Source organism: Nicotiana tabacum, chromosome 6 (assembly GCF_000715075.1).
Source record: "Nicotiana tabacum cultivar K326 chromosome 6, ASM71507v2, whole genome shotgun sequence".
Lineage (NCBI taxonomy): Eukaryota > Viridiplantae > Streptophyta > Magnoliopsida > Solanales > Solanaceae > Nicotiana > Nicotiana tabacum.
Window position 1 is genome coordinate 179468460 of NC_134085.1, and position 57878 is coordinate 179526337.

At 36.9% G+C, this 57878-nt stretch overlaps 3 protein-coding genes across 6 annotated transcripts; 2 read left to right on the forward strand and 1 right to left on the reverse strand.

Annotated features, from left to right (window-relative positions):
- The first annotated feature begins 15292 nt into the window (after positions 1 to 15292).
- On the forward strand, positions 15293 to 22157 carry LOC107791991 (uncharacterized). The gene is made up of 3 exons (XM_016614161.2): positions 15293 to 15531; positions 18677 to 18834; positions 21672 to 22157. The coding sequence occupies exons 1-3, from the start codon at positions 15366 to 15368 to the stop codon at positions 21777 to 21779; spliced, it is 432 nt and encodes a 143-aa protein (XP_016469647.1). The 5' UTR covers positions 15293 to 15365; the 3' UTR covers positions 21780 to 22157.
- A 10957-nt stretch (positions 22158 to 33114) lies between these two features.
- Positions 33115 to 41700, forward strand: LOC107791989 (uncharacterized). Of its 3 annotated transcripts, none has more exons than XM_016614157.2 (5): positions 33115 to 33250; positions 33658 to 34067; positions 35429 to 35800; positions 36090 to 40471; positions 41069 to 41700. In XM_016614157.2, exons 2-4 carry the CDS (start codon positions 33921 to 33923, stop codon positions 40443 to 40445), a joined length of 4875 nt encoding a protein of 1624 aa, XP_016469643.2. In that variant the 5' UTR covers positions 33115 to 33250; positions 33658 to 33920; the 3' UTR covers positions 40446 to 40471; positions 41069 to 41700. The 3 variants fall into 3 exon arrangements, with proteins under 3 accessions (XP_016469643.2, XP_016469642.2, XP_075112143.1); XM_016614156.2 differs by lacking the exon at positions 33115 to 33250 and adding an exon at positions 33309 to 33519; XM_075256042.1 differs by lacking the exon at positions 33115 to 33250 and adding an exon at positions 33379 to 33519 and having other exon boundaries at positions 33658 to 34078.
- Positions 41701 to 42450: 750 nt separating this feature from the next.
- Positions 42451 to 50109, reverse strand: LOC107791990 (rac-like GTP-binding protein 3). Of its 2 annotated transcripts, none has more exons than XM_016614160.2 (9): positions 49888 to 50109; positions 49576 to 49707; positions 49026 to 49113; positions 48758 to 48867; positions 48614 to 48677; positions 47347 to 47411; positions 47197 to 47262; positions 45703 to 45797; positions 42451 to 42707 (listed from the first exon to the last, which is right to left on the reverse strand). In XM_016614160.2, the coding sequence occupies exons 2-9, from the start codon at positions 49678 to 49680 to the stop codon at positions 42668 to 42670; spliced, it is 633 nt and encodes a 210-aa protein (XP_016469646.1). In that variant the 5' UTR covers positions 49681 to 49707; positions 49888 to 50109; the 3' UTR covers positions 42451 to 42667. The 2 variants fall into 2 exon arrangements, with proteins under 2 accessions (XP_016469646.1, XP_016469644.1); XM_016614158.2 differs by having other exon boundaries at positions 49838 to 50055.
- Between the last annotated feature and the right edge of the window lie 7769 nt (positions 50110 to 57878).

The following is a 57878-nucleotide window of genomic DNA, read 5'->3' on the forward strand; positions in this document are numbered from 1 at the left end:
TAAGAAGTTCACCCCATACGATGCCTGATATTTTCTATTGGAACGTACCTATTGTGCTTTGACTTGGGTAGCTCAGAAGTTGAGACATTACTTCTGTGCCTATACTACATATCTCATATCGAGAATGGATCCCTTGAAGTACATTTTTCAGAAGCCCATGCCCATTGGCAAGCTAGCCAAGTGGCAAATCCTGTTGAGTGAGTTCGACATTGTTTACATAACTCAGAAAGCGGTCAAAGGACAGGCACTGGCAGACCACCTTGCTGAAAACCCCGTGGATGGAGAATACGAACCCCTGAAAATATATTTTCCTGATGAAGAGGTATCATTCATAGGAGAAGACATTGCAGAATCCTATGACGGTTGAAGAATGTTCTTCGATAGAGCAGTGAACTTCAAAGGAGTTGGCATTGGAGAAGTCCTAATATCAGAAACGGTAAGCATTATCCGGTGTCTGCCAAACTCAGGTTCCCCTGCACCAACAGTATGGCCGAGTATGAAGCATGCATCTTAGGACTCAAAATGGCCATTGACATGAACGTTCAAGAGTTGCTGGTGATTGGAGATTTAGACTTACTTATACATCAGGTACGAGGAGCATGGGCAACCAAGAATTCCAAGATACTCTCGTATCTGCACCACGTACAGGAATTGAGAAAGAGGTTCATGGAGACGAAATTCCAACATGTTCCCAGAATTCAGAATGAGTTCTCCGATGTATTGGCTACCCTATAATCTATGATACAACATCCAGACAAGAATTTCATTGATCCCATTCCAGTGAAAATCCACAATTAGCTAGCTTAATATGCCCATGTTGAAGAAGAAGCAGAATAAAGCCTTGGTTTCATGATATCAAGGAATATTTGGAAAAAAGAGAGTACCCAGAGCTTGCAAATCCTACTCAGAAATGCACACTTCGGAGATTGTCCAACAACTTCTTTCACAGCAGAGGAATTCTGTATATGAGGACTCCTGATTTAGGATTATTAAGATGTGTCGACACAAAGGACGCATCCAAGCTACTAGAGGAAATTCATGCGAGGACCTGCAGTCCATATATGAATGGTTTTATCTTAGCAAAAAAGATACTCCAGCCGATTACTTTTGGATGACTATGGAAACGGACTGCATCCAGTGTGTCCAGAAATGCCACCACTGTCAGATATATGTAGACATGATAAAGGTACCTCCAAACGAGCTTAATGCAACAAGCTCACCGTGGTCGTTCGCCGCCTGGGGAATGGACGTTATTGGACCAATCGAGCCTGCCGCTTCCAACGGACACTGGTTCATCCTAGTAGCCATCAACTATTTCACCAAATGGGTCAAAGCAGCATCTTACAAAGCAGTGACTAAGAAAGTCGTGGCACACTTTGTCCGCAACCGTATTGTTTGTCGATTTGGAATTCCAGAGTCAATCATTACTGATAATGGCTCCAACCTCAACGGAGACTTGATGAAAGCTATGTGCGAAACTTTCAAGATCAAATAAAAGAATTCCACATCCTACAGACCTCAGATGAATGGAGCTGTAGAAGCCGCCAACAAGAATATCAACAAGATATTGAGGAAAATAATAGAGAAGCATAGACAGTGGCACGAGAAGTAATCATTTGCTCTACTGGGGTATTGCACCACAGTCCGCACATCAACCGGGGCAACCCCTATATGTTGGTTTACAGTAAAGAGGATGTCATTCCCACTGAGGTAGAAATTTCTTCCCTAAGGATCATACAAGCAACTGAGCTCGGCGACGCAGAGTGGGTAAAAGTTGTTATGAGCAACTAGCCCTTGTAGATGGAAAGAGAATGAATGCATTTTGCCATGGTCAACTCTATTAGAACAGAATGTCCAGAGCCTTCAATAAGAGAGTTAAGCCAAGACAGTTCACACCGGGGCAGCTAGTGTTGAAGAAAATTTTTCCACATCAAGATGAAGCCCAAGGGAAGTTCTCTCCAAACTAGCAGCGTCCATACATGGTTCACCGAGTTTTGACAGGAGGAGCCCCCATACTTGCAGAAATGGACAGAGAAGTCCGGCCAAAGCCGATCAATTTAGATGCAGTCAAGCGTTACTATCTGTAATCTTTATGCTTTCCTTATATGATGTAAATTGAACTATGCCTGACCTAATTCCCATTTAAGAGGGGATACGTAGGCATCCCTATGGGTTCGGTCACAATTCAATAAAAATTTCATTTCCCCCGCAATTGGAAACTGGGGCAGAATTTTGAGAAGGACCCTAAAATTCCATAGCAGGAGAGGTTGCAATGACCTGAACTACGTCACAGTCATCGGTTCATCTAAAAGCTATTTTTAATTATACATTTACGTCATACTTTTACAAAATCATGCATGTTTATTATTGAAACTGCTTTATTTAGCAACGCTACCCTAATGATACAGATGGTATCACCAGATCAAAGCCGAACGAGTCAAGCAAAGCCAACAGGGATACGAACTAACCTCCCCCTTACAAAACTTACGATTTTTCTTTGGATGTAGGCACTAGGATTGCGAAATCCTTAAACATACTGTACGCCTAGGGGACAAACATTGGTCAAAAATACGATCCTCAGAACTGTTGCACTTGCCAACATTTGCTATCAGCACACACAAGTAATGCTCTGTAGTCATAATGCTCCCAGTAATCACAATGCCGCAATCTACTATCAGCTAAGAAAACTCTACCGTCATTTGTTATTTTAGTTCTTGTATAAGGCTACCATTTTGCCTTCCGAGACTAAACGTTGTCTCCATCTGCATTTGCATTGCATAAGGCTACTATTCTGCCTTCCAATTTGCATAAGACTACTATTCCGCCTTCCGAGACTAAACATTGTCTCCATCTGCATCTGCATTGCATAAGGCTACCATTCTGCCTTCTGACTTGCATAAGGCTACCATTCTACCTTCCGAGGTTATGCTCTACCTCCATCTACATTCGCATCTTTGCATAAGGCTACTTTTCTGCCTTTCGAGGCTAAGCTCTACCTCCAATTTTCTTCGAAACTAAGCGCTATCTCAAGCACTATTTATCTCGATTTTCTTACGGGCTAAGCTCTGCCCTTCAATTCGCAAGACTGAGCTCTGTCTTATCCGCATCATACTACTACATCCTTCATGGGCTAAAATATCACCAACTCATCCAAAGGTGTCATCGTTCGGAGGCACTATTTTCATGGCCCTAGAACACCATGTCATGGCCTGAGGATCTCTTTCAATCTTTTGCATATCATTATTCAAAGGCGTCATGGTTCGGAGGCACCATCCCCATAGCCCGAGAACATCATTTCATGGCCTGCGAATCCTACATCAAACAACCCATGGCCCAGGACATCATAGTCTGAGGACGTCATTCCTAACCGTCCAAGGACAACATTCATGGTCTGACGGGAATTTGCATCATGTTTAAATTATGCAATGTATGCTTGTATCGTTTATTTGCAGGTAATCCGGCGAGCAACGATCATCCTGGCAGAAGCGGTCCCGCTCCAGCTCTCCTAACTATTCCCGTAAGTCGTTTGTTCACCCAACCCCATACGTTGCGTCTGTTCTTGTAAAACTTCATCGATATACTTCGCCGATGACTCCTGAACTACATACGACCTGATTCCTGTAAAACCATGGATATGTAGGCAACTCAGAAACCAGGGTGCGGCCTAAACCACTTCAAACTGTTTCGCTCGGTCAAAATTGGCCATCATATCTTTATCCGACAACTCTTTCATCCTTCTGGGGTAAAAATGGGCAGTTGTTGATACCCAATTTTTCCTTAAACTATTTTTAAATTTACATATATACCTTAAAAATCACATTTTATAATAATTGGTATTTTTCCATAATTTTTCATATTATTATCAATTTATTTTTTCTAATTTATTCAGTACTTTATATCCAGTAATTATTCATAAATTACACTACAAGTAATTTCAAAGTATTTCTTAGTTCAATATATCATTTATTATCCTATTAGGATTTAATTATTTCACAAATTAGCCAATTTGGCATTGTTTAGTTATAATTACAATAATTTTGCAATTATAGCCTAATTGTACAATTTATACTATTTTAATTTAGTAATCAGTCATTTTATATTTTAAATATGAGTTAATTACCTTAATTTCACCTATTCAGCTTTAATTTCATTTTTATCTAATTATTAGCTATTTTTATTAATTATTTATCTAATTTTAATGGGTATTTAACTATTAGCCATTCTTATTTAAATTATAGCCTAATTAAATCTGGTCCAAATTAAATAACTCGCCAGACCCCAAGCCCAAAACCCTATCATACCCGGCCCAATCCCCATTCTATTTGAGTCATTGATTATTTTTGAATCAACGGTCCAGATCAGCCCCTTCCTAATTTAACCCATTAATGACTACCCTCATCTCTCATTCCCCCCCTCCTCTCATTCTCTCTCAACCGGTCTCTCTATCTCCCTCTCTCTATCTCTGGTTCTCTCTTCTCTTCTCCCCTCCTCTTCGATGGACCTTGTCCACCTTCTTCGGCCACCTCCCTCGCCGGAAACCATGGCCTCTCATCATCTCCTGGCCTCTGCTTCACCCCCTACCGATTTGACACTACCCTGAGGTCCTTAGGTGAACCTGCGGTTTAACTCCTACCCATGGTCCTTCATGCCATTTTTCGGCCACCTCCGGCCATTCGAGTAAGATCTATGACTTTTCCGGCTAAAACTGGTAATATTTTAAAGTTTTCTCATCTTCTCTGGGTTCTCTGAAACCCTAACTCTCAAGATTTTCCTATTTTCTTTTAGATCTGTCTTAGATCTATGTATATTATTATCTTTTGTTATTTTCCTCAAAGGTTTTTTCCGATTTTTCTAAAGTAACTCTTCATCTTCAACTAGGGTTTTAACCCCTTTTTTAAAAAAATGCTTTTCTTCTGATTTTTTTGGTATTAATCTACGACTCTCACTGCGTTTAAATGTTTGTTTGAGCCTTATCCTTTATTCGAGTTATTATGTTGAAAACCCTAATGTTTTCTTAAGTTTCTGAGTTCGTATTTGGTGCTATGTTCAACTAATATGTATATTTCTTATAAACGTTTTGTGAATTCCTGATTTATATGGTTTTTATCCTCTATGTGCTTATGCTAATTTCTCCTAAATTGGTAGTGTTCTCTATTTGTGGGTCTTCAAAACCCTGTAATTGGTTCTTTATTGATATTGCATGATATTCTCTATTGATTCTTGAGATATCCCTTTAATTAAGGTTGGTTTCCTATTTATCCTTGCCTATAGCATGTTACTCCGCTCATGTGTGATATTTTTCTTTGATAAATATTGATTCCTTGTAATTAGAACCTCACTCGAGGATCTCCTTACTGATTTCCGGAATTTGAAATATCTCTTGCCTTATTTCTCTGGCTGATTCCGCTGTCAAACTGATTTGTATATATTTTCCGTAAATAGGATTCTGAACTTGGCCTTAATTGCATGCTTTATACCTATAATACACTTGTACTACTTCCTTATTGTGTTATAAGTAGCTTTACTTGATTCTGTTCCTTATTTTGCCACTGCTTCTTACCGTTTGAGTATGATTCCTTAATTAAAGGAAGCCTGTATACTAAATTGATTCTAATTAACGTTTATTTCTATAATTAATGCTAAACTATTGTTTTTACCTTATTCTTCTGCTCGCTTTCAAACTATATATACTCTATTCATTCGTTAGCATAAGATACAACAACAACAACGACCCAGTATAATCCCACAAGTGGGGTCTGGGAGGGTAATATATACGCAAACCTTACCCCTACCTCGAAGGTTAGAGAGGCTGTTTCTAGGAGACCCTCGGCTCAAAAAAGCAACAGGAGACGATATATTAGTACCATAAAAATGCATAATAAAATAACAGCAATATAGGAGATATGAAATACAGAATACGAAAATACGAAATAGATGGCTAGTATAGTAAAAACTAGCAGGTAAAGCCCTGCATCAATAGACGACCAATGACATTCTTAGTTTAACTCTTAACTGGCTAGTCTCACTCTATTGTGCTGTGGAAATATTCACAATTTTCCCTAACCTACAACCTTAATGCTCGACCTCCATAATTCCCTGTCAAGGGCCATGTCCTCAGTAATCCTAAGTCGCGCCATGTCTTGTCTGATCACTTCTCCCCAATACTTCTTAGGTCGCCCTCTACCTCTCCGTGTGCCCACTACAGTCAGTCGCTCACACCTCCTCACCGGTGCATCAGTGCTCCTCCTTTGAATGTGCCCGAACCATCTGAGTCTTACTTCCCGCATCTTGTCCTCCATGGGGGCCACGCCCACCTTCTCTCGATATCTTCATTCCTAATCTTATCCATCCTTGTATGCCCGCATATCCACCTCAACATCCTCATCTCTGCTACTTTCATCTTCTGGATGTGTGAGTTCTTTACCAGCCAACATTCAGTTCCATATAACATGGCAGGCCTAACCACTGCTCTATAAAACTTACCTTTTAGTAACGGTGGCACTTTCTTGTCACACAAGACTCCCGACGCTAACCTTCACTTCATCTACCCCACCCCTATACGGTGTGTGACATCCTCGTCAATCTCTCTGATCCCCTGAATAACCGATCCAAGGTACTTGAAACTACCCCTCTTGGAAATGACTTGAGAGTCAAGCCTCACTTCAACTCCTGCTTCCGTCGGCTCAACCCCAAATTTACACTCGAGGTATTCCGTCTTTGTCCTGCTCAACTTGAAACCTTTAGACTCAAGAGCATGTCTCCAAATCTCTAGCCTCTCGTTGACGCTGCCTCGTGTCTCGTCAATTAGAATAATGTCATCAGCAAATAGCATGCACCATGGCACCTCCCCTTGAATATGATGAGTCAGTGCATCCATCACCACGGCAAATAGGAATGGGCTGAGCGCAGACCCTTGTGCAACCTCGTACTAACTGGAAAGTGTTTAGAGTCGCCTCCTACTGTCCTAACCCGAGTCTTAGCTCCAGCATACATGTCTTTAATCACCCTAATATAGTCAACCGGGACCCCTTTATCCTCTAAGCAGCTCCATAAAACCTCCCTAGGAACCCTATCGTAAGCTTTCTCCAGATCAATAAACACCATGTGGAGATCCTTTTTCCTATCCCTGTACTATTCCACCATCATCCTAATAAGGTGGATAGCTTCTGTGGTAGATCGCCCCGGCATGAACCCGAACTGGTTGTCTGAAATAGACACCGTCCTTCGCACTCTCATTTCTACCACTCTCTCTCAAACTTTCATGGTATGACTAAGTAATTTGATGCCCCTATAGTTGTTACAACTCTGGACATCACCTTTGTTCTTATACAACGGAACCATTGTACTCCACCTCCACTTTTCAGGCATCCTATTAGTCTTGAATATAACACTAAGCAATCCAGTAAGTCATTCCAAGCCTGCTCTACCCACACACCTCCAAAGTTCAACCGGAATTTCGTCTGGCCCGGTAGCTCTGCCTCTTCTCATCTTACGCATTGCCTCTATGACTTCATCGATCTTAATGTCCTTACAATTACTTAATTCATGGGGATTGTCGGCATTCCTCAATTCCCCAAGTATAATCTCCTGATCCCTTTCTTCACTTAGAAGTTTATGAAAGTAGGTCTGCCACCTCATCTTAATCTGGTCATCTCCCATCAAAACTTTGTCGTCCTCATCTTTTATGCACCTCACTTGGTCCAGATCCCGAGTTGTCCTCTCTCTCGCCTTAGCGAGTCGGAATAACTTCTTCTCCCCGCCTTTGTTCCTTAGTTCCTCGTATAGACGAGCAAAAGCTGTCGCCTTAGCCTCTGTCACTGCCATCTTTGCCTCCTTCCTAGCTCCCTTATACATTTCCCTGTTCACTCTCTTCTCCTCCTCGTCAGTGCTCCATACTAACCGCAGGTAAGCCGCCTTCTTTGCTTCCACTTTACCTTGGACAACTGCATTCCACCACCAATATCCTTTGTGGCCACCATTGTGGCCCGTAGATATCCCTAACACCTCTCTCACCGCCTTTCTTATACAGTCCGCCGTCGTCGACCATATTGTGTTTGCGTCCCCACTACTTCTCCAAGCTCCCATTGCCGATAACCTTCCTTCCAACTCCTTAGCTTTATCCTTAGTCAAGGCGCCCCACCTAATCTTGGGGCGTCCTTGTATTGACCTCTTCCTCCTCCTTATCCTAATACAAATATCCATCACCAAAAGCCTATGCTGTGTTGAGAGGGTCTCACCTGGGATAACCTTACAGTCCTCGCACAACCTTCTGTCGTATCTCCTGAGGAGGAGATAGTCAATCTGAGTTTACGCCATCGAACTTTGGTAAGTAACCAAATGTTCATCCCGCTTCGTAAAACTTGAGTTTGCAATGACTAGATCGAAAGCCTTGGCAAAGTCCAACAGGGAAATGCCCCCTCCGTTCCGCTCCCCGAAACCAAAGCCGCCATGCACCTCAGTGTACCCACCTGCAGATGACCCAATATGACCATTGAAATCTCCTCCTATGAATAACCTCTCCGAAGGCGGTATACTACGAACAATCTCATCCAACCCCTCCCAAAAGCGCCTCTTAATATTCTCATCCAAGCCTGCTTGCGGTGCGTACGCGCTAACGACATTCAAAGTATCATCGCCCACCACCAACTTAATAGTTAGTAGTCTATCATTCACTCGCCTGACCTCTACCACGGACTCTCTAAGATGGCTATCTACCAGGATACCCACTCCATTCTTACCCCTCAGGACACCAGAGTACCACAACTTATACCCATCCACGTTTTTCGCCCTCGATCCGACCCACCTAGTCTCCTGGACACACGCTATATTAATCTTCCTCTTCTGAAGGATTTTCGCCAACTCTATGGATTTACTCGTTAGTGAACCTATGTTCCATGACCCGATTCTCAACCTATAGGCTCCCTTGCCCCCTCTACCTCCCCTGCTACCCGACCCACCCCCTAACCCCAGCCCCACACTCTGCCCCACCCGAGGACATGCCCTTATTCTATCATCCCAGACTGCAGCCACTACACCTACAACAATCTAGAGAAGACTCACTAATGCACAATGGACAACGAATCAAAATAGAAGGAAACAAGTGGTAACTAGTATCCTAGTTGAAAGGTTTAACTATTGCGAAGTAAAGTAACAGTAATTTAGCTAACACCAAAATGGAAACAGTAAAACAGGAGGTACCAACTCCTGTTAACAAAACATGTGGCTGATTTGCTGTACTCGATGTAGTTGTACGCTCACGCACCACTTCCTACCGCTCTTTGTTGACACTCGCCCAGGTTGCTCTCCTTTGCCAGTGCTCGTGCGCCCAACTTGTCTCCAATACTTCGAGAATTCCTGAAAACACAGAAAATACCACGACCCAAAAACTAGAAGGAGCTAACACCTCTACCACTGGTATAGTCCCAACAATATAAAATGTACAAAGAAAGGAGAAGAAGAAAACGAGAATATAAGGGGGTGGGGGCAGTTTTGGGATGCAAAAAGGGTGGGGCAAGAAGATCTGATACTATTATATAGTTATAGTATTATATATCATATAATACTAATCATTCAAATCGAACAGATAAAGAGTCATGCAAATGAATTGAAGCTTCGATTTTGCAAAAAACAAAAATACCAAACAATCCCAAAACCAAAATAACTAATCGAACAGAAGAAGAACTGAATCAAATTGAAACTGTTTCGACCAACCTATTTGTAAAATAAACGGAATAAATTGGAAACTCAGTGGAAATGCAAAAGGGAAAAATCGTCCTAATTCTCCCAGCAACTAAACATAGAGTACAACAAGTGAAAAGATTGAAATATGAAAAAATGGTTATAGAAATTGAGGAACTTACCGAGAAAGTCGAGCATCTTTAGTCTTAACCAAGGATTGATAGAGATTAAGAAAGTGAATCTGGCGATCCGAATAATTTAATTGTATAGGGATAAATCTGAGAGCGATCTCTCAGAATATCAAAATGAGCGTATAGTGTTCACTCAAAAGGCCAAAAAGTCACAAAGTCACAACAGTTTAGAGTGAAAATCAAGCGAAGAACATAGACTCGGAAATAAAATTGAAAGAGGATTGAAAGAAAGTTTCTGTAAAAATAGTTTAATTTTTACCAATGTCGTCAAAAAAAAGGCAAGCGGGAAGAATGCTGAATCAATCAAAAACTTTAATATTAGGTGCAAAAAAAAATATTGAACTCCAATAAGAACAAAGATTCAAGAGAGAATAAGAGTTAGAAACCTAAACCATAAGTCCTGAACTGAAGACTGAAAATGCTTACAAGGTCTATTCGAGTATTAATTACTTCTGGCTGGAGATATGCTCGGAAACGTGAAGTCAGCTCGGAGATTCGTCGGGTTTCCACCGGAACACCGACCGAGGTAGAGAGTGAGAGGAAGTACTTTTCCGGCGACGGCGACGGAGACACGGAGAGAGTCGACGTGGAGGTGGAGATTGGTCGGTTGGAGTCGCGGTCTGCCGAAGAGCTTCGAACAGTGGCAAACTGGTGATTTCGTTCGGCTGGAGTTATCTCAATCTGGGACTCGTATTACTCCCTTAGTTAGCATAAGATACGAACAAAAAATATGTTCAACTCTCTCTCTCTCTTACAACTAAAACTCTCTATTCTCTTTTATGTGCTACTTGCTACTATTTTAAGCTAGTCGGCTGCAAGCCAAGGCTAACTACTGCGCCTCTCCTATTTCTGCTTTGTGTTTTTGCTTTCTTCACTTCACTGGTATGTTCTAATTCAGATTTTAGTCCTCAAACCAACATATTTCTGATATGGTCTTATTTACTATTTTTGTTGTTCAACATGTAATTAGGATCCTGAATTCCCTCTACATGTTAAGTTATGCTTTACTTGTCAATGACCAGCATGTTTCTATACTTAGTACATGTTTCTTCTATGAATCCCCATGATTGGTATGTTAGTTTGATCATGGTCTTAGTTGTTTGGTGTTGATATGTTAATCTAATCCAATACCCTACTGTCCCCCTAATCCTCTGAACATGTATGAGTTTCTGATTGTGTGCTCGTATATGTTCCTGCCCGCTACATGTTTGCCCTCACATGCTCCATATTTATCCCTCCAATCCCATTCTTTTGCTTGTATTTGCTGGACTATTCTTGGTCCTTGGTGTGATGCTGACTTTGTTTTGGTTCTGAGATTGGTATGCATGCTCCTTCAAATTATTTTCATCAGTTAAACTTTGTCATAAAACTATTCCAATTAAGTTTCTCTTTTCAAAATTGTTTCTTACTTACCCTTTTTCAAAACTGTTTTCTTACTTAAACTCTTCAAAACTATGTCGAGCACTCTCACTCTACTCTTAGACCACTAAGTTATACCACCTTTTGTGTGAGCATTGCCTTGGGACCCTTGATCTCCCTCTGAACTTTAACACACAAAAGTTGGTCTTTCCACACTACACTTACTCTATCTTGGCTATAAAATCTGGGTGTGAGCACTGTCCAGGAGCCCTTGAGGTCCTTAGGGAACTCTGACACACCCGGATTATAAGAAAGGTTGTGAAACAATACTTGGCAGTGAGGACATGGAGACTTGGGCCTATTATGTAGGCTCCCTATAAGTAACTTCTTATTTTTTCTTTATTCTCAATTGTGTAATTCCTATTCAAAGGCCTGTAATAATTATTTGTAAACGACTCTGGGGTTGGATAGTGAAAAGGGGTGGGTAATATGCATGCTGTAGTATAATCCAGGGTAGAAATCATGTTCCTGGGTTTACTTTCTCTGTGCGCAATAGCAGCCATGTTTAGGTACAACATGCCAAGCATGTCGTGCATTAGATATCATGCTATTTAGGATTTATATGTCCTTTTTCAACATCGCATCCACACTTAGAAATCCTGTCTATAGGGTAGATAATAACAATAAAATAAGCTGCTATTATGTAATTCTGCCCATGTAAATATGTTCTGAAATTTCACTTAGAAATCCTGCTTTAGGTAAACAACATCAAAACTGTCACTCCAACCCATTTTGAAGCTGTGCATAATTTGATGTGCATTTAGAAATCTTGTTTAAGTTATTATGCAATATGCTGCATTAGACATCATGTTATAGGATCGCACTTATTCAATTACACTAGTCTAAATACAGATGTATAAACAGTCCTCCTGTTCTAAACAAAGTGGTAATTAGTCTATGAATGTTTGCAACATTTAGAATTGCATGCTACTAGATATAACAACATAGGATTATTAACAAATCTGAATAACTGCTACATATTATTTTATGCCTAGGCAAGCCTTAGGTAATCAACTTTAAAATAAAATCAGAAACGTCTTTGTATTTAGTGTTTAACTGTCAACATGTTAAAATTAGTAGGCAAGCCTGATTAGGACTTCCTCTCTGAGTTATGTAATAAATCTGACTCTGCTGTTATCACTTAGATGTCACGCTTAGGATCTGAATTTAGATCTTAGTTATGTATGTGTCATGTTGTTTATGTGTACTATGTGTGGAGGTATATCTAAGCCTTTTATTTGTCTTCCATGCTCCCTTTTAATTGAAGTTTTATCTGTTTATTATGTGTCGCTTTAGTGTTTTACCTTTAAACTTGAGGGTCTGTCTAGAACCCCTTTTTTATAGGATAAGAGTCATAAATTCCTCCGGAACTGATAGGAAGAGATGGGTAACGGCATGCAATAGGGGTCGAGACCAACCCTTGCTTTAATTACTTTCATGGGGTGGGAAAGGGTAGATACGAATATGATGACCGGTGCGTTAATACAACGTGTAGCCCCTCTTTGATGAGTGTCATACCGGATATTGCATTGAGGTGATCCATATTATAAACAAACCTAGGATACCCCTTTACATTCACAAATATGCTTAGAGTGTAATTCTTTTCAAATCTAGCTTTTCATTAACTATTTTTCGAACATCTGTGTGCTTAAACTTAAATCCCCTATTATTAGAGCCATACTTGTTTATTTGCTAAATTGTACAAATCCACAAAAGCTGTTTGGCCAGGAACCATACTGGTGGATCCTGAGAGGTGCCTAACATCTTCCCCATAGGATAATTTCAAACCATTACCCTGTCTCTCATTACCAAACATAGTTATAAATGAACCCTCTAGGTGCCCTAACGCACTTTAAATCGTTAGGTGGCGGTTCTTCAAAATGCAAACCCATTTCCCAAAAGGAAAGAGTTATCTCAACCAAAATGTCATAAACCCGATTTCGCGAGAAAAAAGGGGGGCGCAACAGATCAATCAAATGTAACAAAAAGGAATAGCTAATTTAGAGAATGTGAGTTGAAATTAGAAAGTAAACTAGTGAAAAATATGATGAAAGCAAAATAGAATTGATGATAAGGTAAATATATTATTCGGAAAAGGGTCAATAATATCCCTTTTAGTATTAAATATTGTTTAAAATTATCCTTCATTACTATTCAATCAAAAATACCCCTACCGTCTTACTACTAAACAAATATACCCCCAAATTAACGGAGGGGCCATGTGGCAGCATTTAAGATAATTGGTCCATCTGATATTATTTTTAAATTGGACCCAATCCAATACCCGCTACCCGACTTAAAAATTAGACCCAGTTAAGGATTAACAGCACGCTCCTCCTGGATCTACTTGCGGAGCTCCTCCATCTTCTCCTATTCGGCCTCATTCTTTTGCTCTGCTTTCCATCCATTTTCAGTGTTCTGAAGACTCGTCGTGTGCCATCCCTTCTTATTCAAAAACTTAAACACCATCGGAATCTTACAAGATTTATAGGGCTTAGACTGTGAGATAGAGAATTTCTCTCTTGCTTATATGTAATACCTGCACATCACAGAAACCAAATAGGAGAATAAATCAGAATGCAAATAAGTAGATTTAGTTAGGATTTCTGACACACTCAAAATTCATTGATTCCAAATTCTTATGTTTCTTCTTTAAATAAATAGAAAAAAATCGCAGAATATTTATTAGTAATAGTTCAAGGGGATATTAGTACCCAACAAAACCTTGAAGCAATTACAACATCGAAATCAAATAAGCACGAAGAATTAACTTTGACAAAATAAAAAAAATGGCTTGAGGATTTCCATATGCAGTAAGAGTAGATCGAAAAAAAAGAGAAGGAATTAATACCTAATTTTACCAATTAAGGAACAACTTTAATTAGGGTTCTAGGGAGAGTCGATAGAAAGAGAGTTAAAGAAAGGAGATCTACAGCTTGATTCGGGGGAGAAGGAGATCGTTGTAGCTCGCCGTCGGAGTATTGGCAGCCTCGCAATACTGGTTCAATTGGTTCGAAAAAATGTGATCGCAATTGGCAGACACATCCCCACGAGCGAAAAAATTAGGGTTTAGGTTGTTAATCCTTACGCGGGTCAATTTTTTTAGATCGGGTCAAGTTCAATTTGAAAATAATATCGGATGGACCGATTGTCTTAAATGCCGCCACGTGGCCCTCCGTTAACTTGGGGTATATTTGTTCAATAGTAAAATGGTAGGAGTATTTGTTTTTATTTTAAAATAAATAGTATAATGGAGGATAATTTTAAACAATATTCAATAGTAAAGAGATATTTTTGACCCTTTATCGTATATTATTTAATTTAGCAAGAGAAATTTTTTATTCTATTAACACATTCAATTCTATCTCTACCAAATTTAAAATTTAAATAGTTTATTAATAATTATATAATTATAAATTACATACATATTATACAATAATATAATAGTAATTTATATTTCGGAAAAGGGCCAAATATACCTTTCTACTATAAGAAAAGGTTTAAATATACCCTTAGTTATACTTTCGGTCTATATATACCCCTACCGTAATACTATTGGTTCAAATATACCCCTCTTCTGTTAAGTTTGTCCAAGGTGAACATCCAATCTTACGTGACACTTACATTTGATGAGGTGGATGCCATGTGGCAAAAAATCTTCGCTCGATGATTATTTAGTTTCTCCTGTTACCTTGTTTCGGAAAATTTTATTTTGTGTCTCATACAACTAACATTAGTTGTATGAGACAACTTTTTTATCTCACAGTTTTGTGGACCCAAAAGTGTAAGATTGAGGTCCACAAATTTATAAGATAAAAATGAGCCTCATACAACTAGTGTAAGTTGTATGAGACACAAAATAAAACTTCCCCTTGTTTCAAAGCTAGTGTCACCTCAACACCCCTAACCCATTTTATCCCTCCCCTATATTTGATTTTCCACCGCTAAAATATTTAATAATATTATTTATACAATAATATAATATATGTATGTAATTTATATTTTGGGGCTAAAGGCAAGGGCTTCACTTGCCTTACCTAGAGCCGCCCTTGTCTTTTTTGCAATCTAGTCGCAGTCATGCTCGCTGCTAGACTTTTCGGGAGGACATTCTTGGCGGCGGCAAAATCAGAGAGTTCAGTCGCTGCAGCTACTGCTTCTTCTGCTACTTCTAGAACCCTTAATCCACTCGAGCAGTTCTTTGAAGTTGATAGAACCCCAGAGGACGATAAGCCTGTTGTCTATGGTAAATTCCCTTCCATTTTCTCCTCTGAAATTGGTTGATGGCATAATTGGTTATACCTCTATTAAAATGATCAGTATTACTTTCTGCTTCTGTAACGCATGTAAGATCAAAGTACAGTTATTGGTCTTTAAAAAGGGGTTATTTGTTCTGCTGGTATGCAAACAAGTGAAATGAGTTAAGTATAGCATATCAAATGGATGGGCTACCCATAGGTCCAGCCTAGTTGATTCCTTTTTCGTTTTCTCTCCACTATCCTTTGACATTTGTTTGTTAGTTCTTTGGACGGGGAAAGCTACTGCAAAAATAAATGTGTAACTGAACGAATTAGTTGTTCTGCAAGTGCTAAACACTAAACTGCTGCAATGTAGTGGAAGAGCGTCTGCAACTTTTGATTTTTGTTGCTGATAGATGATCTCGAGATACTTACCTCTTGGCCAAAATTCACTGAGATGACATCCGCAAATGAACTATGTTTTGTGAATTGAAACCATGCATCAGGAATACCACCTTTCAGATGCTTTAAAGAAGCTACACAACCTGAAGTCAGCTAGTCCAGAAAGTGAAAGTCTAGTTGTGAAGATTTAAGATCATAGCATGCCAGATGTTTAAAAAGAAAAAAGGAATTTCTGGTTTCAAAATTCAAATCAAAGTAAAAGGTACTCACTCGGTGACGTAAGTTGTGTACAAGCAATGTATTTTTTCGTTGTTGGGAAAATGAACACTATTTTGACTCAAGGGAAGCACAACAACTCTAATAAGAATATTTGCTCCACTTCTAGGGTTAGAAGGTAAGTAGCTAATAAGTTGGTGCAAAATTTTTCAGGGCTTTGAACTTTCTCAAAAATTATCAGGGCTTTGAATATGCTTTTGTATTAAGAAGTGATGAATTGGTGTGTGATCTTAGATTGTACCTGTACATTACCACAATATGACACACTCATTTTGCCATCTCTGTTTTAGATACAAAAAGGTCCTCGTCCAGAGCATCACTGTATAGTGTCTCAATAACAAAGTGATGTTCTTTCTTTGACTCTAATTTTATTTTATATCTGGAGTATCAAATGAATAACGTGTAAACATGCATAATTGTGAATCCTATAGCATTTATCCAAATTGTATCCACTATCTTTTTAATCTTTTCTTTCATTCTAAATGTCCTTTTACATGAACCTTTATACCTCAATTCTTGAGTTTTTAACTCAAAACATCTCCAATGTTTGCTCGTAACTGTAAATACATCCTTAATGTATCCTTGTTAACAGACGTCCAAAAACCAACAGCTGTCTTTGCAGCATTTACTGCATTTCTCTTCCTTCTCCGTGATGGTGCTTTTAAATAGTCTTGCTTATTTTTGCATTTTTGTCTTCTGGAATATATTTGAATTTAAAGTTTGGTCTTGTGTTGTTAATAAGAAGATTGTTTATGTAACTGTCAATGCACTGCTAATGGTTCTCTGCTTCTATTGTTAAATGTTTTCTCTGAGTTGATTCCATGCTTGAGTTGCAGTTCAATTCTCTGCATTGTTAGAGCATTTTTTTCCTACTGATACATGGATTGCTCACTCCTTCAAAAGTCACATACCAACAAAGCATCTAATCCTAAAAACCCAGTGAAAGAAATCAAACAAGACATGCTCATTTTTTTGCCTTTTTTTCTTCTTGCACAGTGTTTGCTCACCCAGTTTTTTAAAAAAAGTGCGCTAATGCCATTTTCTTTCCAAAAAATATAAAAAAATCACATCATGAGCATTTTCTCAGTTGCAACGCACCAATGGCTTTGTATTATTGATGCATCACAGTGTAACTTGATTAAATTCAATGATCCAAGATGAGTTATAGAAAGAAAAAGAAATAATTAGACCCACTTGAGAGCTTGAATGGGCGAGATATACTACAATTTGGGTTTGAAGGATTCAATATAATGTTAGATGTTATTAATTTCCGTTGTCATTCTTATGGTGCTTCTGCTAGCTCCTCCTTTGAGTATTAGCTAGGCTAATGTCACACTTGAAGGTCGGTGGCTAGAAACAAATGTTTTTAAGGGATATATGGGTGATTCCAGAGGGTCTGGAGCTTGGAGGCCGCCATGGAAGAGAGCTTGAGTTTTTTATTTTGTCCCAGTGCATCTCTCATTGCTCTATGGGATTGCTCCCCTATTAAAACCAGTTTGGGAAAGAAATTGGGATGCAAAAATTAAGAAAGCCTAAGAGCTGAGGCTGAGATAAACAAGTACATGAGATTCGGAAATACTCACATGAAAGTCGATTATGTTGTTGGTGTAATTGAGGCTTATTTTTACAAATTGAGGAAGAAATGGAACCATGCTTGTTACAAGGAAGAGGCTCCAGCATGTGACAAGTTGGTTTCTGTTAGTATTAGCAAGGTTGTCAACATTTGGGCAGAAATGGTTTATTTTTTTAACACCAGGGATGTTTTCTGTTAACATGCATTAAGGATGTACTTACGAGCAAACATTAGGGGTGTTTTGACTTTTGAGCTAAAAACTCCTTAATTCTATGTAAAGATTAGGGATCTTTCATTGTGTTTCAGTGGTGGCTATTTCATTGTTGAAAATTAACCTATCAAAAAAAATTACTGATGAAGGTTGTTTCTCTGTTGGAGTAGTTGGTTATTTACGAATTTGCATCCTGCTTATCAGCTTATGATTTAGTTGCATGCCAAGTTAGGATAAAGTAGCCAAATAGTTCTGATAAAAAAAATGATTATGTTACCCAAATAGTTATCCTCACTGTGGAGGAGAGGTTGAAGCTCATTATCCTATGTGGTTTCAGTGGCATTCGTGCCTCAAATGCTTAAAGGTATTCTAGTTAAATGCACACTAGCGACTGAGGTTCTGTATGCTGAGTGACCGGCTGGTTAAATAAGGGAACGTTTGGTTGCAAAATGCAAAGCGGGATATCCAGGGATTAATCCTGGGATTGTTATCCCACATCCAATGTAGGATAGCTACTACCACCATTTTGGTATAAAATTTCTACCAGTATTAGCTAATACCGATAACCAAACATGAGATAAATATTATTCCAAATTCTATTCCGGGATTATAATCCCTTAAGTTTATGCTTGTGCCATTGATCTATATATATCTAGCGGGATAAAGTCTGAAGTTTTAAAATGATAACCAGGTCGAGGTTGGAAGGCTTCTGAACTGCGTCTGAAGTCTTGGGATGATCTTCAGAAGCTATGGTATGTTCTTATGAAGGAGAAGAACATGTTGATGACTCAACGCCAGATGCTTAATGCTCAGAACCTGCGATTTCCTAATCCAGAGCGTATTTCCAAGGTAAAGTCAGTTTCTTTAATAAGCTCCTTTTCATAGTTTTGATTTTGTTCTCAACTGTCAAACATTTATTTACCGTTTACTTCTTCTAAATAGGATGTATCAACTAGTCTCTTCACCTATTTCTGAAGTAAATGTCCGAACTCTTCGTATACATATAAGTGTTCACTTAATTGGATTTGCTTGTTAAGACAATACTCTAATTGCCAGGTAGAAGTAGAATTTATATGCAATATAGGTAGAATTTTTTTCTAGATTTCCAGAACATAACATGTGCCCAAGATTGTCTGTGTTCTACAATGTGGGGCAAATTTCTAGGGGGGCACATTTCTTTGATCCACGGTCCTCTGTAAGCATATGTAGTCCTCTAGATACAGAGCATATGATAGAATTGCTTTTTTGGGAATGCCAGAGCTTTTGGTGACAGTTTGTTCTCTCAAATTAATTGATTATCCACATATTCTCTGCTGCACTCTATTGTTTTTTCTGAGAACACAAGTTTTCCTCTGTAATCTTGTAAATTTATTGGTGGCTTGAATTTCGAGGAACAAGAATCAACAAGCCTATATATCCGCAGAGAGTCTGGAACATATAGTTCAAGAAAAGTTGAAGATTACATTTCAGTGAAGTACTGAAGCATAGAGCAGATCTTTTTAACAGTTCAGAATATCTGTAATGTTAGATATGGAAAAGGGTCGGATATACCCGTGTACTAACGCATATTGTCCAATCCTATTCCCCGTTATAAAAATAGCCCTGACGGAAATGACACGTGGCACACTCTGAATGAATGACCCAACCTACCGCTAAAAAAACCTCATACCCACCCCACCCGTTTCCCTTTCTTTAATTTTTAACCAAACCCCTCTTAGCCATTCCCAGTTTCTCGTCCTTCTTCCTCATCTCATCTATACACTTCTATCTTCCTGGTGGTACTAAATCATAAACTCCCTCCGTTTCAATTTAGATGAGGTAGTTTCAAGAAAAAAAGAAAACTTTTGAAATTTGTGTTCTTAAAAGCTTAAGGGATAAAAAAAACTTTGTGGTGCCATGACATTTGTGTGATTATAAAAGCTTCTCATTAAGGGTAAAATGAAAAATTTAAAGTTGAATTATTTCCAAATTTAGAAATGTGTCATTTATTTTGGAACAGACTGAAAAGGAAAGTACCTCATATATTTTGAAACGGAGGGAGTATTAATTTCATATTTTCTGATAACCCCCACGCCTGCAGCCTTGTATTTCAACAACTTGCATTTTTCTTGGTATTATGTCGATTCAGTTATTGGTGTTGGGGAAGAAGAAAAGGCGCAGCTATATCCGTGAATGGATATAAAACCTGCTTGTTTATTTCCCTCAATAGAGTCCAAACACCTTATAAAACCCTTGTTTCTTTCCCACTTTTATAGACAGTTGGGTTGATTGTTTAGAAGCTCAATGCGAAATACTTGTAAACTTTCATGTCGTGCACATTATGAGATGATTCCTTTGACTTATCATATAATGTTAGAAAAATACCCAGATACCTTTAAAGAGTAGTTATTCACTTTGCTAAATCTTATTGTCACAAAATCCAAGTAGAAATAAACAAAGTAAATGCAAAAGAATTTATGCTCCAGACATATATGTGGCAGAATGCGAAATCAGACACCTATTTCTACTTTGCAATGTCGCTAAGGAACTTCGGAACTTGTTCTTAAATCTATATGGGTCACTCCTAGTGGTTTAAGCCTTCAACTGCTGGTACATGTGGAAGGTGCAGGCACACAAAAGAAAGGTGTGGCAGTCCATTCCTGGCTTCACCTTTTGGACTCTATTGAGGGAAGAAACAAGAGTAAAAATTAAAGAAAGGGAAACATGTTGGGTGGGTGGGGTTTTTTAAGTGGTGAGTTAGGTCTTTCATTAAGAGTGTGCCACGTGTCATTTCCGTTAAAGTAAGGGCAAATTTAGAACTTTGATGGACATCAGGGACAGAAATAGCCAATAAGTATAACGTGGGATGGGACTGAACAATATTTGATAGTAAACGGGTATATCCGACCTTTTTTCCGTATTAGATAATCAAAATTTCAGAATTTTGTTGTAATACAACAATAACAAACCTAGTGTAATCCCACAAGTGGGGTTTGGGGAAGGTAGAGTGGACGCAGACCTTACCCCTACCTTCAAGAAGGCAGAGAGGCAGAATTCTGTTGTAATAACTATTAAGAATCCAACCAAACCATGCATCAAAATTTAGGCAAGGCTTGCATTAAAATATAGAAATTAGGCAACTTGAAGTCTTAGGGGCCTATTAACATGTTGTTGGGAAAAGACAGACGTAGAAGTAGAAGAAGCATATTGATTGGCATGAAGCTAAGATCTTCTTCACAATACTTGACCCCTCCTACCCTGGCATTGTGGATCACCCGTTTATCCATATTGCATCCTGCAGACTTATATAGCAACAACTATTACCTTATCCAAAAAATTATAATTAGCAACAACTATTATCACTCTTTAGCTTACAGGAAAAAAAAGTAAAGATGCATGAAGCAACTGAATTACATGCATCACCTTTTAGAATTACTCAAAGTAGTAAAAACAAGCTCTAATAGCCAAAGCAGTATATTTTTTTTCACGATTTTTTGGTAAGCAATCAAACTCATTTGAGTTTAACTCTTTTATTCTTTTAAGACTAGTAAACAAATTGGATTCTGATTTTTTTTTGGTTTACTCTATATTTCATCAATAGACAATTGAAAATTCTACATGTGAACCCTTGAGGCACTAAGCTATTAGAATATTGCTGATGCATGGAGTTCTCTTTAACATATTTGTGACAAATGATTGATATTCAGGTAAGGAAGTCGATGTGCCGAATCAAGCATGTGCTTACTGAGAGAGCAATTGATGAAGCAGATCCAAGGAGGTCCACTGAGATGAAGAGGATGATAAATGCTCTATAAGTTCCATACACTCATTGGTAATAGTGTTGATGTGCCTTTATAACGGGTATTTGGACCTCCTCTCTTCTATTAGCGCCAAATGTAGGAAAGTCATTAGTTTGTGTTTAGTTCAGGAACAGACATATTTCAGCCGGTAGACCGGACATCGATGATGTCAAACTCTGTGAACTAGTTCACTAGGATGTGATGAAGATGGCAATTTTGTTTAAAAGATTTGAAGTGCTGCATGTGCTGGTCAGTTGATACATGCTTGTGGATTACTGCGACTCTAGTTTGGTAAGGTACAAGTGAAAAAGTTATTGCTGTAATAAAAGGGTGTGCAAGACCACTCTGGCTGATATTTACTTCATTCAATAGCACATCCCACGTTGCTGCGAATTTTTTGCATTTACTCCTTCAGCAGCTCCACATATCGCTCTGGTGCCTTCATTTATTGCCAATAATCAGTCTCACATATATATGATATATGCATTGTAATCACCCACTCCTGACGTTCTCCTTTACCATGGCCGTCATTGTGAGCGCCTAAAAATGGATTGTGTGAAGGGAAGAGGATGATAAGAAAGTTCATTTCTTTACCCTTTATTTTAAGTTATGAATGCATATTATTTGTTCAATATTATCGATGATAAGTTGCCTTCATGTTCGACTAACGTGAGACTCATTAATCCCGACTCTCTTTGGCACGTAATCTACTGGTTTTAATTCATATCAACGTATACATATCAAATTATAAATGAAGCAAGCATATCAATATATATTAAATCAAATACCCAGTGAATTTGAATATTTATACATCTTTAATGGATTTTTTAATATAAATATAGGGTCCAAGCAAAAAAACTATTAGGTTTGTCCGAACCCGTAAATAGTATGTATACTACATATATAATGGATTTTCTAATAAGTACAATATAGGGTTTAAGCAAAAAATTACTAAATTTGTCCAAACCCGTAGACTAAACTCTCCCTCCGCCCCTGAATCAGCTTTTGGCATATACAGTATTCTGATTTCTGAAATGCGTGGTTTGAATTTTGACCCATGTTTATCTCTTCTTGACAAATACACGAATTGGTTGGTGCCGCCTTAAGAAACTTGTTTCGTGCTACAATTAATCATAAATTTAAATCGAAATTTTCCTCGTACACACTCAGTAATAGGCTGCTAGGTTACAACTTACAACTATGTCAACGTTATTGCTCAAATTTAAGAAGCCTTTTAACATTGTGGATGTAGCGCCGAAGCACCTAATTGTATAGTAACTTAGGATCTTGGGACCTCTAAATCCTAGCTTTGGTTTATCTCATAGGCCCAGGCCAGCATCTACTTATGCTTAAATATTTTTCCCTAAACAATATTAATCCCCTAAACACTACTAGGATTAGTATTGGAGTTACCAACTATATCATTTAATGATTGGAGTTTGCATTGTTTTTATCCAAAAGGGTCATAGATAACTCTATATTTAATATAGCAGACGGTATTGAATAAAACCTGATTATAGAGTGATTATAGAGTTGAATAATGACGGCGAATTTAAGTATTATGTTGAAGGATAGGTGAGCTGCCAACTTTGTGCGAGTCTTTTGCAATGAATCTAACAGTCTAAGTAGGTTCTTTATTACTCTATATTGTACTCCTTTTTCATGTTAATAATTACTACCGTTTACCATTTCAAAGTGTTTACATTTACTTTTTACCAAATATTTTTCCAAAAATAACAATTGTCATGAATCGCCAGTAAAATAGGCAACTAATAAGGCAAGGCACTTCAAAGTTAATCTTTAATCTGAAGGAAAATAGTGGGTGACTTCCTTTAATTTAAGTTAATTACCAATAACAGTTTTACCTTCATAAGTTGAACATACCTTTTGTTTTACTTTATACTTGCAGTAAGAGTTGTAAAAATGTGTAGGCTGTTGGAACTACAAGTTCATTAATTACTCATAGACATACTTAGCAAGAACGTTAACTTAACGTTCACTTAATTCTATATCTTGGTTCTTATGAGATTCATGCAATACTGCTAATCTTTATGTTAATCCACCGACCTCCGGATTATTTCATTTGAAGTGATAAATAGTAGTGAAATTTCACATTAACCTTTTTTTTTTTCTCCTTTTAAATTTTATACAAATTGAAATGTACGATCAGGACTCTCGTAATACAGATTTAATACGAGCATAATTATTCAATTTTGTGAACTTCATTTGAGAAAAATTGAAATAAACAAACTATTAAAAGGCGAAAATATTTACTTGAAATTTTATTTTCTCTTAAAAGAGGCCGTCTGTCATGCGTATTAGTATTTCATCTGTTCCAAATAAAATATTTTGATTTGGCTAGACTATGTATTAACATATTCGTAGAAATTTTGAATTTGTATTTTTTGAGGGAGAACAGGGAAGAATATATTTTTAAAAATTTAATTTTCAATAAAGCATACAATTGACGTGAACTAGGAAAGAGACGGGGAAGTCAATTATTTGACATTAAGAAAGTACAACTTTATCACATACGTAAATTACATCTCACATTCACCATGTATAGTAATTTTACGTATTTTTACAACATATATTTCCATTCAGCTTTTTAAAGATTAATCCAAATTTGTACAAATCCCAAATCTTATACATATTCTAGTTACCATCTAATTTTTACCACAGAAAGAATTTGTTTATATCAAATACAAACTAGATATAATAAAATAAAGTACTTGTGGGATGTAATCATAATTCATAATTGCGCAATGTTTATCAAATACACGTACTCACTTTTGTCAAACAATTAGGAAATACAAACTGAAATTCGTTACCAAATCAATAATTAGTAGGTCGTAACTCGTATGCCTCCATAATGTATTTTTTATTTCATTGAACTATGCGTTAAGAACAATAAAAACATGATTAAGGATACGTTTATTGTATTGTCACGATTTTCTAAGATTTTTGTATGTTTATTGTATTGTCATGGTTAATCTCACTTTTAATTAGGATCACAGCTTTGCAAAACACAATTAAGTATTTTCAAACTAAATTCTAGAATAACAAACATTTTTATTTCCAAGTTTAAACTAGATACACTAGCTAATGTGGCAAAATTTTCAGTGTTGCTTAGGCTTTCTACTTTGTGTTCATAGATTTTGTAGAATTTTCTCTTCTTATACATGAGATCAATGCTTAAATTCAAACATTGCAAATTCAATTAATTAATTTGCTCTCCGATTTAAAGGAACATTTATGGCAAATATTTTCATGGTTTTAATTTGTGTATACTTTAGTTTAGTAATAAATATAAATGTCCGTCACATGTTTGCCAAGTTATGTTCATCTTCAATGTAAACATTTCAAAATAAATAAATAAATAGAAAGTGTAACTACTACTTCAACCTAATCTCATGTTGAATTTATTATCTTATTTAGTTTGTTATAGAAATAATAAAAAAATCAACGTATATAGGAGAGAAATATAGAACTTGTTTTCTAACAAAGAGTAAAGCACTCATTAATAAAAGTTGGCAACTATCAACATACACATTGAATATCACATTTCACACTTCATACATTCAAAGTATAATATCCAAAGCTAAATCTCTTGTTGAACAATTAAAGGGCATTAATAATGTAGAAAGTAGTTATGCAGGATTTAGTTATACGAGAATTAGTTACGTGAGGTAGTTATATAAGATTAGCTATATAGTGATTTTTGGTCGAAAGTAAATTTTTTATTTCAACCAGTTTTCAATATATATCACCTGCACTTTTTGACTCAAGTAGCAGGTCTCAAGAATAACCAAAAAACAAGAATACAACCATATCGTTGTCTATCCAAGACCACTTGAGAAAACATGGATCTTTCTCTATCCTATTTGCTATGAACTGCAAATTAGGATAAATATTCAGTATATTCAATATAGGTCTCCATTTGCATTTTTGTTGACCTGTTATATGCACTTGGATTGTAATGTCTTTAGCTATGTCCTTAGCCTCCCTTTTTGGCTTTGAAATCTTCTGTTATTCCTTTCCATCCAGATATGTACGCCACAACTGCAAAAATAATCCCTAAGGTTGTTTTTCTTGGATTCCTGCTATTGACATTGGTTGATAACCACTTCACTTCAGACTCCCAATTTGTGATGTTTCTTTGGTATCTTAGCCATATCAGCATTCTTTTTCACAAGCTTTTTGAGTATTGGCATTCAAAAAACATGTGAGCATGTATTTATTCAATATCTCTTTCACATAACACACATGATTGGAGAACCTGAATTCCCCATTTTGCGAGCCTGTCAAAAGTAGCTAGCCTTTGTTGTACTGTCATCCATAGTATGACTGGTGTTTTGGCAGAATTCCCGTTTACATAACTAGTGATTTTCATTGACTTTGGGATAACATGGCATAGAATAGATATAGGCCTTCTTGATGTTGAATCTTCCATCAGACACAAAGGAGTCTATCATTGTTAGATCGGATGCCCACCATTCTCTAGCAGAGAATATATTTCTTACTAACCAGCTGGCTTGTTTTGGAGCAGTCATGGTAGCAATATCGTTATGTTTTATGTAGTGACTATGGATCCACCTAATCCATAGTTTATCTTTCTTTGCAGTTATAACCCATAGGAGTTTGGTTAGAGCAACTTTATTCCATAATGCATAGTTGATGATGTTTAGACCACCAGCAACTTTTGGTTAGCATAGAGTTTCCCAAGCAACACGAGCTCTATTAGAGTTGTTATGTACTCCAACCCACAGGTAACTCCTACAAATGCTATTAACTATCTTGATGACCTTCTTTGGTATTAAAAATATGTGCGCCCAATATGTCTGCATTTCAAATAAAATACTCTTAATGAGTTGTAGTCTTCCAACATAGAATAGAAACTTTGAAGTCCAATTTCCGATCCTATCTACAATCTTCTCAACTAATGGCATGCACTGGTGGATTATGAGCTTCCTTGTGGACAGAGGTACTCCATAGTTATATAGTGATTAGTAATACATAAATGTAATGTGGATATTAATTATTATTTGTCTATTTTGTACAATTAAAATTGTTAGTATATTTTAAACAAAAGATATAAAAGTTTGAATAGAGGGTATTCTTGTCATTTTTATATTTTAATTCAAGTATTACTATATACATATTTATTATTCCATATTCTACATACATACATACATACATACATATATATATATATATATATATATATATATATATATATATATATATATATATATATATATATTCATGTGGAGCTAAACATTGTATTAGCTATGCTATGTTTTATGTACAAATGAAAAAAAAAACAACCAAATATTGTATAACTTATGTTAGATTCTACGTTGGGATTATTTTTCATATTTTTGTCAACAAATAATATATAAACTTATGCTAATTTTAATATATAAATAACTCCCCGGCAACCAAATGACCCCTTAGTCTCTTTCTTTTTCTTTTCTCTTACCCAAACATGATAGCAACATAAAGTTTTTTGCTGATGAAATGTGTGTTAAAATTTTCTAAAACAGAAAAAGCATCACGAAAATTCATTTAAATGTAGAATAAAATATGAGAATTTAGGATATTATGAGGTGCCATACAAAATATAATGAAGGCATGGGAAGACCATAAAAACAAGGGGAAAGGATTTTAAAAAATAAATTAATTATACAAGATTTGAAAAATTATAACTTTTAAAAGGATAAAAAAACATCAATCTAAAGTTAGAATATTCTCTGACTTCTCTCTAATTTTCTCTCTCTAAAACATCAAGGATTGACGCATCGACAGTGAGCTAACGTGTGCCTCTGTCGGCATGGGTAGAGGGAGACCAAAGAGAGTGATTCATATCACAAATTCAAGAAAGGAACCAGCAAGTTTGACAAAATTGATGAATCGAGAGGAACTGAGGACATGCATAATTCGCAGAGCTCAATGGAACAGTTGTAGAGCTCAAATATGATATGGCCGCCTCTGCATGGATCGATTTCAGTTAGATTGTTTTCAATTGACAAAGGTGATCATAGCCAAACTCTCATGGCATCGACGAAGAGTCCAAATGCTGAGAGAATTGATGCTGAAAAGGAGATTCAGAGGAAGGAGACACAACAACTAGATGTAACTAAGCCAGTTACGGAGCAGGAAGTTCAAATTTATAAAAAAAATTGGATGAGGAGATGCAGAAAAACAAAAAGGAATTGATGAACTTATTCGTTGGGAACAATTTAGCTACTAGAGGTATGAACCTCAAATTTGTTGCTCGTATGTTCAAAAATGGAGAAAAATAGTTGAACTAGATAATGCTGAGGTCGATCGTGAAACAGTAAAATGGAAACATGCAATTGTGCTATATGTTGTTGGAGATTCTCCTTCAATATGTGCTTTAGATCGATTCATCACTGCGTATTGGAATTTTGTCAGTAAACCAAAAATTTACTTTAATAATGATGGATATTTTGTGGTTAAATTCAATAGTGTGGAAGACATGGATGTTGTGTTGATGTCAGGGCCACGCACTATAAGGAATAAACCTATAATTGTCAAAGCATAGTCGCCTAACTTTGATTTTGATACATAAGTATTACAGACAATTCCTATATGGGTTAAGCTGCCAAATTTGTCACTAAACTGCTGGAGTATGAATTCATTTAGTAGGATTGGGAGTGGTCTAAGAATCCCAATATATGCAGATGAATGCATGACTAAAGTTGAGAAAATTTCATATGCAAGGTTGCTAGTAGAGATGGATGTTACAAAGGATATGCCTAGAGTCATAAAAGTTATGGATCCGATGGGTAAAGTTTTTGGGCAACAGGTTGCATATAATTAGATACCTGAATACTGTCACACTTGTCTTCAAGTTAGCCATATTTGCAGACCAGCACAGACCATACCTGATGCCAAACAGAAGCAGCAAAAACCAAGGATGGAATGAAGAAGAAGAAGAACAGAGCCGGACAAGGTGGAAATAGTTGCAAATGAACAAAATAAGAGCATGGTACAGAATACAATGGTAGTTGGTGAGGATGATAAAACAACAGAATGGGAGCAACCTAAAAACAAATCTGCAAGAAAAAGTGGACAATCCAAAATAAGAGGAACAACCGGTATTAATATAGTGAATGGATTTAGCCTACTCAGTTTTGAGATAGCTGGTGTATCAGTGGAAAATTCTACTATGGAGAAGGGTCAATACAGCTACAAAGGTGATACTGGGGACCCAAAACTAAAGCAATCAAATAAATGAAAATTATAGCTTGAAATGTGAGGGGTGTAAACAAAGTATAGAAGCAAAAAGAAGTATAGAAATTTATTACAAATAATGATGTAGGGTTGATAGTTATACTAGAGAATAGAGTAAAGGAGGAGAATGCAAGTAGAGTGATCAATAAAATTACAACAAATGGGAGATGGTGTGCAAACTACTCACATAGCTCTAAAGGGAGAATGTGGATTATTTGGGATCCAAATAAAGTGGAATTTGAAGCAACACGTATGAGTGCTCAGGCCATGTATGGTATAATTAGTATCCCTCAGTTGTAACTAAAACTCAATATGACAACAGTCTATGGAATACATACTATTGAGACAATGAAGGACCTATGGGAGGAATTGAGAAGTGTCAATAATTATGTTCAAGGACCATGGTTAGCTATTGGAGATTTTAATGCTATAACTGACATAAATGATAGACATTTTGGTAATCCAGTTCAGGAAAGTGAGATCAGAGATTTCAATAATTTCTTGCAATCAAGTGGCATGACTGAACTACGTACAGTGGGTAGAAGATATATATGGTCAAATGCGCAAATTTATAACAGGATAGACATGTCACAAGTGAATGCTGGTTAGTTGATAACAATAGCTGATTTAGAGGCGGTGATATTAAATCCTGGAATTTCTGACCATACACCACTAAGTATTCAACTCAAAAAAATTGTGCAGAGGAGTCCAACTATTTAGCGAAGCACAAAGATTTCTTAAATGTGGTGGCAAATGCATGATGTAGGCCAACTGGTAAAAATTACATGAAAGACATATGGTGGAAGCTCAAAGTGTTGAAGAAAGATTTGAAGCATTTATACCAAAAAAAAATCAGAAATGTAGAGGAGAAGATTGAGTTATATCGACAGAAGTTGCATGATATTCAAACACAAATGGGAAGACACAATCAACCAAATGTGCTATTTGCAAAAGAAAAAGGAATGAAGCTTGGATTAGAGAAATGGAGCCTTGTGGAAGAAAGTATACTTAAATAAAAATCAAGAAACAAATGGTTGGAATTAAGAGATGATAACACTACATATTTTTTTGCTAGTATGAAGAATAAGCAAGCTCAAAACATGATCAAAAGTCTTATTAATGCCACTGGTGATATCTTTCAATAACCAGAAGACATAGTAGAGGAGGTGACCAGTTTTATAGAAAGCTTATAGGCAATGCTGTTGATCAGCTACCAGCAGTAAATCCTGAAATCATGAAGCGTGGGAATGGATTAACAAGACAACAACAATTGCAATTGATAGCACATGTAACTCATGATGAAGTATATCAAGCCCTTATGAGCATAGATGATCTCAAAACTCCTGGTTGTGATGGTTTCAATGTTCTCTTCTTTAAAAAGGCTTGGACTGTGATTGGAAGAGATGTTATAGCTGTTGTGATTCAGTTTTTCACGAATGGGGATATATACAAAGCTATTAACTGCACAACAATAACATTGATTCCAAAAATTAAGAATCCAACAAAGATATCTGAATTTAGACCTATAACTTGTTGCACTATGTTGCATAAACTGATCTCCAAAATCCTCACTAATTGTATGCAGGGTGTTATGGACAGTCTTGTGGACAAAAGCCAATTTGCTTTTGTCCCATGAAGGTTAATCACCAATAATATTATATTGAGCCATGAACTGGTGAAAAGGTATGGAAGAAAGGGTATCATTTCTAGATGTATGTTGAAAATAGACATGAGGAAAGCCTACGACTCAGAGAAATGGCCATACATTGAGCAAATCCTATATTGCCTCCAGTTCCCAACTAAGTTTGTTAAATGGATCATGTGCTGCATTACAACTATTTCATACTCAATCCTTCTCAATTGTGAGCCAGTGTTACCATTCCCAGCAAGAAAAGGGTTGAGACAAGGGGATCCTCTCTCCCATTTTTTATTTGTGCTTGCCATTGAATACTTTAGCCGAAGTTTAAAGGGGCTCAGTGATGAACCTAGTTTCAAATTCCATCCAAGGTGTAAGAAATTGCAAATTGTACAGCTTGGGTTTGCAGATGATCTTCTATTATTTTGCAAAGGAGAGCTGCAGTCTGTCAACTTGTTGGTCCAATACTTCCAACATTTCTCACAAGTGTCAGGTTTGGTTGCTAATGTAAATAAAAGCTCAGTGTATTTTGGAGGGGTGCAACAAGAAGTTCAACATAATATTCTACATGCTATTCAATTTAATAAGGGAGAGATGCCTTTTAGATACTTAGGAATTCCCCTAAGTACTAAAAGGCTATCAATTGTACAATACAAACCACTCATAGATAAAATGCTGGCCAGGATCAAATCATTGACTACTAGATATCTATCATATGCAAGCATACTTCAGCTTGTGAAATAAGTGCTCTTCTCTATTCAAATATTCTGGTCGTAAGTTTTTATTCTTCCCAAAAAGGTTGCTCAACTGGTGGAATCAACCTGCAGAGGCTTTCTATGGACAGGTGGAAGTGAGCTCAACAAAAAAGCTCTGATTGCGTGGGATAGATCATGTCTTCCTGGAGCTGCATGTGGTTTGAATATCCTAGACATATATGTGTGGAATTAGGCAACTATTGGGAAACTACTATGGAATATATGCAGAAAGAAAGATTGCTTATGAGTGAAATGGATTCATTCTTACTATACAAAGAGAGGCATTGTATGGGAAACCAAGACTACTCTAGCTTCATAGATTGTGTAGAAGATCATCAAAGCAAAGACACTGTTTGAACAGATAGGATTGACTGAGGCAGATATGAGGAACTACTCAATAAAGAAAGTATATGGACTCTGTTGAGGAGAATTTCATAAAATCCCATGGAGAAGATTGGTATGTAATAATGCAGGGTTACCTAAATGGCTATTCATCCTATTTTTGGCTCTTCACAGGAGATTACAAACAAAGGAGAGGATTGCATGTTGGGCAATATTGAGGACATGGAATATGTTCTATGCTCAAAAGAGAATGAAGATATCGATCACCTACTGTTTAAATGTGACTGTGCTAAACAAATGTGGTCCAAGCTGCTATTCTGGCAAGGAATTCAGAGGGAGGTGAGTAATTGGTAGCATGAAGTAGCATGTGCACTTGAGAATGCAAAAGGGAAAATTGCTGAACAAGAACTGTATCGGATGACACTAGCAAGGGGAGTATACCATTTATGGAAAGAAAGAAATGCAAGGATTTTCAAGGCTCAAAGAAGAACCGCTGATCAAGTGATAAAGCAAGTGATAACAGAATTACATGTGAGAGCACGTAGAATTTGCAGATTAGATAAATGTATGCAATCACTAAACTTCTATCCATAAAAAGCAGCATAGTAAAATGGAGTAGTTTGCAGAGGTGAGTGTCAGCAAGCTTTGGATTAAATGTCCAAGCTGCTGTTCATTAGGATACTCATTGATGGCTGTAAATTTTGTTTGAGGAAATATAAATATATAATTACAAAAAAAAAAAACATCAATCTTATTATCAAAATTTAATCACTAACACATTACAATTAGATTCATAATATTACCTATCACTTAGTTTTTTAACAGCTATTGTATTGTAAAATAAAATATTTTCCTTGACTTATAATGCGCTATATTCTTGCTCACACTATAGTTAAATGATCACAACAAAGTGCAACCTCAGTGAATGGAACAACACAATTTTTATTTTTATTTTTGCAAAATTTTCTGCACCCAATTTTGGGCAGCAGAGTAAGGAAGGAGTGGCTCAGAAAACATACTACATGAAGTGTTGGTACATCTGAAGACAACCTTAATGCCCATATTATTCCCTTTTACACTTTACTTCCACATCACTTAAAACCAAATAACCCCCTCCAAATTCTTAAAACTCCAAATCAACCCTCCATCAAACAATAAATTCACACATTCGCCCTTCTGAATCACCCAACCACATGCGTACGAAAACAGAACAAACAATAGGGGTATGTGATGAATCCAATACCAATAAAAATTCCCACAGAAAAAGAGACACAGATAGAAGGAAAAAAGAGAGGGCGTGACATAGAAAACAAAGTCAAATGATTCACGCTACACTAACCTTAGATCATTCAATCCGACCCGGTTAGTCACAGTCACAGTCACATTCCACATCTCTCCCTTTTCTTTTAACTCCTACGTGGGTGATGTTATGTTATCATTGCCCTGCCCCTTCTGCCCGCTCCGCTTTCTCTCTCTACAACCTAAAGTAACAAGTAAGTACAACTTTCCCTTTGCCGTCTGGGACATCATTTTCTCTTTCTGATTTCTTACTTTTTTTTTTTTTTTTTTTTTAAATTTAATTTTCTTTTCTTTTTTCTCTCTCTCTCTCGCACACACGCACGTAAAAACACACACATCGCTCTATTTATTTAAACTAAATTATATATTTATACATTATAATCTCTTCCTCTCTTCAGCCACAGTTTTTTCTCTCTCTAAAACACATTTTCTCTTACTCGTCTAGGTCGTAAGAATTACGGAGGTTAGCTCTTTCTCTCTTTATATGTCGATATATGTCTCTTTATGTGTATTTTTGTGTAAGTATTGATTTGTATTTGTGCAAGTATGAATCGAATTAATTGGATCTGGAGTTTTTAACCGTTCATTTGATGGGTTGCAGATCGGAGAATTGACGCTCTGTACTTGGAATTGGGTTAAGGAATTAGGGTTTCTGAGGTTTTTAGGGCGATCGAGGGAGAATTTGGGATTTCTAGGGTTTCCCGGGGATTGGAAAAATTGGGTATTTTGCTAGGGTTTTGGTGAAGTAAATTGATATTGCTCTCAATTGACTGGGGATTGGATTGGATTGGATTGGATAGGATAATTGATGTTTGAGGCTGGGCTGGTTATAGGAGGCGCTGAAGATGCCAGTCGAATTGTATTATGCTGCATGGGAAGGGACAAAGGGAAAGTGAGGTTTGTCGACGCTCGACGACTGGTGGTCAGCACATGCCGGCGACGACCACGACCACTGTAGCCGCCGCTCATTCTGCTGTTGTTTCTTCTATTACCTCTGATTCGTTCTGCAAGGTATTGCCTTGGTGGGTTTTTCCTTTTTTTTCTTCCTTAATGTCTCGTTTTGCCTATTATTCTTTTCTATTGCTTCGAGTCATTTGATTGCGCTTGCCTTACAATTTTTCCCCCTTTTTGGGTACTTTGCTTTTGTTGTTTTTATCTGAGGTATACTGCAAGCCCAGTTCAGGTTGCAGACTGATCTCCCGTAGTACTTATCAAGGGATTTGTGTCTCTTAACTGTCGTTCTGCCGGGTTTTTCTTTAAGTATATTTTTTCATCTCAAGTTTGTGAAAAATGGGCATACTCTGTATCATGGACTGGAAGTTGTTTTAAGATCTTATCATTCAAGTCAGTGAAGCTTGTCGTGGTGTTGCATTTGGATATAGTGCATTATTTGCATTCAAAAGTAGCTTGTTCCGGTTTTCGGAGAGGTCCATAATGTGGTACTTTGTGCGTGGAAACTGGACTTGATCATGTGGAACTAGTTTTGCTTCTTACTTTCTCATGTTAAATGATAATGTTGTTATGCTTCTGCATTTGTTTAATTTTGACATTTCCAGCAAGGTAAGGTTGTCATTGCTGGTTTCAAGTTTTCATTCGGAGGGTACAAGAAAGAATTTTATCAATGCACCGAAGATGTTAGCCCCAACCTGAAGTCAACAACTTATTGCTATTCTTGTCCGTGAAAATATTGCTGAAATGATGAAAGATGCTCCAATACATTCTCTCTCACTTCACTTCTGCCATGCTGTCACAAAGTAGATTGTACCCAAATGGAGCTTTGGCAATAAAACTCTGCTGTTTCCGTTGTTTGCGCAAGGGAAGAAAGGGATTCAGGAGGAGCTCGCCAGATAAAAATTAAGCTAGCATAGTTACAGTGTAGAAGCATGTATATTTTGTGTTTAGAGAAATTTGTTGCTGCTAGAAATAAATCCTTAGGAAGCAATGCAGATAGCGGCTTTACGAAGTAGGGGAAAATTTATATCTTATATTAACTACATCATTGTAACTCGTGCACTTTTATCGAGTCTTGTTTGATGTTTATATGAAGCAAGCAGTTAAATTGTAAAGTCACTTCAAACTTGAGCATCTACCAGATTTTGCATGGATCACTGATCCGTTGGTTGTACTTGATGAAGTTTTTGGAAATAAAATTGCCAATTAACCTAAAGATACGTAGCCTACGCAACTGCAAGTTTTTATACAACATGAAAGATGTGGATGAGCTCTCAGCTATTTATGTATTTCTCTATTGCTTACAAGTTCGTTTATTAGTGTTGCTTGGTTTGCTTCTAGTTATGTGAATTTATTGCGAGTTTCTTTATTGATTTAACATCTTTACTTGGTGAAGTTGAAAATTTATCCTTTCTTTGCAGGATGGTCGCAAAGTTATTGTGGGCGATTGTGCTTTGTTTAAACCACCACACGATTCCCCACCTTTCATTGGAATAATCCGAAGGCTTACATTGAGTAAAGATAATAACCTGCAGTTAGGTGTTAATTGGCTTTATCGACCTGCTGAGCTGAAGCTTAGCAAGGGCATCCTTCCGGAGGCCGCACCCAACGAAATCTTTTATTCCTTTCATAGGGATGAGATTCCTGCTGCATCACTACTGCATCCGTGTAAAGTTGCATTCCTTTCTAAAGGTGCTGAACTTCCAACAGGGATATCCTCATTTATCTGCCGGCGTGTTTATGACATTTCAAACAAGTGTTTATGGTGGTTAACTGACCAAGATTACATCAAAGTAGGTTATTATCACTTGATAGCTCTGTATTACTTCTGTTAAATTGTAGGAGATTATTTATCCTCGAGCGGACAAGGGAGACAGGGCTTATGGTTCAACCAAAAGAGAGATTCTTTTTTTAATCATTGGATGTTTTTTCATAAAAGAAGTAAAAGTGTTTTTGGGGCTCTTCTTTTGGGTCGAGGGTGGCGTCTGAGATGCTAGGAGAAAGCAGAAATTGCACACTTTTCATTCTTTATTTTTCTGATTGCTTTCTCATCTTTCACTCATACCTTCTGCTCCTGTGCAGGAGCTACAAGAAGAAGTAGACCAACTATTAAACAAGACACGAGTAGAGATGCATGCAACAGTGCAACCGGGTGGTCGCTCTCCGAAACCAATGAATGGTTCTATGTCAACATCACAATTGAAGTCGGGTTCAGATAATGTACAAAGCAGTGTAGCTTCTTTTCCTTCACATGTCAAGGGAAAGAAGAGGGAGCGGGGAGATCAGGGCTCCGAGTCAATTAAACGTGAACGCTCAATCAAGACAGATGATATAGATTCTGGTCAAATCAAAGCTGAAAGTGTACTAAAATCTGAAATTTCTAAAATTACAGACAAAGGAGGGCTTGTAAACTCTGAAGGGGTTGAGAAGCTAGTTCAGCTCATGCAGCCAGATAGAATGGATAGGAAAATGGATTTGATCAGTCGTTCGATGCTTGCAAGTGTTGTAGCTGCAACTGACAATTTTGACTGTCTTACTAGGTTTGTACAGTTAAGAGGTCTGCCTGTGTTAGACGAGTGGCTTCAAGATGTTCATAAGGGGCGGATTGGTGAATATAGCAACACAAAAGATAGTGACAAATCGGTTGAAGAATTTCTCTTTGTTTTGCTTCGTGCGCTTGATAAGCTTCCCGTGAACCTTCAAGCGCTGCAGATGTGCAATATTGGCAAGTCTGTTAATCACTTGCGGCAGCATAAAAATACGGAAATACAGAGGAAGGCGCGAAGTTTAGTTGACACGTGGAAGAAACGGGTTGAAGCTGAGATGAACATCATTGATGCCAAGTCTGGTTCAAATCAGGCTGTCACGTGGCCTTCTAAATCAAGATTGCCTGAGGCGTCTAATAATATTGGAAAAAATCCTGGTGGTTCAAATGATGTGACAAAGGGTGCACTTGCACAGCTTTCTGCATCTAAAATGGCCTTGATAAAGCCTTCACAAGGGGAAACTACTACAAAGTCTGCATCCTTGTCCCCGGGCTCAGCAAAACCAGCATCATCACCTGCATCTGGAAGGGAGGGTCAGCCCCGAGTTTCAGTTGGTGGATCCTGTGATGTTCCTTTAGCAAGGGAAGACAAGAGCAGCAGTTCTAGCCAGTCTCACAACCACAGTCAGTCCTTCTCGGGGAAGGAGGATGGGAGAAGTTCGACCGCAGTGTCAATGAACAGCATCAAGATCTCTACTGGTGGTTCTCGTCACCGGAAGTCAATTAATGGATATCCTGGATCATCAGTATCTGGAAGCCAAAAGGAGAGTGCTGCAGGCAGAAGTTCACATAGGAATCCTACCTCAGAAAAGTTACCGCAGTCTGCATTGAGTGGTGAGAAAACTGTTGATGTGCCAGTTCTCGAGGGGAGTGGTCACAACCACAAATTGATAGTTAAGATATCTAACAGGGGACGCAGTCCTGCACAGAGTGCCAGTGCAGGATCCTATGAGGACCCTACGAACATGAGCAGCCGAGCTTCTTCTCCTGTGCTTTCTGAAAAGAATGATCAATTTGACCGAACATTAAAAGAAAGTGCGAAAGCTGAATCGTGGCAGAGCAATGATTTCAAAGATGTACTAACCGGTTCTGAAGATGGTGATGGATCACCAGCTACTGGTCCGGAGGAAGAGCGAAGCAAGATTGTTGATGAGGGCAGGAAATCAGCAGAAGCTAGAGCTGCTTGTACATCAGGGATCGAACTGAAGTCTGGAAAACTGCACGAAGCTTCTTTTAGCTCCATGAATGCTTTGATTGAGAGCTGTGTAAAATATTCTGAAGCAAACGTGCCTATGTTATTGGGTGATGCTATTGGAATGAATCTCCTTGCCAGTGTGGCTGCCGAACAAATGTCCAAGTCTGACATGGTTTCACCTTCTGTTTCTCCGCAAAGAAATACCTCTGCTGCTGAAGATGCTTGCACAGGTGATGATGTTAAGTCAAAGTCACCTCTGGCTGATATCTCCACTGGTGACAGTAGAAGTGATGATGATGGTGATAGAGAGAAACTGGTTGCTAGTGCTAGTGCTTCATGGTCGGAGAATAAACTGCATCCATCCAAGGGTGCTGCTACAGAGTTCTCTGGAGATAGGAAGGCCTCTTTTTTACCTCCCGAAGAGACAGTGACAGGAGGATACAACAAACAGTTCAACTCTCCCTGCATTGATTCACAGTCGGCTGGAGTGAAGTTGGAGATCACTGAGAAGTCAGGTGACATGGAAAAGGACAAGGCAATTGATTGTGATATAAGCAAACAATCCTTGGAGGAAAAGGTGGTGTCCCGTGAGGTCAAGGTTGATGGTGCTCTAGATGCTAAATTAGGTGGAAATTGTACTTCAGTATTAGAAGACAATGTCAGTAATGCAGTAGTAAGCTTCGAAGACCAGAAACCAACAGTTGAAGTCTGCACTTCTAAATTTGAAATTGAGAACAAGAATGGTGCGAATAGGGTGTTAAATAATGCTAGTACCGAGGTGAAACCATCTTTTGTGGCAAAATCTGAAAAGATGGAGGCAAGTGACAAGGAAGAGCGTCTACCAACTAGTTCAAATGGAGATCCCACTACAGACAAAGGTGGACAGTCTGATGAAGCAAATATAAGTCTTGTTCATCTGTCTGAAAAGACAAAATCTGATCAAGGAGCTGTTGATGCTTCAGCTGAGGATAAAGCCCGTGTGGATGATACTGATTTTACTAGAAATCAGAAAAGTGAAACTAGTGTTGAAAGGAAGGATGTCAATGTGCAGAACTCTGGCTTGTTACTCAATCAGAAAGAGAGACCTGGTTTTTCAAATGCAGAAGTGCTGAAACATGGGGAATCTAGAGAATCAAATTTCTCTGCTGTTGAAGAAGATAAAACAAAGGGCTGTGGATCCGCCACTCTGGAGACTTCTTCGGTCTCTGCTGCTGCTCCAGATTCAACTTCAAAGGTGAAGTTTGACTTAAATGAAGGTCTTATTTCTGATGAAGGAAAATACGGGGAGTCAATCAACTTTACAGGCCTTGGATCTCTATCCAATGTCCATATTATGAATCCGTTACCTTTTGCGGTATCCTCAGTTTCTTCTAGTCTTCCTGCCTCCGTTACAGTGGCCGCCGCCGCCAAGGGTCCGTTTGTTCCACCGGAGGAGCTATTGAGGGTTAAAGGGGAATTTGGATGGAAAGGATCTGCTGCCACAAGTGCATTTCGCCCAGCTGAGCCCAGGAAATCTCTTGATATGCCATTAAGTTCCACAAATATCTCTCATCCTGAAGCTTCTACCAGCAAGCACACTCGTCCACAATTAGATATTGACTTGAATGTACCAGATGAAAGAGCTTTTGATGAAATAAATTCTCGAGATTCTGCTCTAGAGTTGATCTCTCCGTTGGACCATATGACTAATCGTGTTGCATTGAAGAATGAAGCAATAGATTCTCCTGCTGTTCGCTGTTCTGGAGGACTCGATCTTGATTTAAATAGAGTTGATGAACCTGGTGATGTAGGGCAGTGCTCTGTGAGTAGCAGTAGTAGATTGGATGGTGCAGTTTTACCTTCCAAAGCATCATCATCCATTGGCTTGCCAACTGGGGAAGTGAGGAGGGACTTTGATTTAAATAATGGGCCTGGTGTTGATGATTCCAGCGCAGAACAGTTTTTATTCCACGATAATCATCAGGGAAGCATGCGTTCCCAACTGCCCGCTTCTAGTCTCAGACTGAACAATCCAGAAATGGGGAATCTTTCTTCTTGGTTTACTCCTGGGAATACTTATTCAACTGTGACACTTCCATCAATTTTGCCTGATCGTGTGGAGCAGCTGCCATTCCCAATGGTCACACCTGGTGCACAACGAATATTGGGTCCTCCTGCTGCTGGTTCTCCTTTCACTCCGGATGTTTACCGGAGTTCAGTATTGTCATCATCGCCTGCTGTGCCTTACCCATCCTCCCCTTTTCAGTATCCTATATTTCCTTTCGGAACGAGCTTCCCACTTCCTTCTGCAACATTTTCAGTTGGATCAACTTCTTTCGCAGATTCTTCCTCTGGTGGACGGCTTTATACGCCCCCTGTAAATTCACAGTTGCTGGGTCCTGTTGGCGCTGTGTCATCTCAATATCCAAGGCCTTATGTGGTTGGACTTCCTGACAGTAGCAGCAACGGTACCATGGATCACAATAGAAAATGGGGAAGGCAGGGTCTGGATCTTAATGCAGGCCCTGGAGTGGTGGACATGGAAGGGAGAGAAGAGTCGGTTTCTTTGTCGTCAAGGCAACTCTCTGTTGCCGGTTCACAAGCATTAGCAGACGAGCATGGTAGGATGTTTGCTGTACCTGGGGGTGTTCTGAAGAGGAAGGAGCCTGAGGGTGGGTGGGACAGTGAGAACTTCAGATTCAAGCAGTCATGGCACTAAGATCTGCTATCTGGTGATTTTATAAGGTGAGGCGTGTGTTATTTGTATGTTTATTGTTAACTCGGCAGATTCTTTTTAGCCTTTACACTTCAAAGTGTATGACTTGTACCTCCTACATTGTTTAAGCATTTGAATGGAACTTCTATGTAGGGAAGCGCTAGGACATCATGCATTAAGATTGCGTATCGCAAACTGAAAACTATGATATACAACCAATGAAAAGCTCGCTTGCACCTTTGTGCACAATTATTTTAAAGGTTTCTGCTGAAGCATGGTTTCTTCTTTTTCTAGTTTGATATATTCTGAAAGAACAAAAAAATTTTGAAGTTGGAAATGCTTGGGTCTTCTGTCTTATTATCGAGACATATTATAGTTGCTTTCCTCTCCCTCCTGAAAATCTATTTCCAGTAGGTCGAAGAAGAGAAAATGCTTGAGAAAAAGAAAATCAAACTTTCTTCCCCAGTATCTCTGAGCTATATTCCTTGTCCTTAGAACTTGTTGATGCCCCTTCATTCCTTTTTTGAGTTGTGTTTATTTTCCAAGTTTGGAGATTTGTTCCTATATTTTTGGTGTGGCTGACATTTTTACATCTCATTTTATTATTCTTTTTCCTTTTAATGCAGCTACTGGAGGAGGGACTTGGCTAACTCAAACTCTCAGCTTCTGGCATGCTCCTGTGGGTGGGCGGTAAGTGAGCAAAATTGATGTGTTCAGAGTCTCCGACCACCACCTCTTCAGCTTATCAGTGTAGTTGGGATTTCCATGGTTTGCAAGCACTTTGGTCAGCTATATTCTCTGGGTGGATGCAGATGAGTTTTCCCTCTGTAGATATTTAACTGTTGGAAAGCTTGAAATCTTTGATGCCCAGGGACTGGGGATAAATCAATGTTATCCTGTCCAAATTATTGACAACGGAAGTCCAATTTCGAGACTGAATCAAACGGAAAGCTTTTCTTTGTGCTTTGCTGTTTATCATCTTTCTTTGCTTCCCGTGTTCTTGGCTTTTCTCTGTCCTCCTTTGCCCATTACATATGTATACAGGGTTGACACAAATTTTGGTACTAATGCTTTCATCAGGCATGTTTTAGTTGTTGTGGCTGCCATTGTACCATAAATTAAATCGTTCTAACGTTAGTTGTAGTCTCATTCACAGATGATAGAACTCTTGTTAATGATATTTTCAATGATGGTGGGGGTGATGTGCTTGTTTTTCTTCAAGCTACTAATCTGAACCAAGTCTTGTGAGCAACGAAAAGACAACTTCTGTTTTCTGATTTGGAAAAATTAAATGGGTGGAGCTTTTGCATGGGTTAGGATTGTCTTATTGTTATGGCTGTTCCAATAATAGCTGTTTAGCTGTAACTGATATTTTAGCTTGTTGTGATGGCCGGTCCTCATATTGATGCTATGTTAATAGTGAGCTGAGTACGCATATCAAGTGTGAATGCTGAGTATTCTACATTGCAGAGATTGCGGTCTGGTTTGGGTGCAACCTGATATGCTTCTGTGCAGGTAATTAATCGCAGAAACCACAAGTATGGGGTGGGACCATTGTTTATTTCTGTCTGCTGTGATGATTCTTAGGCCATTTTTGTTTCATCTTCCCTTTTCCATTCCTCCTATAACCCAAGAGTTTTCATTTGCTTTGTTTCAAGTATGAGTGGCTGTATACATTACTTGTGCATGGGAGTTTTTACGTGGTTCCACAATTTAGAATGTGAAGTCTGATTGCAAGCTTGTGATGCAATATTGTTGTGTTATTTTCCCCTTTAAATGCGATCTTGTTGTTGTGTTAGCTCTCCTACAAAGGTACAGGGGTTGTGGACTTGTGGTTAATAACCTACTACCACGAAAGATGGACTCCACAGTTATGATACTGTAGCTTATTTTGTACATCTCCAGTATTCCTTCTCTTGCTATATTATTCAAGAGGACCTCTCTAATCTACTTGGTGCAGCCCCTCGTGTAGCTTCTGGCAAACAGCGATTGACATGGTTTAATAGAATTAATTAATACATGTACTTGAAATATAAACCTAGCATGCAACGTATTTTACAGACAAATAAAGGCCGTCCAGCAGTAAGTTGGGTTATGGAAAAACAAATACATTATGCTCGTCACAAAAGTTCTGATAGAAATGGAAGTTTTATAGGCAGCGGCATCAAGCCGTGGATATAATCATGTTAGAGGCCGAACAGATGGGAAATATGTACATTGAGATGTCACTTCAAACAAACGAGCTTCCTTCCGCACATCACATTCCTGCAGTAGCAGGTGAGAGAAGTTAGCATTACAGAAGAGAGTGGTAAACAAACATAGCGAAGACTAACATCCTTGGCAAAAACACAAAACTTGGATGTCTCAACAGCAGAAGCAAAACTCAAAAGTCAATGCTATGTTGCAAGGAATTCCATTTCAGAACACAGGCAAAACTGAAAAGTCAATGACAACGCCTCGCAATCAAAGTTGCAATTATATTAAGGGATCATTAGCGAATATCAAACCACAAATTAAACGCACAATATCTTCTTTATTATTTTGTTGCAAATTAGACACAGTTCTCGCACCAGATATTTATAATTGTTTCAACAGGTAGTGCTAGAAGTAGGATGTTTTAAATAGTACTCCCTTCGTTTCAATTTATGTGAAAACTATTTGACTGGGCACGAAATTTAAGAAAAAAAAGAAGATTGTTAAACTTGTGGTGTAAAATTAGATACATATATTTTGTGTGGCTATACATCATTGAATAAAGGTAAATTGTTTCCAAATATGAAAATTGGTCATTCTTTTTGGCACGGACTAAAAAGAAAATAGGTTCACATAATTTGAAACGGAGGGAGTAGCAGGGAATCAGCATCGGCAAGCGCCACTAGACAAGGATTTCCACAGGATAATACTTAAGCTATTTGGTAATGACAGTTCATCTCGCCATCAGTATGTCAAGATCAGATACTACTCAGGAATATAATAAAGGGAAAATTTCACATAAGAATAACTGGGCTCCCTGCTTTTTAATTTTATCCCATATTTTAATTTACAACCATCTAGCCCAAAAATAATAGGCTAATACTTAACATTCAACTCCAATAGGTTCTCGAAATTACTATTTAATTTTTAAAAAAGATTGCTCAAGCTTTTAAGTTAATTTTCGAATCAGTAATTGTGACTCAAATATTAGTTCAACAAACCAAATCCATTTGGGTAGTGAAAATTAGATTTTTAACAAGCTTAAATATGTGAATTTAAATGCCGAATTTGATTTTGTGAGAAATTTGGAGTGAGTATTATTTAAACTTGTTAGAAATAGTATAAGGAGGTTGTATATAAAATTTGAAGTCATTTAATGGAGATTTGGACTGGTTTTGAACAAGAATTACAACTGAAAATCGTGGAAGAAGTTCGTCTACAGACGCTTGTATAAAGGTGTATGTACAATAGTGTATAAGGTGTGTTTCTACACTCATATACACTATTATACAAGATTATACATAAAACTGATTTCGTCTTCTTCCTTGCGTCTTTTTTGAAATTTAATTCAAATCTACTCCAAATCAATTCAAATTTAAATTTTGAACTCCTTTTGATATTTTCAATCAATTGGAACAACACCTAATCCAAACAACTAACAAATTCAAAAAAAAACTATTTTCGAAAGCAAAGCTTTGAATGGTCTTCAATGGTGGACTTCTACTCTTCAATTTTCTTACATTGCAAGCAGGTGACACGAGGAGAAACAGAAAATACACGGCCTCTTGAAGGATATGGAGAAGATGTGAGAAGAAAAGAGACTGAAAGCAATGGTTGTGAGAACACATATTTAACTCCATAGCTTTTAGAAACAATGGTTGTAAGAACACATGTTTTGAATTTGCTAGTGCTTTCAAAATATGTACAATGTGGGCTAGGTCGGGTAAAACTTAAAAACATGGGCCATTTTTTGTTATGGTGGGAAGTCATGTGTATTTTCTTGTAATTCAAAGGCAAAGATCCAGAAGTAGCAATAAACTTTCTTTAAGTTACCTCATTTGCCTTACTTATTCGGGCAAAAGCTTTCATGTGACTACTAAACCCCATTCTACTTGAGGCTGCTGATAATTGCCACCAGGTTATCAGCTCAAATACTGAAACGATGTCATATAAAATTGAGGATAGATGTATTGAGCTGAGGCTGTAATCTTTGTTCATTTGGCACTAGTGATATTATGCAATGGTCAAAGTTCTGTGGACACAGATCTCCTAAGTTGAATTGAGATATTTTGGGGTTTCAGGATTAGTTGAAGACTTCCCTTCCTCTTCCGATGGGGTAAGTCAATATGAAGGAACCTATCAAGAGAGTCCAATCATCTAGTAGCTTCAAGGACCAGTTAGATATCTCATGATTTAGTGTATCTATATAAATCATTTCACAACGGCATTTAGGCAGCTGCAAATCAACACTTGTTGAATTTATCTGCTGAATTTTTAACTTCAAAATTCCACATGTGAAAAGCACAAGAAACACTAAAGAGTGGAGAGAATGGAAAAGGGAAAGGAAAACATAATGCTTAGTAGTTATTCCTCCTTTGAATAAAATAGTTCTCGCGTGAAAAGATTACTGTTATTTTCATCAGATTTTTCATTGGCACAAACTATTTATAAAACGATAATTCTAGGGTAAAGGAATGTTAATTTTGCAACCACAACTATCTCTAGAACACAGAACTTTGTCTTCTGGTTCAGTTCATGTTAACCAGGCAGGACAGCAAGAATTCAAAATGGGAGTTGTTTTGTATTTATAGTTTAAACTCGTAGATTAGAGGTCACTGCAGGATAATAAATACATATTCTTGCATGAGATGAATAAATAAAAAAAATGACGAGTCTCTCATTTGGTCTTCATACATTGTACACGGTATGAAGTGAGGGTACCTCTACATATACAACAGTATCATTAGGCTTGCATGTTCTAAGGACTTTGCCCTATCTTGAAAATATTTTGAGTTGTTAGTCGAACAAAAAGTTGCGCCACACATAAGAGCAATTATTCCTTGTTTCTTTTTTTTAAAATCAAAAAGGAATGATTTAGTCACTAGGAGACCCTTCAGCAAAGCATAGAGGTTCGACAAAGTAGCACAACTATTGTTTCTGTATGTCAACTTAATATGGCAATGGAGAACCGTGCATCATTAATTCAGCAAACATCATATAGCACCTTTCCATATAATACAAAGCTAAAAAACTGATTTTAACAGAGAAGGTTAAGAGAGTTACTAACATGAGACATCCTCGACGTTGTTTCTTCTTCTCCTTTTGCTTCAGTGGTGGCTTGATGACGACCTTGATTGCAGCATCAAAGACAGCTTTCACATTCTTTAAATTAAATAGGCAAAGTAAGCTCAGTTACAAATAGTCTAGAATCAAAAACAAAAGTAGATAACCATCAGGAAACAAACAGAAGAGCCTTTGCATCTTCAGTAAAGAAAATGTGGAAGGAAAAAATCAGGAGTATGGACCAGGTGGAAGGGAGGATTCTTAGGAAGAGACAAGCTAGAAAGAGAGATCAACATCTGGAATGTTCAATATTTAAACTGGTTCTAATTGGTACAAGTTTGAATTGGAAACTTAAGGTCTTGAACTAATTTTCAAAATAAGGGTGGCCAACCAGGCCTGCCTTTTCAATGAATAGCTTCATCGGTGATGTTATCTTACTATGTCAAGAAATTGTCAAAAAACAACCACACACACACGCATAGCCAGCATAGCAAGGAAGAAGGAAAGAGGAAGTCAAAAAATGTATGGCCATGCTTTGCAAGTTAAAGATTCATAATCTATTCTAATCATTTTAAAGATTCATAATCTATTCTAATCATTCTTTTCTTCACTTCAATTGAAAATCAGGTTGATATACGGTCAAAGGATGTTATAACACAAACCTGGATAATATTTTGAGAGTGACTCAAATAAACAAACCAGTGACCTCCGGAAAATGAAAAATACTCAGTCGCTGAATGAAGTTTTTCTATATGAGTTGATAAATAGGGATAGTAAAATGTTGCATATGGACGACATTAATAGGGGTGGGACAAGAGAACTTTTGCTAAGGAAAGCATATGCTGATATTTTCAGTCAGTTGATTAAAAACGATACCACAAATAGTAGAGGTTTGACAAATATTTTCATTAATATACATAATACATTCACCTACTATTGTCATTCACCTACTTAAAGAAGTTGACAAGAGTGTTGCAATAGTTTAAAAAAAAGAATATTCCCCAATAAAGAAATAGATGTGATACAACATCAAGAGAATTTCTGTTTTGATAGTTAAAAGTTGAGAGCACTTAAGTACTACAACTAGAAGGAATTACTATCACTTAAAGGGGTATCTACCCTACACTATCTAAGGACGAACAAGATAGAGATAATCGATCCACATCCATAGGTAGATGCCTAATAGACATTGAGGGCTATATTTGATATAAGAATGCCAGCCATGAAGCAGCAAAGACAAATAACACAAGACCAACTTTGTAGCACAGTGGTATTTGTTTCCAAAAAAATGTTTTAAACTTTTCATAATTTTTCAGTTTTTTGAGAAAAAAAATTCAACCAAACACTATTAGTTTGGTTTGAAATTCTTTTTTCGAAATTATAAAATATCTAGAATGTTTTTTCAGCCTTTTTGTAACGAGCTACAATCACTAATTCTTGGAAAATTTTAAACACCATGCATAACACTTATTTAGAAAAGGATACTACTTTAACCAACCTGTTGTGTTTTAGAGCTACATTCGATGTAATAGGCAGCACCAATTTGTTTCCGTAGCTCCTCTCCCTGAACATGTAGAGATCATTATGCCTCCCATTTATTCAAAGCGATGTAAAGGAGCAAGATACAACTGACAGATTGGAGGCAGACCTGCGCGGTGGTGACAGGAATTAATCCAGGATGATCAGCCAAGAAGTGCTTATCCTCACGAAGATCTGTAGCATCATCCAGACAGAAAAAGATTTAATGCATAACTTAGAATCAAGTAACATTGCACACCATGAGCAGAGCTTGCCAATTTCACAAGTAGACAGCGAATAAGACACACGTGACTATAGCAAAGTCATCTAGTGACTATACCATTACTGACAGCATTCAGTATATTTCATGTTTATCGGTTCCATAAATATACTCAATGAAAATAAACAACGATTGTTACACAAGAATTAAATCCATTCTACTATGTAATCTTAAATTCTGCTCCATCAAGGGGACACAAAGTCATTTGTTACAGGGACTTAACCACTAAGAATAATTCAGCACTAAGTACTCTTGATATCTGAAATATCATCCTTGATAGAAAGATAATGTTTCAGCTAGAGGGTGAGAGGGTTAATGGCTCAGGACAATCAAGTTGGAATAGAGACTAACAAAATACCAGAGAGCAACCAGAAGTTTTTAAGGAATAAACCTAGGAAAATTAAAATACAATTTTAGGAGAAAATGTTGTTCCCTAATGCTATCCATTACAGCATCTAATACTTTATCAAAAGATAAGGGCAACATTAGCAATTTGCTTTTAAATGTTTGGCCCCTGAAGAGAAGTAGACATCTTATCAAGCTATACTGCAAAACTAAATGGAAGTTATAAATAGGAAGTTTAACATTAAATTGTTTCTAAGATATAATAGTGTCATTTTTTTTGGAACAAATTAAAAAAGAAAGAGTGTCACATAAAATGGATTAGAGGGAGCAATAGACTCATGGCTAGATATATCCAACCTTGTGGAAGTAGGTGTATTTATCACTAGTAGAATCAAAGCAGCCATGTATGTCGCTGAGTGTAGATGCTTAGTACTTCAGGGGTTATTAATATTTATTGCTTGCAAATTTTTTGAAATAGATCCGTCTCATCTCCATGACAATTTCCAGAACTCATTCCTAGGTCTGCAACTGTACAATTTTTCACTCATCTGCCTCTGTTATTAACTCCAGCCCACTTTGTCGTCTTGAATCAACATGCACGTTTTTTAACCTCCATCCTCCAATCCCCTCAAGTTATTTATGCTATGAGATACAGTATTAGCATTTCAGCAAGCACATCATAGAACAAATTGTCATTAAACGTAAAAGCAATTACATTCAGGAATCAGCATCTGTTATAATTACTAATTCAAGAAACGTGTTAAATACTCACCAAGTTTGGTGCCAGCTAATACCACCGGTATTCCAGGAGCATAATGCTGAAGTTCAGGAATCCACTGACCAAAAAGGGGCATTCAGCAGTCTTAAAGACATTTGACATAAACTCACAAAGTTCACAGTTTTAAACAGAATGTACCTTTTTAAGTATGTTCTCGTAGCTGGCACGACTAACCAAGGAGAATGCTAGGACAAAAACATCTGCTCCTCGGTAGCTCAGTGGCCTTAATCTGTTATAATCTTCTTGTCCTATAAAAATGATCAGAGGATCGAGAAATCAGAATTCCTTAGCCTCCTTAAACGATTAGGAAATGTTTATTACAGGATGTTAGTACTTGATTTGGAGGAGGGGGAATAGGAAATCATCTTGGAACCATTCAGTTGTAATTCGTTGACATATAATTTACCTGCAGTATCCCAAAGACCTAAATTTACTGTGGTCCCTTCAACAACCACATTGGCACTGAAGTTGTCAAACACCGTAGGAACATAATCCTGGTTCGAACAAATATAAGACTCAGAAAACTGAAGTTCAAGTTCAGGAAAGATACTCAAGAAATACTCCTGAATAACACAAGCAAGCCATAGCATTCTGTTCTTTCTGGTTGATTAGGTCCCCATTACATTTCCTCTTACTGGGATTTTTCTCTTCAACCACCCCACCCCCACCCCGCCCAATATTGTGACCTAGTTGAGGCCAAGAATGGAGCATACCAAGAAAACACAATCCAAGACAACATTTCAAGAATAAGGTTAAATAAAGCAACAAAATTAAAAAAAAAAAAATAGGCTAAAGTAATAAAATCAGAAGAAACAAAAGAGAAAAAAGCTGCAAAACCCACACATAAAAAACAAACATTCAGCTTATCTAGGCATCAAGCACAAGCAATGAGGGACATACCAAGAAACCCACATGGATATTTTGGGGAAAAGAGATACTAGTAGTAAAACACTTACAGTCGGGAACTTGTTACTGGTATAGCAAATAAGCATACAAGTCTTTCCAACGGCGCCATCACCAACAGTAACACATTTGATGAATCTTGATGCACTTGAGGCCATTGAACATAAAAAAATACCTCAAGAAAGCTGCAGCAACAAAATTAAGAAGAAAGAATATTTTTACCCAAGAAAAAGAGTAGTAAGTACTAGTAATACAGTAGTGAGGAGTGGGTGAAATTGGAAAAGGAGAGAGGTGAGACAGTGAGTAAAAGATCACATGATTCTTCCTCAATTCACTGCCTCTGTACTCTGTAGCAAAGCTGTCACCTTTTTATTGATTCAATCTTCTTGGAAAATATAAAAAGACTGGATCTTGATTTTTGGTATTATTTCTTACTACGTAAAATTGCACACCAAAATTCTGCAAATGTTGTGTGTTTATGTATGTAACTGGGGGTCTAGTGCTACGTTTTACATTTATTAATTTTCTTGTTTGGGAGAGGGTGTGGAGATCCCACAATTAGAAGGACTCCTCCTCAGAGTGGATTAAGTGAAAAATGGGTCCTGTGAGTTGTGACAGATGAGTATGTGGGTCTTGGTTCTGTTGAACAAATTAAACTATATGCCCGGGATAAGCCATTGACATTTGACAAAAACCATATTGCTTCTTTATCATTGAAATAATTTTCCTATTATTTTTAAATAAATAATTTTACTATTTTTTTATTCTTAAATATTAGCACAATTTGATACTTAAAATAAATAACCAATTCTCTAGAAGTCAATTTTTTTATAAAAAAAAATCGTGTATTAATTTGGACACACCTGACATTTATAAAAATTTGTTATTATATCATTTAGGAGTAGTTTGGTAGAATGTTGGCATAAACAACTTTGATAGCAAATATGTTTCAGTAACCTACAAAAATGATAAAGCAATATATTGCAATAAGTAAAATTACATAAATAGTGTAAAAAATTTGCACTATCATTTATGATGTCGGATTTACACGATAAAAGAAAATACTATGGAGTACAATAAAATTTATTGCAAAAAAATGAGAAAGCAGAAACATAATATTTTACATTACATAACCATTAATGCTAAATGAATAATGATTTGTTCACGCATTTTTTAATCCAAGAAAGAATATTAATATTTCTATTATTCATAAGACTGTGTTAGCTTCCAAGCAACTACCAAACCTAAAAAAACAATGCTTTTGAGTTCAATGGGTAATTAAAGTGCATTGAGTTTGGTAGTTAGACTCCACTAGTTTTTTTATTGCCATAAATTTGTAGCCATATAGCAATCATCATGAGTAGTTGAGATAAATGTATAGTTGTACACTAATGAGACTTGACAATTCCATTGTTTTATTTGATATATACTTTTAAAAAGGAGAGCTGCTGCCTTTGTAGCAAGCTAGTTACTCTCTTCAATTTTACTGGCCTCTCCTAAAGACTAGTCTTGAATTTATGGAGTTTTTATCCGGTGAAATTCAAAGATAGACAGATTTATAATGCTAATTGAAAAATAGTCACAGTTTTCAAATTAATTGAAATTTAGTCACTTTTTATGTAAAAATAAATCTGAACAAAAGCATTGTTCAAAATCCGGAAAATATTCCAGCATAATATGCTGGAGTTCGAATTTTTTACATGTGAACTTCCAGCATAATATGCTTGAATTTTATAATGTGCTGGAGTTCCTGTCACGACCCATTTTCTGAACAAGTCGAGACTCGCACTCGATCACTAAACATGACCGAGTGAACCATCTCTGCTTATCAAATCTATTATAACTCCAAACTTTATATGCAACAAGGCAATACTCTAATCCAATACTCCAAAACTTTATTCGTAGTAACTACTGAATTACTGCTAAGTTATTATCAACAAACATCTGAATCTTAACCCAACAACTATGTCTATGAAGTCTCTTCTGATAAACTGACGAACTGCTTAGGACATGAGATTTCCTGGACAGTTCTCTAAGTAAACAAAGAAATAACTAAATAAAGATGACTCTACGGAATACTCCACGAACAAAAGCGGAGCTCGCCAATAGCACTGGAAGAGAAGGAAGTTCTAACCAGTAGCCTGCTCGCCTGCAAAACCGGTTCCTACGTTGTACCGCAGACCAACGTAGATTCCCAAAAGAGAACGTCAGTACCATCCATTGTACTCAGTGAGTCTCAACAACATGGGCGAAACATTAATAACATATACATTACGAGCAAAGGTTCTAAATGCATGTAAAACATTCTTATAAGAATAATTCTAAAAAATTGCACATAGCAGTTTATGAATATTCTAAAAGAAATTCTGTCATTTTTCTTTCTTATAAAAAAAATACTTCACTTTATACTTTGGGAGTTCCAACTATCCCGACTTAATTCTGTCTCAGTCACCGTGTGATCGGCACGGGTTCGATCCCAACCTGATCGAATAGGCCCAATCCACGAGGTGCCACTCGCTTCATGGTTCTCAGCGCTCATGCATCATACCTTAGCGTGGCTAAGTAAATTCTTAGCAACGAGACCCTCGGCTCGTGTGCTCCCTACTTTGGCACAAGTAGTTTCAGGAAGTCAACGCCTTTGTCAGGACCCTAGGCCTGGATAATGACCCCTTCTCAAAATAAAGGATACTCCCAAAAATCTTTTCTTTCTAAAACTTCTTCTTGTGACTTTTCAAGTCTAAATCTTTTATACATACTCATACTGGTATCCTTAAATGTAAGGCACGACAGAAGAATGAAATAAATATTCAAAAGTATATAAAGAGTCTTGATTCTTCATGAATTTTCAACATGAAAATAACATATAAGAATAACATAAAAATCTAAAATTTATGCACATATATCAAAATAATCATCTAAACTTTAGCTAGAAAATAATCCTAAGCTAACAGGTACTTACTACTCCAATTAAGTATATATTAACTCTTTTATGCAATTCATCAAACACCTTATATGCGTGTTTTTGTGAGTTAAACCACTTTAGTAAAGGGTTATATCAACTCACCTCAAAATTCCTTGAGCCAATACGTGGGCCCCAGTCCAATTTATACCCGTCAAACAATTGATTCTACAACAATCAGTGCATTTTAATTAATTTTAAAGTTTCACACCTAAACATGAAATTTAATGTTGATACAGAGGAAGAAGGGAATTAACTATTCAATTATTACCTACTACTACTTTAGGATAATTAATAATAGGAAATTTTATATATCCGAGTTCAAGAATTAGTGCTTTGTAAAGAACCCTAGGATTTTCGTTGTCTGCGTAAATCGTCTTGCTGCCTCTATTTCTCGTTCTGCTCCTCTCTTTTTTTGTACGAGGCTTGCGTGAGTTTAAGCTTCTGTTTTGTTCCTATAAGACTTTTCAGCCTTCAAACTTGTGTTTTGATTAAGGCTTTCAAGCCTTTTGCCCTAACGAATACGTTTCCAGCCATTTTATGGGCCCACTCTCTTTTTTTCTTTCCTTTTTTTTGTTTTTGTTTTATTAATTTTTCCCTTTCTGTTTTGTTTTAACTTAACTAATATTTAATGATACCCATTTTTAATAATTAATAATATTAAAATTTTTAATATTCCCATAATTATATATCCAACTATTTATAAATAGGGAAGTAACTCAAAATCAATCACAAGGATTTAAATTCGTACTAGCAGTATAATATAAGGAAAAAAATATTAATTCTATATTTAGCGAGTGTTTAAACTTCTATAGATTTGAGGAGTGTTACAAAAACACATGAGATCCTTGTAGAATCGAGGACACAAGTACTTCAATCTCCAGTATATTATGTTGGAAATTTCATGTTATTGAAACAAAATAATGGTTATTTTTTAATTACTAGTTCGAAAACTGGTTAGGCCGTGCTTTTTTAAATTTTTTACTATGAGTACCTATTTCAGCTAGTGTGCTGTTAATATAATCTAATTGGATCTAACATTCTGACATGGCTATAAATTATCAGTTTGTCCTTAATGTGACTCAGTCCCCTTTGACTTGAACTCAGATAAAGATTGAAAAAGGTTTATACTTTAGAACATAAAAATAAAAAGAAATGTCTGATATTGTTTTTATCCATTTTTCTCCTCATCTGCCCCGATTCGTGTCCCCCTCTTGTTCCTTCATCTTTCATCACTATCCCTAACCACCATATATATTTTATTCTGACAATCTTCAGTATATTCTTCTTTTCAACCTGTATAGGCAAATGTGTAAATTAGAAAGGACAATCTTTACTATCCTTCTGTTTGAAGGAACCATTCATGACCCAAAAAGGAAAAAAGATGAAAAGTGGAGAGAGAGAAACTCATGAATATAAGAGAACAAGAAACAAATAACATGTGAATGCAAAATCCGTAGGCAAAAAACGCAGAAATTTCTGGTACATATTTACACAAAAACAAAGAAGAGCACATGCATATTGCGGTGAAGTGTCACAGGTTTCTGGTGCATGAGTAGTCTCATTCTTTGTCTATCTAGGACCACTATGATTCTTATTTACAGTTTCAAACTAGGTTCTGTAGAATTTTAAAAAGAAGGGGCAATTCGGTACATAAAGTATATCGCGTTTATGTTGGGTCCGGGAAGAATTGTGACCCAAGAGGCGTGATGTGGACAACTTGCCCTAATGCAAACATTACTGCTTTCACGGCTCGAATCCCCTGAACTATACGTCACACAAAAACAATTTTATCATTGCTCCAAGTTCCCTCCAAGGCTCCCTAGAATGTCTGGAAAAAATGGCTCATCTATTTAGGACCACTTCCACCATCAATGCTCGTTTCAAAATTTTGATATTTTTGTCATTGATCAACTTATATATATGATCCGTTTTGTTTCCAAGCAATCATAGAAAGATTTATTTGAAAATAAGGAAGAATAGTTTGCATAACTAAAAATGGTTTACCGTCAAACCTCTCTATAATAGCCTCGTTTGTTCCAAATATTTTTAGATGTTATAGCGAAGTACTGTTATAGAGAACATATATTATAACATAACTTAAAAATTGGTTCCGGAAAAGTTTTATAGTGAGGTGTTGTTATATAAGGATACTATTATAAAAAATTCTGACTGTACTAATAGCCCGTTTGGTCAAGCTACAAAAATCAGCTTATTTTGAGAAGTGTTTTTCTCAAAAGTACTTTTAGTGAGAAGCAGTTTGTATTTGACTAATTAATTTGAAAAGTACTTCTAAATAACAATTAGTGTCTGGCCAAACTTTAAAAAACTGTTTCTAAGTGTATTTTTCTCAAAAAAGTACTTTTGGAGAGAAGCTACTTTTTTCTGCTTCTCCAAAACTGCTTCTGCTTTTTCTCAAAAGCACTTTTTTTCCTTCCAAAAGCTTGACCAAACACCTCAATTTTTTGCCAAAAGTGCTTCTGGCCAAAAAGAAACTTGGCCAAACTGGCTATAGGTTTACTGGTGGTAAGTTGGTGTAAGACGAGATGAGAGGAAGCTAGCTCAAATGAGATGTGGTGGGCTGGTGGCTATAGCTGGTAACTAATTCTTGTACGCGTTATGCTTTGGGTGCTCTTAATTAAGAGGCCTTTTGATTAACATACTAATTGTACAGGGATATATTATAACGCACAGTTATTAGTGAGGTAAATAATACAATAATTAAGAGATTATTATGCCCTGAATAATAATAATAATAATAATAATAATAATGCAAGAATGGTATTATAGGACTAGTTATTATTGTTGGTCCTCTTTTTGGTTAAGGAAAAGGTGATGTCTAGGCAAAGGAAAATTATTGAGCGCTTTTAAGTTGGTGGGAGGTGCCATAAGTAAAGATTAAGCAATATGATAAAAGTTGGGATTCATTGATGGCAAATACAAAAAAAAGAAGTGCTAAAGCCTAAAGGAGAGAAAGTGAAGCTTTGTGCAATAAAACTCTTTCGGCAGCCGAAATGAAGCTGAGTTAGGCCACATTCCGTAAATGAGATTCGTATAATTTAACTTTATCACATTGCTTAAACTTTTTAATCAAATATTGAATTGATACAGGTCTAAATGAAGATAAGCAAATGTTCAAATAATTACGATCGACGATTTTATGGAACAAACTCGGAATGAAGAAATAGAATCCATATTGTTAGGGAAATGAAAAAATTGAACTAAAACATTCTTTTGTTTTTGTTCTTCTTTTTTGTGTCATGAGTTATTGATTTTTAAAAGCATCATATGATTTGTATGTTATTTTACAAATAGTAGGAGTGTATATTAATAAAATCAGACTATCAGAGTGCAACAACATCCCAAAAAAAACGAAAAGGACTTTTTTCATTTTTAATCCGTGCCGGAAATTATTTGTATTTAGTAGCCGAAAAAGTGTATAGAATTTGTATAATTTTATAGATAACATACAAAATTTATATATATACAAAAAAGTATATATTTTTTTGACTATTATTTTGAGAGCAACTATACATTATCATTTTCCCAAAATAAAAAAGCTGAAAAAAGAAGAGAGGAACAAACAACATGGCCCATACAAAGTTTTGGTTAGATGGCGTCCAATCAAATACTTGATCATTCCGGGCCTAATAATCTGTATAGGATCAAATTTCCAAGTCCGATCCAATTGATGTGTTGGTTAATTGATTTGTGGGGCATTTGCATCTATACTCGTTTTTTATGTCACATTTTAACTTGTGTTCGCTTTGTAAAAAAATTTACAAGTGTATCCGCTTTTTCGCATAACTTCAGCATATGGGGCTGAAGTAGCAAAGGTAATCACGCAAAACTGTAAAAGTTGCACGGGGCGCGCTATTTGGTCGCCCCCATTTAACATATACCTTTTTTTAAAAAAACTTTTAACTTGTACGCACTTTTAAAATAATTTCAGCCCCCTTTCTCCTCCTCCTTCTAACTTTTACCTTTTATGTAGTACGTATTTATTTTTGGTGCTCAGCACACATTGAAACAATTTATGTTTGCTTTAAATGTACATCTGTATTCTGTAATATAATACCTTTGAAGTTGTTGTTCTACTCATAATAAGAATTTATGCTGAATACGCTTGTATATTGATAGTTCTTTATCTTTATCAGGTAGGTTTAGAAGGGAACTTGTTTAAAATAAAATTTGAATTCAAGAGTATTAATAATTCAGTAAGCAAGAAATAACTGGAGTTTAAAATTACAAAACGAAAGACAAAAAAGCAGAAGCTGAAGAAGAAAGAAAAGAACCGGAACACACAAGCACTAGAAAGAAAAGAGAACTAAATAACTTCAGTTTTAGAGCTGAAGTTCGGCAGTTACAAAACAAAAACTTCAGCTCTAGAGCTGAAGTTATTTAGTTCTCTTTTCCTTCTAGTTAATCAACCGCGAAACACCAAAAATAGTAGTGATTGCCTCAGACTTCAGCTCTAGAGCTGAAGTTTCTCAGTTACAATACAAAACTTCAGCTCTAGAGCTGAAGTTCGGCAGTTACAAAACAAAAACTACATTTAAAGTTGAGTATTAAACACAAATCTAATAAAGTTTCTAATATTAGAACGGGGATTTGCATCTATACCGTTTTTTGGGTCGCGATTTAACTTGTACCCGCTTTGCAAAAATATTGCGTAACTTCAGCATACGAGGCTGAAGTAGCAAAAACAATTACGCAAAACTTCAGCATTCTAGTAGACGGGCCTGAAGTAGCAAGTGTGCTGAACCAAGTGTGCTGAAGTTTTTGTTTGTAATTGCTGAACTTAAGCATAGTAGCTGAAGTTTTTTCTATTTGCTGAAGTTTTTGTTTGTAATTGCCCAACTTAAGCATAGTAGCTGAAGTTTTTGTTTTTGTAACTGGCTAAAGTTTTTTTTTGTAACTCGTGAACTTCAGCTCTAGGGATGAAGTTTTTGTTTTTGTAACTGGCGAACTTCAGCTCCAGAGCTGAAGTTTTTGTTTTGTAACTGGCGAACTTCAGCTCTAGAGCTGAAGCACTACAATTAGCAGTGATTTTTTAAGAAAAATAGTGTACATCTTCTCAGCTCAAATACGAATAAACATACAAAAACTCCAAAATTTTACAGCTCATCCTATTAGTAACTTAAACTTTTTCCTAAGACTAATTTGCTATAAATTTGGAGCAGAAGTACAATTGCCGAACTGTTCAATTAAAAAAAATTGATCTTATAACTAAAGCAGCGTTGCTTCTGGAGATAAATACCAGTTTGTTTTGTAACTTGAAGAAGAAAATGAAGGAGGAGAAGGAGGAGAAGAAAGGAGGCTGAAGTTATTCAAGTTAAAAGTTTTAAAAAAATGAGTATATGTTAAATGGGGGCAACCAAATAGAACGCCCCGTGC

Coding starts and splice junctions, on each gene's coding strand:
- LOC107791991 (XM_016614161.2), top strand. CDS start 15,366: ATGCTCGCTGCTAGACTTTTCGGGAGGACATTCTTGGCGGCGGCAAAA. Junction 15,532..18,676: donor CGATAAGCCTGTTGTCTATG/GTAAATTCCCTT, acceptor AATGATAACCAG/GTCGAGGTTGGAAGGCTTCT. Junction 18,835..21,671: donor ATCCAGAGCGTATTTCCAAG/GTAAAGTCAGTT, acceptor ATTGATATTCAG/GTAAGGAAGTCGATGTGCCG.
- LOC107791989 (XM_016614157.2), top strand. CDS start 33,921: ATGCTGCATGGGAAGGGACAAAGGGAAAGTGAGGTTTGTCGACGCTCG. Junction 34,068..35,428: donor CCTCTGATTCGTTCTGCAAG/GTATTGCCTTGG, acceptor CTTTCTTTGCAG/GATGGTCGCAAAGTTATTGT. Junction 35,801..36,089: donor CTGACCAAGATTACATCAAA/GTAGGTTATTAT, acceptor GCTCCTGTGCAG/GAGCTACAAGAAGAAGTAGA.
- LOC107791990 (XM_016614160.2), bottom strand. CDS start 49,680: ATGGCCTCAAGTGCATCAAGATTCATCAAATGTGTTACTGTTGGTGAT. Junction 49,114..49,575: donor CCAGTAACAAGTTCCCGACT/GTAAGTGTTTTA, acceptor TGTTCGAACCAG/GATTATGTTCCTACGGTGTT. Junction 42,708..45,702: donor CAACGTCGAGGATGTCTCAT/GTTAGTAACTCT, acceptor CTGCTACTGCAG/GAATGTGATGTGCGGAAGGA.